The sequence below is a fragment of the Aedes albopictus genome, chromosome 3 (genome assembly GCF_035046485.1).
Source record: "Aedes albopictus strain Foshan chromosome 3, AalbF5, whole genome shotgun sequence".
Lineage (NCBI taxonomy): Eukaryota > Metazoa > Arthropoda > Insecta > Diptera > Culicidae > Aedes > Aedes albopictus.
In genome coordinates this window covers 100,703,671-100,775,759 of record NC_085138.1, presented here as the reverse complement: position 1 = coordinate 100,775,759, position 72,089 = coordinate 100,703,671, and the positions used below count along the sequence as shown (strand labels likewise).

At 41.0% G+C, this 72,089-nt stretch overlaps 1 protein-coding gene and 2 long non-coding RNA genes across 3 annotated transcripts; 2 read left to right on the top strand and 1 right to left on the bottom strand.

Moving 5' to 3' along the window:
• Positions 1 to 7,699: 7,699 nt before the first annotated feature.
• On the bottom strand, positions 7,700 to 9,157 carry LOC115258973 (uncharacterized). The gene is made up of 4 exons (XR_003893947.2): positions 8,791 to 9,157; positions 8,654 to 8,732; positions 8,511 to 8,599; positions 7,700 to 8,453 (listed from the first exon to the last, which is right to left on the bottom strand). It is a non-coding gene; the product is annotated as an uncharacterized LOC115258973 (long non-coding RNA).
• Positions 9,158 to 36,119: 26,962 nt separating this feature from the next.
• Positions 36,120 to 36,964, top strand: LOC115258974 (three prime repair exonuclease 2-like). The gene is made up of 2 exons (XM_029859478.2): positions 36,120 to 36,441; positions 36,499 to 36,964. The coding sequence occupies exons 1-2, from the start codon at positions 36,171 to 36,173 to the stop codon at positions 36,891 to 36,893; spliced, it is 666 nt and encodes a 221-aa protein (XP_029715338.1). The 5' UTR covers positions 36,120 to 36,170; the 3' UTR covers positions 36,894 to 36,964.
• Positions 36,965 to 53,273: 16,309 nt separating this feature from the next.
• On the top strand, positions 53,274 to 53,868 carry LOC134291585 (uncharacterized). The gene is made up of 3 exons (XR_009999170.1): positions 53,274 to 53,551; positions 53,614 to 53,681; positions 53,738 to 53,868. It is a non-coding gene; the product is annotated as an uncharacterized LOC134291585 (long non-coding RNA).
• The last annotated feature ends 18,221 nt before the right edge of the window (positions 53,869 to 72,089 follow it).

The window sequence follows — 72,089 nt, the reverse complement described above, 5'->3', positions numbered from 1 at the left end:
TGGAAACATTTGTACAATGGTTTTTCCAGCCGGATCGTTCAGCAAACTGGAGAGCTTTCCTGTAGGCCTTGCGAGCCAGCCGAACGTCGTCTGTTCCAACTCTTTCTACATTGTTTCCTGAGTTTCGCCAGATCAGAGTTCCACCAAGGGGTTCCTCTTGTGATCTTCACAGACCGTAGAGGGCATGCTTCTTCAAAAGCTTCCATGATGAAGGTCGTTGTAGTATCAACGACATCATCTAAATCACTTGGAGTGTCAATGGATGGTGAGTTTCCATGAAATTTGACCGCAACCAAATCAGTAAAAAGATCTCAGTTTGTTGACCGGGGATTCCTGAAACGCAATGTTTGCGAAGTAACATTTGAATGTTCAAAAAAGATGTAGCGATGGTCAGATAAAAGTTCTTCATCTGACACATGCCAATTGGTCAGCTCGTGACTAATTCTACTAGAGCAAAGCGTTATGTCTAACACTTCCTCTCTAGTAAATACCATGAAGGTTGAGTGGTTGCCTATGCCTATGTTGATTAATGCAAGATCTGTATTACTTAAGTACTCCATCAAACTGGAGCCCTTCAAGTTAATGTCTGAGCTGCCCCAGATGATATGGTGAGCATTAGCATCACTGCCAACAATTAGCGGAAGGCCTTTTGAAGTGCAGTATGCGATGACTTGTTTGAAAGCATCCGTAGGGGATGGTTCATCATGCGGTAAATACACAGAACAATAGACGTATTTCCTGTTGAGGTTTCCAGCAGATACATCAATTGTGATAGCACATACATCTCTGGTGGTTAGTTCAGAGATGAGTGTAGCAACTATTGCGTTGTTGACAAGCACATAGGCTCGAGGCATGACACGCGAGTTTGCCATTTCATGTTTACTGAAAGTAGCAAACACCGGGTTCACAAGGTTTCCTAGATAGAAATTCCCCTTACGGAAGTAAGGTTCTTGCACCAAGGCCACTTGGGCTGTACCATTTTGCATAAGTCTGCAAGATTGATTGTTGCTGTTCTTTTATGCTGAAGATTGATCTGAGCTATCCTAACCGTAGCCACTACCCAAACTAGGCAAGATTAAACTCTTCGCAACAACAGCACAACAAAGAACAGCAGCAACAAAACCAGATCGGTATCGATTAGAAAACGCCAAAGGCGAGGATACACGGAATACACTGTGTAAATCGCATAATGCGAAACCATATAGGTGAAAATTTAAACTAATTAACAACATCTTCATAATCCCGCACTTATTTAGCCTCAAGCGAGACTAAAGAAGGGCAGCTGATTGTCTCGCAGAAACACAAGGTCCACTGCACCATTGCTCCGGTTAGCGCAGTAAGGGCAACATACTGTGGAGGGTGCCCTGGTACTCCACAGCTCCATTTGCGGTTAGGTTTTTATTAGCCCCCTCCTAGCCATTCATTCCTAGGCACGGTAAGCATGAAGCCGCATCACACCATGAATTAGGGGTCACCTGTTTAGTGGACTCTTACCACTGGATCAGGCGGTCCGTAGTGTTATTCTTAGCCAATTGAGACGACACTACACAGCTATATAAGCTGATCGAGAAAAGAAGTTAATATTGATGATCAACTTCATACGGGCTCGAACAGCCGAAGGTGCGAGTTGGCGATCTGGTCATGATAGCTAGCGAAAAGTACAGAAAAAGCTGGATGCGAGGAAGAGTACTTCGCGACTACCCAAGGAAAGCAAGTGAACAAGGCGAGTCGATGTGCGCCAACGTCCGGTTTCCAAGTTAGCTGTACTGAACATCACCGGAGTTTCAAGTATAGCTGAAGGTCCTACCAGCTATATGAGTGGGGGAATGGACGCGGCTGAACCCATACCGTTTAGTACTGTTCGAACAGCTTCGGTACCGTAAACCGGGGTCAAATTGATCGCCGGGTCGAAATTGATCAGATGTTTTTCTGTAGGATAAATCTTACTTTAAAAAGTTTCCTTACTTATATCGTATAGTATCAGATACCAACAACACGATACATGTAAGAAAATAATTCAAAGTATGCTTTATCTAGCAGAAAAACGCCTGATCAATTTCGACCCGAAGATCAATTTGACCCCGGTTTACGGTACCACCAACAACTTCTAACCAAAATTCTGGCCTTTCGCCGAGTTGACACACATTATTATCCCCCTACTTCTACATGACACTAAAGAATACAAAGCTAGACGACAAGCACACGTGAAACTTGTTCCCTAGTAATGAAAATTTGATTTCCTTATGATAACGTATTAAAACCGTAAGCAATTTGAATTTATTCAAAGCATTGTTACTAAAACTTAAAATTTATTGAAATACACGCAACATCTAAGCTAAAATTGTTGCAATCGATCGAAAACTGATGAACAAAGTTAAAACTGCAAGTAACAAAACCTTAAACTAAACAACTAAAACTTTAAGTAAAATATATAAAGAACAGGCACTTATTTAAAAAAAATGCAGCGAGAAGCGTCAAAGAATATTTCTTCGTCAGTCACTTAACAAGTTGATTTTCTAGTTTCATAGTACAACACTGGTATTGTGTTCGGTCCTTTTCAACGCTCTCTAAATTCCACTACAAAGTTGGCAAAATATTCCGCACATGTGGGAATTTCTCTACATCATCCTCAACATGTGCACATCTTGTCTCCGTAAAAGTTTATGAAAACTTCGAGCAAAGAAATCATAATTTAATTTACACTTTGTCCTTCCCCGCTACCTTGGTACTTTAGACTTTTCGAGATCTGGTGAAGGCATCTCTATGCTTGCTCCCTTGTACCAACCAACGAACGTGTTCATGATGGGTAGCGAGCAGCTCAAATCGACTGGATCCTGCTGTAGCAACAAAATGGCAACAATGATGACAATAATCAGCCTTCCGGGAGCAATAAAAGCCAGCAGACGGTAAGCCAGCCAGCGTCGATGTCTTCTTTCATCCCATTACCTTTGCTGCCGTATATGTACACCTGAACCAGGGAGATTGGGGTAAATTCTTGGTGTAACGTCCAACTAGGACAACCCCTGTTCTTCAGCATTGTTTTCTGAGTATTTCGACAGTAATTAACTGAGAGCTTTCTCTGCCAATGACTATTTTCCATGCGTACATTGTATGGCATGCACAACGATATTCCAAGCCCAAGAAAGTCAAAAAAATTTCCTTTATGTAAAGTTCCTGGACGACCGGGATTTGAACCTGTCACATTCCTGCTGAATACCTGCACGTTTACCGCTACGGCTATATTGGCCGATTGGCTTCGTTGAATTACTCCAACGGCGCAATTAACATCGATACCCCTCACCTCCCTACAAATACCTTCTCTCGACGTCATTCTTCACATCTTTGTCGTCATCGGCACCACCGTCGTCGTCGTCGCATGATCGCTTCAGACAGGGGGAGCGTGATTAATTTTGATTACAGACATGCTATTTAAACAAATTTGAGCTTATTTGCTACATGGAAATCACATTCGAGTCACCCCTCCACCCTTTCCACATCCCAACACAAACGTGTCATACAACCTCTCACACGTGTTGGGAACGAAACTCACGCGACTGCCGCAGAGAAGGGGTGCCAGGGAAACGCTTTTGAAATCATATTTATTTTATGAGTCAGTAATATACTGCATAATATCTAGGGTACTGTAATCTGGAGTGAGGTTGATCACTATGGGATTCACGTCCTCTTCAACTGCTGAGGACACTAAAGTTTTGTTTCAATGGAAGAACTTTTGACGTAAATCACGTAAAAACGTTACATTCACACGTTGAAGAGTTTCCAAAGATTTTTTATGTCATTTGTGTCAGATATTACATAAAAATATCGATCTTTTTGTATACATAGCCATCATCAAATTTAGTTTGTTCAATAATTTTCCAATCTTAGAATGTTAAGTCATTGGTTGATCAACTTCACTTCTAATTAAAAGTTTTAAAATTTGGCTTTTTAAACATTTTTCACAAAATGTAGCAGTTTCTTGTAAGAATTTCGTATCCGGAACTTGATACCGGCCCACAGTGGCGTAGCAAGGGGGGTGCGGAGGGTGCGGTCCGCACCGGGCCCCCGAATTCAGGGGGCTTCCAAATCAGAGAAGGTTTCTAATGCTACTATGAATAGAGTTCTTTAAATAACGAAAGGTTCAGTATAAGTTCAATACTTGCAGAACTGCTGATAGGTATGTAGGGGCTCCGTTGTGATTATCAAGAGTTTTTGGAATGGGGCATCTTCATCGTCTTCTTTATGGCTCGACGTCCCCACTGGGACTTGACCTGCTTCGCTTCAACTAAGCGTTCTTTGAGCACTTCCACAGTTATTAATTGAAGGGCTTTCTTTACCTGCCATTGCATGAATTTGTATATTATGAGGCAAGTACAATGATACACTATGCCCAGGGAGTCGAGAAAATTTTCCCGACCGGAACGAGAATCGAGCCCGCCGTCTCCGGATTGGCGATCCATAGCCTTAACCACTACGGTAACTTGAGACCCCGAAGGGGAATGGGGCATACAGGTGGCTAATTTGAAGTCATATTATTAACAATTGTTAATGTGCATACTTTATTCAAGTAGTTCAGTTTTGATCAGCTTACTCTTTGCACCTACAGGGACCTCAAAATACAAGAAAAACTGTGCTAGAAATCAAATTTGAAATCCAGTATTGATATGGAAGTAAAATTCATGAGCATTAAGAAAACGTCCCTGATATCCTAACCACAGGACCTAACACAGCTGTTCACTTGGTTTATGGTAGCAGCTGAAATTCAGGAGCCCCATATTAAGATCTGGAACACATGTTAAGTCAAAACCGTAATAACAATAGTTTGTCGATTATGTTTGCTCTCGTATAACAATGTAAGTGCAATCAACATATTTCAACTATTTCATCAAGTATTTTTTTCTCAAGTTTCTTGCAGGAATTCTGCAGGAATTCCGTCGGGCAATGTGAATACTTACCTTGCCTTCGGGGATATCTTTTACGATTTATCTAGCAGTTACTTCAAAGACTTACATGAAAGTTCCTCTAAGATTAACTTAATAATATTTTCCAGGGATTGCTTCAGAAATTATACTAAGCATTGATTTAGGAATATTTACAATTGTTCCTTCAGGAACTCCTCCAGACATTTCTTCAGGAACATTTCAAGAAAAATTTCAAGGATTTTTCCTTTATGAATGTCTTTAAGCATTCGTTCAGCAATACCGCTTCGGGTTCATTCATAAAGTCCTTCAAATGAACCTTAGGGATTTCTCCAAGGATTCCTTTAGAAATTTCTTCAAGAAGGAATCTTATGGAAAATATCTTTCCAGAATTTCTGAAATCATGCTTGAAACCATACCTACATGGATCCTTTGGAAATTTTCTAAAGGAACTTTGGAGGAATTCCCAAAGGAATCCTTGTAGAAACGCTTGCAGGAATTTTTAGAGGGGTTTCTAAAAAACTTTGAAGTACGGAGATGAATTCCAAAATGTATTCGGAAAGAATCATTGCGTTGATTTTGGAGGTATCTTTGATAACATTCTTTAAGGATTACGACAGTACTATGAAGTAATACTAGAAGTAATAGGAGTACTTTGAGGTATTCCATAAAGGATTCCTGAAGAAATTTTGAAAGCAAAGAAATTTTTGGAAAGAAAACTGATGGTGAAAGCCTCGATATTTTTCAAAGAAATCAATGGCGGAAAATTCTTTGGAGCAAATAAAAAATAATCTTCAAAAAAATCCTATTTATTTCCTTGGAGGAATTTCTGCAGGAGACCTAGGGAAAATTTCTGTAGGAATTCTTGAAAGAATTTCTAAAAGATTCCTCTGGAAAATTTCTAAAGTGATTATGTGGGGTAGCCGCACAGGAATCGTTTGTGGAAATCTTTAGGAAACTTTTTACGGAATTCTTAGGAATACATATTGTGAAGAAATTCCTTCAGAAACGCTTGGAGGAGTTACCGAATCAACCGCTATAGCAACTTTCGAAGGAAATCTTGGGGGAATTTGTACAGAAGTCCTTGAAGTTATTCCTAGATAAATCGTCCTAGAAAGAGTTTAAGGAGTACCTTACTTGGAACAAATGCTTGATGAAATCCTAAGATACATTTTTAGAAGTCTCGTGAAGGGAATCCGGACGAAACGGGTGCTATCTATAAAGAAATATTTGAAAGTGTTTATAGAAAAATTCCTGATGGAAACCTTGGCAAAAAGTGCATTCCAAAAATTTCAGCGATCAAAGCTTATGGAATAACCTTCTCAAGTATATTTTTTTTTAATTTTATAGTTCATATTTTTTTTGGATTTCTTAGTACCGTGATTTCGGGTGAAATTGATCACTTTTCACAGTTTTTGGCTTTTAATTTTTGAATAGTTATCGATATGGTCAAACTCAATGCTTTAAAACAAGTACGACCACGGGTTTCATCAGTCAACGAGGTTGAAACTTTATTGCAAATCATTTTATTGCAATGAATATCATTTAAAATAAAAAAATCAGAAATTTTAGTTTCGAGGTGAAATTGATCAGTCAGTGAAATGGCTTTGTAAGTGCTGAAAATAATTTTTCCATCTGAATTAACCACCCTAGAATGGGAAAAGCTTTGTAAAACTTATACAAGTTTAGAAAATTCCTAATTATTTAAGTTTAAAGTTTATTAAATCTAAAGAAAACACCTAAAAGTATGAAATTTGCATACTAAACAAGTCATTACTTTAGAAAAAGTACAATTTTATGCTAAATATCAATATTTATTGAACTTTTGATAACGAAATCAGGTTTAGCGAAGACTTGGCAGCTATAAAAATTCATTCGAATATTTATTCCATGTGCGATACAGCTATGGTAACAAAAGTTTGAAAGTGTCCTTGAAATTCACCAAACATGTAGTTTCGGAAAATATCAAATTTAGTACAGAAATATGTGACTAATTAGTTGTAAAACATGTAAACTCATCATTCAATAACCCTTCAGCCACATGATGGTCATTTTCTACAAATTGTTTTAAGTTCAAAGCTTTATTTTTAACAAACAAAAATTGTCCTCACGTCGATCAATTTCACCCCACTGATCAATTTCACCCGAAATCACGGTAATTTTGCTTGCATTTTCTGAAAAACTTTGTTTCTATGATGCTTCGTTCTTGAGTTATGATTTTTCAAAGTAAATAGTGTCAGGGGCTAACAAAGAATTTCCACCAGAGTTTTCCGGAAAAATAGGCGACCCTGAATTTTTCTCAATTTTTTTGTTCATATATTCATGAGCCCAGCCTGAGAAAAAATTTTCATGAAAATCTGAGACCCTTCGGCCCAATTTGCAGTATATTAAAGAAATGCCAAATACCTAAACAAAAAAATTATTGAAAGAATCACAGTTAAATTTCTTAAAGGAATTTCTGTGAGAGTTATTCAAGGAACTTTGACACCTTTTTATATGAATTTCTGAAGTATTTCATCGGACATTTCTTTTTGATCTTGTTATCTTTAAAAGAAACTGGAAACCCCTTCAGCAATTACTCTGAAAACTTCCTCTGAATTTTTTTTTTGTGAATTCCTCAAGCATTTCTAAATTACTTCTGCATTATTTTTAGAAAAAAATCTTTAGCAATTCTTTTGGAAACTGTCTCAGCTATTGCATTGAAAATTGAATTCGCTATTCCTTTGGTAAAAATTGTCAAGTTTTTTTTAGTATCTCTGTTAGAAGCCCATTGAAGATTATTGCCGGTATCAATTAGCCTCAAGATACGGTAGTGAAATGACCCAAATGACTCTACTCGCATGCAATCTCACCCTCAATGGAGGTGTGAATGAAGCAACTAACAAAAATACGCATCATTATGTTTGTATTATTCTATACACATAGGCCTTATACTACCCCTACCTTACATAAGCGGTTGACACACCACTCTTGCTTCCACCAATACTGTGACTCCGTCGTGGTGTTGCTGGTAACGGGATTCGCAACGGTGACTGCTGGTGATGATGGTGTTCGTAGCTTTCAGAACGCACGGTTGTGCTTCTTCAGATCGCCGACTGGCGATTGATCGATGATCTCCATTGATTCCCACGACGAACGTTTGTTTACCTTCGAATATACTGCTTCGCATACGCCGACACCGATTATTCGACACGGCTGACAGGGCGCCGGCGGCCCTGGTGATGTTGGTCACTATTTCGTATCACTTACACTTCGTATGATCTTCCTCCTTGTGGTTGCACTCGTCTGGCCGACCTAGCCGCGCCCGGCTCACCTTGCTGTGCGAAGTGGCTTGATGTAGTGTGCGTGATATTTTGAGGCAAGCTTCATGCACTTGAATGCACCGTGCCTACCCGACTGCTAGCGAGTGCCAAGAGTGAGATGCACTTTTTGATGTGGCTGATAGTGTGTGTGCGTGATGGTGAAGCTGATGAGCTACCGTTTCGTGGCGCTCCTTTGCACACGGTGAGATGTGAGAACGATCTCAACAAAAGGGCCCTAAGGGATCAAATTACATTAGATGGCTATTGATAACTTCTTTGGTCAAAGAATTACCTCCGTAGAGAGCCCTTGAGTGCTTTGTCGATCGCTGATGGTAGCCCTCGTGCTTGCAGTGGGTGGCGTGGTGTCTTCGTTGCTGCTGTCTGTGGGATTTGAATTGGTCATGACGATATTGATGACAATAACTCAAACATTACCTTCTTTGCGGTTTTCCTGGAGATGGCAGAATAGATGGTTGATTCTAGCAGCTCTTGGTCCTGCGATTACCTGCTCGATCTAGAGCAAAAAGTTGCATGATCATGTGTCGGATCTCAGGTTATGTTGTGTTTATTACCTGTTAGGATCTTCGCCGATAGCATGCCGGTGTTTTAGACAGGTTGTATCTAATTTTGGAACCACCGTGGTTTCAGGAGCAGCTTACTAGAGCAAAACCACCTTTGTAGCAAACTATTTTCTCACGTGCTATTTTAGATGTCACGATGGCGACCACTCAGAAAGACAGCAGCTAACGAATGAAGTGCGATTCGCTTGAACGGTGCAGAAAAGATGGTCTTTGTTCGATTTCTCAATTTCGAGAGCGTTGAAGAACGAGAAATTAGTGTTGTCGTGTCGCACCTTCACTAGTAGTTGCAGGGTTGCTCTTGAAGCTTGGTGCGGTATTCCATAAGGCGGAGATTTTACGAATAGCCAAAATAAATCGTAATAAGATTTCTGCTCCAATTCTTTTCAAAATTTTGCTTGGCAATGCTTCAGCAACGGCTTTGCGAACTACTTCTGGTTTTTATTTTGTCTGCAAATTTTGTCTGCAAATTTACGCTGGTTTTCTTTTTTTGACAATTTGTTTGATAAATCCTCTGGTAATTTCGTTGGGAACACCTTCAACTCACTTCTGGAAACTTTTTTGCCAATTCCTACAGTAATTGATTGATTAATTCATTTGACATATGCCTTGGGAATACATTAGGCAAATTTCCTATTTTTTCGACAAATTCTTTGGAAACCTTTTAGAAATGAATATTGAATTTGATCCGAAAACTCCTATAAGATTAATTTTGGGGGTTTCTCGATCATTTTGTTTTTCGGAAAATATTTCTGAAATTTCTTTGGAATTTGTTTCGGTAACTCTTTTGGAAATTTCTCGGCAATGATATTCGAAATTGATTTAGGTTATTATTTTTGAAAATATCTACAGCATTACTTTTAAAAATCCTTTTGGCAATTGCTTTGGAAATTTATCAGGCAACTCGTACGGGATTTCAGAAATTTCTTGGCAAGTTTCACCGGCAGTCCCTTTGCTAATGTACCTGACAATTGCTTCTGTGATTCTTCCAATAGCTCCTAAAGAAATTCATTCGACATCCTCTCCTCTTCTTGGCGTAACGTCCTCACTGGGACAAAGCCTGCTTCTCAGCTTAGTGTTCAATGAGCACTTCCACAGTTTTTAACTGAGAGCTTCCTCTGCCAATGACCATTTTGCATGTGTATATCGTGCGGCAGGCACGAAGATACTCTATGCCCAAGGAAGTCAAGGAAATTTCCTTTACGAAAAGATCCTGGACCGACCGGGAATCGAACCCGTCACCCTCAGCATGGTCATGCTGAATACCCGTGCGTTTACCGCCTCGGCTATATGGGCCCTTAATTCATTCGACATGTACTTTGAAAATTCTTTAGTGAATTCGTTTGGTAATTCCTCTGGAAGTTTCTTTTGATAATTCCTTACGGAATTCCGTCTGTTCTTACTTTTGAAGTTCTTTGAGATACACTCTTGCGATCCAAGAATTTACAACGGAACGGCCGAAGACAATCTCATAAGAATTACCTAAGAAATAAAAAAAAAATAAGGCGATCATTAGAGAAGTTCACAAACAATTTCCAAAAAAAAATCACAAAGCAATTACTATGAATGTTTGAAAAAATTCAACTGAATTTCTTGGAGGAATTTCTGTTTGAAGTTCTTAAGGAGGAGTTTCTTATTAAAGTGGCTTATTTAAGGAATTTCTTAAGCATTTCTAGCAAAAACACTCGAAGCATTAAGAAGGAAATCCTATAAAATTTCTAGAAGGAATTTGTGTAAGAATATTCGAAAACATCTTGCAGGAGTGATTATAAAAATACATGAAACAAATCTTTGCATGAAAGAATTTCCGAACGATTTCTTGTACAAAAGTATTTGTTAAATACCTGGAAAACAGGTTATGAAACAGGTTATGAATGAATGAATGAATGAAATCAATTTAGAAGATTCAAAGACAATACTTCAATAAATTGTGAACGAATCTTTGCAAGAAAATTTATTGGATGAACTACTAAAGAAATCTTTGCAAAAATTCCTGAAGAAAGTTTTGGAGGAATTTCTAAATTTCTCTTTGAAGAAATTCCTTTGAAATTTTGACTTGCCTTCCTTAAGCGATCCCTGGAGAAATCCAAAAAGTAATCCTTGGTTGAAAACTTGAAGAAATTATTAAATAAATTAAACAGGAGAAGCTTTATCTGATTCATGAAACCCTTGCAAGAGTTTCTAACAAGATCCTTGAAGAAATTCTGAAAAATCTTTTGATAATTTTCAAGAGATGTTCCTGAAGAAATATTTAAGAAATCCTTGAAATTCTTGAAGCGATTCCTGGAGAATTACCGATGTATATCCTCTGTAAAATTTTCGCCTTGTGTTAATCACTTAAAATATTCTTCTAGGCTCTTCCTGAAAGAAGTGGCAAAACAGTCTTAGGAGAAATCATTGGGGAAACTCGGAAGAAATTGTTTGATTCGATAAGATAAGGTATCTGCTCCATTAACATTTAAGCATATGTATATGCTCCAAAGAAATGAAGCGCTTTGTTTTTTTTCTTATTTTCGTATTTATGTTAAAAATTAGCAAAAAAAAAATAAACAATAAAATCGTAATCAATTGGTGCCATAATCGCTTTGTTTTCGAATAGGGTGAGTTTCGGATTGTAAGATTACTTAGGGCATGTTGTTGAACCTCCCAGGAATTCTCAAATTTTTTTCAACGATTTTTTGGAGGAATTTCTAGGAATCATTAATAAATGCTGGTGTAATTCTTGACTGAGATGTCTAATGGAAACTTAGGATAATTTTTCAAAAAGTTTCTCGAAAAAATTGCAGTAGAAATTTTTAGAAAAGTTGCAAGAAGAATGCTAGAAAAATTCCTGAAGCAATCCTTGGCAAAACTCCTAATGTTGATGTTGAAGGAATTCCAGAAGGATTTTAGAAAGAATTCTTACAAAACTCCTACAGAAGCTCCCCTGAGAATGTTCTTAACTTCTGTGAAAAAATCATCAAAGGAATATTTTGAGGATCTACTGAAAGAAACCATGGAGGAATGTTTGAGGAAATTCTAGAAGGACTGCTCTTCCTCTGGTCTAGCTCCGATGTAATTTCTCGGAAGAATATCTGGCTCCAAAAGAATCATTGGAGAACTTTTTGTAGTATTTTTTCTTGAATTTTTTAAGAATTCTGTGAATGATCTTCTAGATGGATCCTCAAAAATGTTCATGATAGAATCCCTGCCCGAGCAGAAGGAAATAACAACAGCATAAGTTAATTACCATAACATATTGTGTTATAAACTTGTCTGTCATAAGCGGCAAAATAACAAATTCCATAACAAAAAAATGTTCCTGGAAAACCATTCTAATAACTTGTTTTGTTAGTTTCAATAACAACTTAATAACAGTGATTTCGGAAAATATTTCAATAACAAATTTTGCTATTATTATGCTATTGATAATAATCGGAGAGCAGGATTTGCTATGATATCAAACTCGTTACTAAACAAGTTATAATACTTATTATATATAATTATTCGCTTTATCTCACAAACCCGACAATAACATTAGGTTCATCACTCTAACGCAAGAAATATTTTCAAATGATCGAAAAATACTATATTCAGATTTTAATTCATTCTAAGAGATTTGAAGTCGCAAGATAATCGAGCTTTAGTAACTTATACAGGGTGTTAGGTTCCTGAGTGCAAACTTTTTAAAGGGTGATAGAGGACCATAAATGGTGAAAAAAAATTGTTCTACGCATATGGTCAAATCTCAACCGTTACGTAGTTATTGAACTCCCCATGTTTTTGACTCTTATTGCCTTAACTGGCTATAATTTTAAAATGGTCAAACTTATCGCACTTTTTTAATCCTTATTCGAAAGATTATTGAATTTTCTATCAAATGGCATCTTTGAACCGATCGGTTTAGTTAAATAACTAAGTTTTCTAGAGCAAATAGCTTAAAAGTTGTGTGCTTTAATTTGTTTTTGTCAATTATCTTTGAAAAATGCGTAATAAATTAAAATTCTTTCTTTGGCAAAGTTGTGGCCCCTGTTTCACTGTACAATTCGTTCTTTGACATCAAACTTCTACCTCCTATCGTTTTCTTGCAATTTTGATTTAAACGTCGCATTTCAAATCAGAAATTTGCAATCGTCATGGAAAGCACTTTTTTGCGCACTGTGCCGCACATTCAAATCAAAATTGCAAGAAAACGATAAGAGTTAGAAGTTTTGCGTCAAAGAACAAATTGTAGAGAGGAACAGGGGTCACAACTTTGCCAAAGAAAGAATTTTAATTTATTACACATGTTCTAAAGATAATGGACATAAACAAGTAAAAACACACTATTTTTAGCTATTTTGCTCTAGAAAACTTAGTTATTCAGCTAAACCAATCGGTTCAAAAATGCCATTTGATAGAAAATTCAATAATCTTTCGAATAAGCGTTAAAAAACTGCGATAAGTTTGACCATTTTAAAGTTATAGCCAGTTAAGGCAATAAGAGTCAAAAACATGGGGAGTTCAATAACTACGTAACGGTTGAGATTTGACCATATGCGTAGAACATTTTTTTTCACCATTTATGGTCCTCTATCACCCTTTAAAAAGTTTGCACTCATGAACCTAACACCCTGTATATTATCAAGTACGACGTGCTTCGATTTTCACCTGTAATTTATAATCTGTTATACTTAAATTGTTTCCGGAGCACGTGTGACCTTTGTTTTTTTTTCAGCATAGAAACTGGAGAACTTTTAGAATGATCAACAGTTTTGCAGAAAATATTTGGGATATTGGAAATATTGTACAGATTATTACAATTTTCCTGGAAAGATTGTTTTAATTCCTCGTTTTTAACTGAATACAAATATGGAACAACACAAAGGGACAGGTCATAATTGTCGAATTGTTGCTGTGATTTCAAAACATGTTACTGATGTGCTATTGCTGATAAGTTGATCAATAGTACAACAATAACTAAACTTGTACTTCAACAAAACATGTTATTTAAATGTAATTTAGTTAATGTATATCAATAGCTTGATTATAACAAAATAAGATTGTCCAACAAAATTTGTTATGGAAAAGCTATGCCTTGATAATTAAATAATAACAAAACAAGATATAAAAACAGGTTATGTGATTTCGTAGTTAATAACTTGCTATTCTCCTCTGCTCGGTTGGTGAACTTCTTGGACAAATTGTTCGAAAAATATTCGATGAAACTCGATTTGCAAGAATCTTTTGAAGTACTCTGAAGTACTTTTGAAAACATCCTCGGAGACAATACTGTAAGAATTGCTGAAGGATTGCTTAGAGAAATACTGCATGACATCCTTGCATTAATCACTTAAAAGATTCTTGAAGACAAAATATTCTTCAAGAAAGATTGTTTTCTAATGAAGAAGATAAAGCCATCTAAATCCCTGAAGGATAACTTGGTGCAATTCCTAAATAAATTGTTAAAAAAATTGAAATTGTTCTATGGAGAATATCTCACACTCATTGATGGATACTCCGGAAATCTCCAAAGGAATTCATAATGGAATACAGAAAATAATTTTCACGCTACTGCCAAGTACAAAAGTCGTGATTACAACAGCGAAACAGTCGAAATACAACATCATTCGAGTGTTAAATGTACAGATTTATCATTGTAAAATATGTACATCTGTAATTTCCATGAGGGCCCACAATTTTGGTTCCGCACCGGGCCCCCAAATTCCTAGCTACGCCACTGCGGCGGCCCACTCAGTACATGTTTTAGAAATATTTGTTCGGAATCATGAGTATTGTTCCTGATTTTATTAAAAAGAATAGAGGAAAAGTGATCAACTCCCCCCAGATTACGGTACATAGTACCACAGTCAAACAGACGTCTCACTCTACTCACTTTTCATCGTTACCATTTTTAACGGTTAGTTCAAATATTTTGTAGTTCGCAAATCAGTCGATCGTTTTTACTCCTGTTTGACGTTTGTTCACTTCCGCCACCTACTGAGTGGTTTGCGTAACATAGCTTGGTTAGCATTGGGCGATTATGTTTTCGTGGCGATGATTTTTATCACAATTTGTGATAAAAAGTGATACGTCTGTTTGTCTGTGATAGTACTATAATAACACTAACTACAGTTTTCTATTAGGAGTCTGAGTCTGATACTGAGAATGGGTACGACAAAAGTAATGAGAAAGCTTGATCAAGTAACTTTTAGGAAGAGGTTATACCATACTACAGGCGAGCACACAGCCCAAGTAACAATTCCATTGCTGGTTGGTTTTGTTTGATTTTTATTAGGGTTTTATCACAGCAATAATTAAAACTCACAGTTTTATGACTGCTTTTATGAAAACCATTGATGAAATGTTTTATAGTATACTTGAAGATATGCATTAAGAGTAAACAAAACCCTCCGATATGTAAACCTTCTGGCAATCATTATTACCACAATAAAACTGTTAAAACTCCCAACAGATGGCGATCCGTTCGATTAAGAACGACATCTGTTGGTGGAAAAGCCGAAACAACGACACTGCTAGGTTTATTGCGGTCATCATAAAAGTAAACTTGCTTTCGTGTTATTTTCGCTGATTATGGTCGTCGCCATATTGAAGAATTCGCTAACGTGAATGGAAAATAGTTATTTTTGCTCAAATTAGCAATGAATTGATAGTTTGCCATAATTTCCATAACGTGCTCACATAAATAAACTATCTCTGCTGAGTTTTCTTGTGATTCGCGATAGTTTTACTAAATTAACCATTTGATTTATTTCATTCCAAGATGATAATTTTTACTATTTTCGAAGCGCATTAATTTTATGGTTCTGCAACCCCAATATTCACGGTAAAATTGAATGCGCATAAGCCTACCAACACAATAACTACTAAAATATTGCTTTAAAATGATCGCTTTCTACTTACGAATGATGCATCCTCCTGAACTTTACGTGCCATCGAAGAAGCTTTTCTGCATCTTGAGCTGTCATAGTTTTGTTGATAAAAAAAAAAAAACAACAACAATCGAGAATGGGAAACTTCTCAACTAGGTTTTAAAACGGGTTTATTGCTACTTCTAATGCGGTTTGCAAAACCTCTCCGAGAGTGGTCCACTTAGCCGGAAGATTCTCTTAAAGAGGTTATCAAGAGGTTTTGATGTATAAATCAGTTTTATTGCAAGTTTTAAAGATTTGGTCATGAAGATCTCTTGTAGAGCCGAACAAAACTTAAAATGTTACTTGGGAGGGTATCATTCCCGAGTGTGTCAGAGGTCCTTTCGTAATATGGTCATTTCAAATTAAAAATATATACTTTTCCACGTATGTAAAATTCTACTGAGAAAACTCAAACAAATTTGGCATCCCTGCTGCCAGCAGTGGGGCCCAAAGTGGCTCCAAGATTTGCGAAAAGGATCCCGAAGCCAAGGGTAAGATTTATTTCCACCGGGACACAGCTCCGGCAAAACTTTGGGGTGCATGGAAAAGGTAACATTTTGAGCCGTTCGTCTTCTGCTGGCTGCTCCCTCGGCGACGACGACGACTGAAAAGTCTTTTAAGATTTAAACCGAACTCGTTTACGCGTGTATGCATGTAGGTGTATGTGGAAGGCAACGGGTGCCACTGGGGAGAGCTTTTAATTTATTTCATTAGTTTTCACAGGATTTGTACCTGTACCTCCTGCGCCATCAGTAGTGTGTGTCCCCGTGTGTGTGCGAAGGAACATTGTGTGTGATTTCTGCTTTCAAGTCGGAAAGGGTTTCTGCTCTGTTGGATTCGCAGAGGCAGCCGGTGAGTGAGATATCGTTTGTTCATTTGGGAATGAAATGTCAGAACGTGGGTGGCTGATGCTGGAAATCCAATTAATTTGTCGAGCTATTAATTATAATTTTAAACGAACGATTTTCGGGTACGTGAAGATGCTGGTGCTAAGCTTACTTGTGATTTATTCGGAAATAAGCAGTTTTGATTTATGTTCATTTGCATTTTCAGTTACTTTTTGTTTCCAGAAAGAAACTATCCATGTGTGAGTTGAAACTGCACAAAATGGAATTTCAATTCGACGATGTTCTAATTGATGATTTTCACTTGTTTGTTTTATCAACGTCAAGACCAATGCTGAAGCTCACAACAACTCTAACCACTAAATGTAATAATGTGCTGTCCATAAACTACGTAGACTCAATTTTAACCATATCAGACCCCCCTCTCCCCTCGTAGACTTTTGTTCATACAAAATTTTCAAACCACCCACCTCATCCCGCCTCCCTTCAGAGTCCACGTAGTTTATGGACAAACCCTTGTCAAGCTGCGCATAAAACTCTCCGTCATCAACCATGTACGGTACCGACAACCACCACGGTATGACTTGCAGTGCCTGATGCCACCGAAAATTGCCTTAACCCTCAGCAGTCGTGTCTTCGACCATCTTCGACACCTCGCTCACGCTGTGTAGCACAAGCGTACATTTTTCATTGGGCGTTTACTATGCGTTTACCCGAGTTAACGTACGCGCGGGGAATCTAGAGGTTGCGTTGCCGGAGTAAAGTAAAAGCAGGTACAAATAACGCAGCCTATAGAGCACCGTCGGATACGTGAAGCGCAGTTGTTGGGACGAATGTTTCTACTAAGAAACCCAAATTAATCCACCTAGTGGTGATAGTGCCTTTCTCGTCGAACATGTTCTCACAATCTTTCCGGCAACGTAAGTCAAAGTGTTTCTGAATCCGAATATTTTTATAGAAAAGCAAGCATTTTATCAGACATCTTTGAATTGACTTAAAACTTATTGATTGCACATAGTCCGACATTATGTTCAACGTATAAGCAGGGCTGAAAAATATCAGACTTTTCAGTTGACTGCTTGAGCACTTTGTTAGGCATCTTCACTAACACTGGAGGCTGATCAATATCAAGACGATACTAACAAGCTAAGCTATAACTCTTTACACAATCACAGATCACAATTTTTTTTTCTGCACATTTGGGCAGTATCTTATTGACCGTTGAAAACAAGAGCGATAGGTAGTGAGTATAGTGCGACGTCTGTTTGTATGTGGGTTTAATTTGTAAGATTTTGTTCTCTTACACATATTTATCGCTTGCATTGGTTTTATTTACTTTCGTAGTTCCGGCGAAGCACCAAACGCTGGTTGTGCAACCCTACCGGTAGTCTGTAATGTGGTGTGAGCCTATTTTATAGTTAACCGTTCCTCGGGTTATTCAAAAAGCCGTGATGTAATATGTTGCATGGTACATTTGGTTACTTTCGATGCGGTACCGGAACAGGGATACCCGGAACCGGTTCCGGATCACTACCGGTTCAGATACATATGGTCTGAGAATATTTTCCTGTTGACTGTTCATCATGATATCAAAAAAGCCACTATTTGATAAGTCGCATGTATGCGTTTGGTTAACTTTGAAACTTGGCCACCTCTGGCGGGACATCTGGAACCGGTTTCGGAACACTATTGGTTCCGATATGCACTGAGAATGCTTTCCTGCATACTGTTCATCAGGTTATAGAAAAAGCCGCGGTTTGATATGTCACATGCATGGTTTTAGTTCAATTTTATATTTGGCCACTTCCGGCGGGACACCCGGAACCGGTTCAAATATGGTCTGAGAATATTTTCCTGCTTACCTTTCATCAGGATGTCAAAAAAGCCACTGTTTGATATGTCGCATGCATGGGTGTGGTTAACTTTTATACTTGGCCACCTCTAGCGGGACATCTGGAACCGGTTCCGAAATACTACCGGTTCCGATATGGTCTGAGAATGTATTCCTTCTTACTGTTCATCAGGGTATCGAAAAGGCTGCGGTTTGATATGCCGCATGTATGGGTTTAGTGCACTTTTATGTTTGGCCACTTCCGGCGGGACACCCGGAACCGGCTCCGGGACACTACCGGTTCAGATATGGTCTGAGACCATTGTTCTGCCTACCGTTCATCAAGTTTTCGAAAATGCCGTAGTTTGATGTGTCGCATGGATGGGTTTGTAGCGTTTTCATATCTGGCCCCATCCTGGGGTACCGGTCCGGAACACCTAAACGGCCATAACTCCGGAACGGCTTGACCGATCCGAACCATTTTCAATGGGAAACAATGGGACCACATTCCGCGTCGAATGAACCATCGGTCATAAAAATCGGTTGAGGTTTAGTTCGAAAAAGTGATGTGACCTTTTTTGTACACAGACATACATACACACATACACACACACATACACACATACACATACATACACACATACAGACATTTGCTCAGTTCGTCGAACTGAGTTGATTGGTATATGTGATTCGACCCTACGAGCTTTCTATCAAAAAGTCGTTTTTGGAGTGAACATATAGCCTTTCCAGTACACTTAGTGTACGAGAAAGGCAAAAAGGAACATATTTGCCGGAAACTTCGAGAATTCTTTAGAGTTCAGCAAACGACCCATGGTTACTTGTTATGTGGTGATAGTTACTTCCCTGGGTGAACATTTTGAACAGTTTTGGGGCATCGTGTAGCTGAATAGGTCAAACCATTCCGTTGAAGAGTAGTAGTGCGAGGACTACTACAGTGAAACAGGCTCCCGTGACACGACACCGGTCGTTACGCTGTCCGAATACCACCACACCCCGAGCAAGATCGAATGATTGAATAGTCTAAGGTGACCGTTACTCGAAGGCCGAATACGTCGATCTAGGTCTCATGATCCCAGTTCCGATGATGAAAAATGTATTTCGGGCGTTTATTATCTCCCGCACCACCAAGGTATCGAGCAGCACTGCCAAGGTAAAGAGTGATATTTGACAGCTTCGCCAAGACAAGTTCCGGATACTCCCTCAACGATTTCCTCCTCGTCATACTGGATGAACTCCTCAGTCTCGTCCTCCGATTTCCGATAGCGGTGGTCCAGATATGGAGCAAATCTATGGCCAAATCATGATGAATCCAGCGGATCGCCCATTCCAGAGAATTTTGTAGCGTTTCGACAGTTCAGAACTCATCCAGACGTACTTACCTTACCGATCAGGCTAAGACCGGGGTGGCCTCTGCTGTACATAGTAGCCGTCTCCATTCCACTCGGTCCATGGCTGTTTGTCTCCAGTTCCGCACTCTGCGTAGGGTCCACAGATCGTCCTCCACTTGGTCGACCCACCTAGCTCGCTGCGCTCCACGTCCTCTTGTGCCGGTCGGATGACTCTCGAGAACCATTTTAATCGGGTTGCTATCCGACATCCTGATGACGTGACCCGTCCACCGTAGCTTCCCGATTTCCGCGGTGTGAACGATGTTTGGTTAATCGTTATGTGTCCGACAAATTTTTGCTTTTTTTACACCGTGCTTTTTAAATGGGCGCTGGGTACCAGGGTACCCTGTCGGCCACATAAGGGTTAACTCAGGAGCTGATGCAGCTCGTGGTTCATTCGCCTTCTCCAAGTCCCGTCTTCCATCTGCACTCCGCCGTAGATGGTACGCAACACCTTCCGTTCGAAAACTCCAAGGGCGCGTTGGTCCTCTGCACGTAGGGTCCATGTTTCGTGCCCATAGAGGACGACCGGTCTAATCAACGTTTTGTAGATGGTTAACTTCGTGTTACGGCGAACTTTATTCGATCGTAGAGTTCTGCGGAGTCCAAAGTAGGCACGATTTCCTGCCACAATGCGCCTCTGAATTTCTCTGCTGGTGTCGTTGTCGTCGGTCACCAGTGAGCCCAAGTACACGAATTCTTCAACCGCCTCGATTTCATCACCGTCGATATGAATTCGGGGTGGCGGGCGCGGTGATTCCTCCCTGGAGCCCTTTGCCATCATGTACTTTGTCTTCGACGCATTAATGACTAATCCGATTCGCCTGGCTTCACTCTTTAGTCGGATGTACGTTTCCGCCATCGTCTCAAATTTACGAGCAATAATATCAATATCATCGGCGAAACCAAGCAGCTGAACGGACCTCGTGAAAATCGTCCCACTCGTGTTTATCCCCGCTCTTCTTATTACATCCTCCAAAGCAATGTTGAACAGCAAGCACAAAAGACCATCACCTTGCCGTAACCCTCTGCGAGATTCGAAGGGACTCGAGAGTGTCCCTGATACTCGAACTACGCACATCACTCGATCTATCGTCGCCTTGATCAACCGTACCAGTTTATCCGGGAATCCGTATTCGTGCATAATCTGCCATAGCTGTTCTCGATCGATTGTATCATACGCCGCCGATTTGAAATCGATGAACAAGTGATGTGTGGGCACGTTGTATTCGCGGCATTTCTGCAACACCTGGCGGATGGCGAACATCTGGTCCGTTGCAGCGCGTTCACCCATAAATCAATCCTGATATTGCCCCACGAACTCTCTTGCAATCGGCGATAGACGGCGGCATAAAATTTGAAAGAGTATCTTGTAGGCAGCACTCAGTAGTGTGATCGCGCGGTAGTTCCCGCAATCCAACTTGTCGCCCTTTTTGTAGATGGGACACACGATACCTTCCATCCATTCCTCCGGTAATACTTCCTCCTCCCAAATCTTGGTAATGACCCAGTGTAGTGCTCTCACCAGTACTTCTCCACCGTATTGTAGAAGTTTGCTTGGTAGTTGATCTGCTCCAGCGGCTTTGTTATTTTTCAACCGGTCAACATCCTTCTCAATCTCTTGGAGGTCAGGGGCCGGAAGTCTTTCGTCCTGTGCACATACTCCTAGATCTGTTACCACGCCACCTTCGGTACTTGCAACGCCGCCATTGAGGTGCTCATCGTAATGCTGCCGCCACCTCTCGACCACCTCACGCTCGCTCGTGAGAATTTCCCGTAACTATCTCGGCACATGTCGGCTTGTGGCACGAAGCCTCTGCGCGAGCGGTTCAGCTTCTCGTAGAACTTTCGTGTGTTCTTGGCGCGGTACTGCTCTTCCATCGCTTCGCGATTTCGTTCTTCCTGCTAGCGCTTCTTCATCCGGAAGACTGAGTTCTGCCTGCTCCGCGCCTGTCTGTAACGTGCCTCATTCGCTCTCGTACGGTGTTGCAGCATTCTCGCCCATGCTGCATTCTTCTCGTTTTTCAACTGTTCACATTCGCCATCGTACCAGTCGTTTCTGTGATTCGGAGTCGCGAAGCCTAGTGTTGTAGCCGAGGTACTACCTATGGCGGATCGGATGTCCCTCCAGCCATCTTCAAGTGTAGCTGCGCCAAGGTGCTCTTCCGTTGGTAGGGCCACAGCTAACTGCTGCGCGTAGTCTTGAGCCACTTCTACGTTACGCAGCTGATCAGTTGAACCGCGGCTTTCGACTTCGACGCGTGGTAATAACTGTCAAAAGTTTTGAGCACATGCATACATCGACTAAGTTGTGATCCGAATCTATATTCGCACTGCGGTATGTGCGGACATTGCTTGTATCCGATAAGAATTTACCGTCGATTAGAACGTGGTCGATTTGGTTTTCTGTTTGATGGTCGGGTTATCTCCAGGTGGCTTTGTGGATATCCTTGCGGGGGAAGAAGGTGCTTCGGACTATCATACCACGGGAGGCTGCAAAGTTTACGCATCGCTGGCCGTTATCATTCGATACGGCTTGCAGACTGTTTCGCTCAATTACCGGTCTGTACATTTCCTCCCTTCCTACCTGCGCGTTCATGTCGCCGACAACGATTTTCACGTCACGCGGCGAGCAACCATTGTCCATTCATGTTCTCTAATTATTCAATATGGCGACATCCATTTAGGTATCGGATGTAACTTCAATAACTTCCGCTACCTTTTATATGCGTTAGACATAACATCGAAAGTAGTGCGTTGTGTAGGGTCGAGTCCAGGAACGCAAAGGAGGAAACCCAATTGGATGATTTTCAGCATCAACATACAATTCTTTAAAGCTGACCTGCGCTTCCCAACTGGTGACCTTCTTGCACAACGTCTCTCGAAATTCTCCCTTTCCAGAGGGTTCTCGACTACTACGATCATTTCTTCACGTTGTCCTTAACATCCAGCACATGTAAAGGGACACCGAAGTAAATTATCCACAATTTATTTTATGACTACATTATCAAGTTCCTACAATCCTCCTAAAAGGCTTATTGTCGTAAGTATGACACACACTCAAAACACAGAGAACAGACATCCAAGCTAGAACAATCTTTCTTTCGAACGCTGTGTAAGAAGTCAACTGTTTTCAGCGTTGAGAACACTAGCGTTACCCAAGCTTGCTATTCGGTGAAAACATTCGCGAAATGATGCGATTCGCTGTCGACAACGAATACGTTTTCGCCCTTCCTCGCTTTATCAAACCAACCTCCCGTACGAATAGCCCATGAACAGACTCGACGCTGATCGGCATTGTTGGCTGCTCCTTTTCTTTACTATTACTTTAGAGCTTTTAGTAGAACTTGTTACTTCAGACTCTAGTTTAATTTAAAAAAAAAAAAACACTTCACTAATACTTCACTTTTGCAAAAGAAAATAAAAAATGAATAACTCTTTTAAAGAAAACTAGAAAGGACGAGCAAATTCCTTTTAATTCTACTACTGTGCTTATCTTCGGACAGATAGGCCTATTTCGTCTGTGACTTACAGACTTCTTCAGTGTCAAGTGCTCGACTTGTCAAGTCGAGCACTTGACACTGAAGAAGTCTGTAAGTCACAGACGAAATAGGCCTATCTGTCCGAAGATAAGCACAGTAGTAGAATTAAAAGGAATTTGCTCGTCCTTTCTAGTTTTCTTTAAAAGAGTTATTCATTTTTTATTTTCTTTTGCTCCTTTTCGCCGTTGAGCTGTTGCGTTCCAGCCAAGCCTGTCTTTTCATCGCTTTCGATGCCTTTCGATCAGTTTATCGCGAAGCATCGCAGGCTGGAAACGTTATTGGTGTGGTGTCGGTACATGCGAGTGTCGCTTCTGTGTGCGTTTCGAGCGTTCGTGCCGTAGCTTCTAAATCCAACCCATTCGGTGTTGTTCGGCTGTTGAGTGAGCATGTGGCGGCACTGACAGATGTGTGCAAAATCGTTTGTGATTTACATCATGTTCGTTTTGCCACCTCTTTGCCTCTGGTCATCGCTGAGCAGTGTTCGGTTCAATCGCAAGCGATAAAAATACAATTGATAAATTGATTGAGCATTCGTGAGGTGATAATTTGCATAATTGGCGTTACCTAAGCAGCATGTTGCTGCAGTCAGCGGTGAATATGCATATCTAGATAAGTTTTATATTCACCGCTGACAGCAGCGTGGGAACTTTGCGATAGCAGTGCCATCACAATGTTGCTACTTGTGTTGGCAATTCAAATGACCGTTAAATACCTTTGGAACTGAACTTGGATGTCTGTTCTCTGTGCTCAAAAGAAATTGATTTTAAATTAATTAAATTAATTTAAGAATAATTTCCAAGAATCCTCCAAACTGCAAAAACTACAAACGATCATGTGTAAAAGTTTTGCTCCGATTTGTTGGTGGTTTTCAAACATCCAGACCCTCCGGTTTTAACGACGAAGACCGCGACAATGAAGCCACCATCGCACATACTCACAGAAACCTCATGCTCCTTCACCATGCAGTGTACAATTGCCTTTTGTTTGTGACGCGAGAGTGGAACATTAATCACATCTCGAACAGCTTTCTCTCATTCGTCGCCGTGGAGGTGAACGTACACCATTACAAAAACACGCTTTTGTATGTACATATGGGACCCCTTCTTTTGCAACAACTAGGGTATCGCGCTACTTGGGCGGTGGTTTTCTTCGTCTGTTATTTTCGTCTGTTTTCCACTGTAACTCGGTCAATTTTGAACCGATTGACTTGAAATTTTGTACACGGGTAGATACTATACCTATCTCACCGCATTCCAAGAATTGTGTCAATTGGTTCAAGACTGACTGAGTTATAGTGGAAAACAGACGAATATAGAAGCCACCGCCCAAGTAGCGCGATTCCCTATTTGTGAGGCACTGTTTCGGTGACACTGGGTAACTTGCGGTCCCGAGCCGAAGTGAATAACAAAATGAGAAAAAAATATAAAACATTTCTTATCCGCTAGGATAAAATCTTGAGAGTCCATTTATAAGTAAGATACGATAATACAAGGAAGTACAAAAATATCCTTATCCGGGCCGGGATTTGAAGCATGGTGTTTTATTAGGCTACCAATGACCACAAATTGGGTCTACAGATACCTCAATCTAATCTTAAATCATGCTTTCCGAGTGGTAGTACTCGGGGTACTACCACCGCCGCCCTTACAAACCACAATCTCATGTCCCACCGAGCAAGCGAAGGGATAACTTTTCCACTCGGTAGGAGCGGCACCACCATCAACACCGTTTGCAAGATTACTTCTCCTGGAAATTTAATCACAGACAACTCGTGCTGCGCCACGCCACGCCGCGCACGCGGCAAAAAGCCAGTCTGCAGCCATACAAAGCGCTTCAACAACAATTGCGGTTACGGAATGCATGGATGGATGGCTTCATTCGACAACGATGGCGAGGACGACGACCGCGGTGGTATGGTGGCTGGCGACGCGGACGCCGTGATAAGATGCAGACACTGGCACTGGCGGCGTGGCGCCGTAGATTTGTTAGTTTGTTGCTTTATGCTTGTAATTGAATTACGCTCAATCAGTTGGGTGCCACCGCGTGAATGTTTTCCTCAGGAAATGAATTGTCGTCGTCGTCGTCGTCGTCGTCGTCAGAACGGCGTGGCATTATTTCAAGGAAAGTTTGTATGGAAATGTAACTTGCAAGTTTTCACATTTTCCAATTATATAAAATAGGGGTTTTATCTTATTTTGCGTCATATTAAGCACTTATCAATCTTGATTGGGTTTAATTTTGCACCTCGTCTAATGTCACGACCATTTTGACACCAAATTGAAAATTTATAGATGAGCTTTCATATCTTGTGCAAAATGTTGTAAAACATTCAGTATTTCCTTACAATAATAAAATTAAATAATTGCCTCGTACTCTATTCCCATCTACTCCATAACTATTTCCGCCACAACATCAATTCAATTTCCATCACAACTTCTACGTGACACTATGGTACGTAGAATGCATAGTAGTTTCACCACATGTCCATAATCCAAATATTTGGAAATCGCCCAGGAATTCATCCAGTGACTACCCCAAGATTTTCTCCAAGAATTTATCGAGGAATAACCCCAGAGATTCCTCCAGAGATTCCTTTGAAAATCCCTCCAGGAATTGATGGAGGAATTCTTCCAGGAATTCCTCCAAAAATTCCTACAGTAATTGCACCAGTAAATTCTCCAGGGATTCCTTCAAAAATTTATCCAGAAACCCTTTTAAGAATTCTACAAAATTTCCTTCAGAGATTCCTCCAAGAATCCCGTCAGGGATTCCTCTGGAATTTCAACCAGGATTTTTTTAAGGATTATTTTAGGAATTTCCTAAGGAATTTCTCCAGGAATTTCTTCAGATATTCCTCTATTAATTCATCCAGGGATTGCTACTGGAATGTATCCAGGAATTTCTCCAAAGACTCCTCCAGAAAATTCCTCCATGGATTTCTCTAGGGATGCCTCCAGGAATTCTTCAATGAATGCATCCAGGAATTTCTTTAAGAATTCCAAAAAATCCTCCTTGCTTCTGGGAATTTTTAAAGAATTCCTCTCTAGTTAGCCTAGTGGTTATGGTTACAGATCGCCAATCCGGAGTCGGCGGGTCCAATTCCCGTTCCAGTCAACTCCCTGGGCATAGTGTATCATTGTGCTTGCCTCACAATATACAAATTCATGCAATAGTAGCCAAAGAAAGCCTTTCAATTAATAACTGTGGAAGTGCTCAAAGAACACTAAGTTAAATAGAGGCAGGCCAAGTTCTAGTGGGAACGTAGAGCCATAAAGAAGAAGAAGAAGAAGAAGAAGAAGAAGAAGAAGAAGAAGAAGAAGAAGAAGAAGAAGAAGAAGAAGAAGAAGAAGAAGAAGAGAGAATTCCTCTAGAGATCCTTCCAGAGACTCCCCCAAAAATTCCTCCAGAAATATCTCTAGAATTTCATCGAAAGTTTATCAGAAATCTTCCAGGAATTCCTCCAGGAATTCACCCAGAGATTCCTCCAGGAATTTTTTCAGGAATTTATCCAGAAATCTCTGTAGGTATTTCCAAGAATTCCACCAGATATACTTTCACAAATTCCGCAGGGATCCTCCAGAAATCCCCCGGGAATTCCTCCTAGGATTCCTCCAAGAATTGGTTCAGGGATTCATCCAAGATTTTCTCCAGAGATTCCTCCAAGAATTCTTTCAAAAATGCCACCAAGAATTTATCCAGGAATTCATCCAGAAAGTCCTCGAGGAATTCCTCCAGAAATTTCTCTAGGGATCCTTCCAGAATTCTTATAGAGATTGCTCCAGGAATTCTTCCAGGATTTTCTCCAGGGATTCCTCCAGAAAATCCGACATATAGCCCTTGTTGAGGCCATCAGCAAGCTACTGGGGTAATTCAACATTCGCACTTTTCATGCCATTACTGTATCAACTACTCGATCTTTCCAATCATCAAAACAAGTAGTGTATTGTTTCCATTCAAGCCATTGTTCATATTAATTCAAATTCTGTTCGACACACCACCTTTGTATGTACACTACACATTATATATCTTGCACACAATAGTTCCATACAATAATGATCCTTTAGAACATTGTTAATTCAATAGAGGAAGGCTGATATAAATAGGACACCAATGTGTACGGAGTTTCAGTCTGAAATAAATTGTTGAAGAAGAAGTTTCTCTTTTTTTTAACCTTCCGGATAGTATCCGCGATAACAGCCCTTCAAAAATTTCTCTGGAAGTATCTCTAGGGATTCCTCCCAGAATTCCTCTAGAGATTCCTCCAGGATTTTTTCCAGGGATTGCTCCAGGAATTCATCCAAGATTTTCTCCAGAGATTCCTCCAAGAATTCTTCTAGGGTGTTCTCCAGGAATTTCTCTGGTGATTTTTTAAGAAATCAATCGCGGGATTTCTTCAAAAGTTTATTCAGGGGTTCCTTCGAAAATTTCAAAAATCTTTCCATCATCTTTTCCAGGGCTGTTCCCAAGAATTTCTGAAGAATCACTTGAAGTTTTCGAGGAAATCCATCAATGAATTTCTCCAAGAATAAATACCCCTGCAGCTCTTACAAAGGAAGTTCTTCAGAAATTCGTCCTGCGATTCTTTCAGGAATGTTTATATCCTGATATTCTTATTTTTCCTCCAAGTAACCCTTCAAGAAGTTATCCATTGATTTTCTCAGGAACGCCTCAGAGATTCCTCTAAGAGTTTTTCCAGGGATGTTTTGAAGGTGTTCTTTTAGAAAGCCCTTAAGGGATTTTTCCCAAGTCTGCCGAAAATTTTTTAAGGCTTTCCTACAATGATGGTTTTAGGATTCATCTTCTTCAGGAATTTTACCAGACATCTTCTTTCGAATTTTGTGTAAAGATTACCTCGGGTATTTCTCTTGGATTTTCTCCAAGAAGTTGCTTAAAAAATTATCCAGGGATTCCTTCAGGAATCCCTCCAGCATTTTCTTTTGGAGTTTATTCAAGAATTCCATCAGGAATTCTTACAATATTTAAGTCTTCCAGGGAATCTTTCGTACATTTCAAACCATATTTCAAATAAGCGTCACGGCAGCACAGGTTTTGGTTGCGCAGAAGTTATTTGGACAAATAAGTTTTAACATGCTAAAATAGTTTAGCGGATACCAATGCACAGTGGTCCACGAAACAGATTTACGAGGAAAGATGCATTCAGCGCCTTCAAATGAGTTTTTAGACAAATATGGTCTTCTACAAAGTTGTTCCTAAAAAAGGCCCTCTTTCCAATGTACATGAAAATTAGGGTGGTCCATATTTTCAAAACTTTGTAGAAAATCATATTTGTCTGAAAACTCATTTGAAGGCGCTGAATGCATCTTTCCTCGTAAATCTGTTTCGTGGACCACTGTGCAATGGTACCATGATGGCATTCCACGGGTACAGTTCTTGCTATTTGTTCAGGTGCGTTCAGTTTAGAGCTCATTCGCGTTCCAAATTTTGAACTGAAAAATGTTCAAATCGTTTTGATCGCAGCGTGCCGAATATAAACTTGAACGCAAATTAAATTGATCGCGTGCAAATGCAACACTGAGAACGCGTTTCTTACATTCAGAGTCACTACTGTACAGTAGTGAATCCTCCTGCGCTTACACTGGAGCGCTATCTCGACAAAAACTCCATCCGGACCTGCGGCCCAACCAACGCTGAGGGACTGCTATCCCCGCAAGTTCCTCGTCGGTGATCCTCTCCTCATCGCCAGCCTCAGCCCTCAGCTGTCCTACTAAAGGGGGCCGGCCAAGGACTAGGATCATGACGCGAAAGAACCCCCTCGATGACCCCCACCAACATCCATGGAGACTGCTATGTTGAAATCATTACCTCGGTCACCAGACTTTGGCAGCGTTTCCTCAGTTTAACCCTTCCTCAGTTGGTGCACGACGCTGTATCCACCGCCTAGCTCGTAGAGAGGTATGATACAGGTCCCCAATCGCTTGATTCCACCAGTAAAGCCGATGGTCTCCATCTTCCTCCCCCATACGTTACTGATTTTAAATAAGACCTGCAATTTTTGAATGGCTCATCACACTTTGGTTACTCAAAACAATCCAGCTCCTAAGGGTAAAAGCGTGACGAAACTTATGGACGTTCCTTCTAGGCTATCGGTTTACATTCTGCACATATACTCTATCAGTAAAAGTGCATTAGTAATCATTTCTTATCTCGCTTTGTCGTCGTCACGCTTGATAAACGTACACGGAACTACTTCGCGGAATTTCTAACAGGTATACTTTACACCTACTTCCTAATCTATGTTGCAACTTTTTATGAATTGCGTTATGATAAGATATGGATTATAAAAGAATACAAGCCGCGATTGGTATGTGCAAAAATTTAAGAGCGCGATTGAGCAATTTGAAGCTTTCCACTAGGGTGGCCCACACTTGTATGAAAAACATAAATGTTGAAAAATACCTCCTGAATCGGAAGTTTTGGACTCCCAGAAGCAACGTTCAAAATTTGAGCAATATCGTTTGAACCTAAAGGGGCGCTCAAAGTGCTTGAAGTTTGTATGGGAAAACGTGGCCAAATGTATGCAGAAATCTTAAGTTTTTGATTTTTGCCGCTAGGTGGCGCAGTAATCGTTTAATGATAAATAATCACTTGAAACTGGAATGTTTGCGAATGAATAGAAAAAATCTTTTCTTATACCCATCTATAAATCTGGAAAAAAATCTGATGTCCGCAATTATCGTGGAATTGCGATTATTTAATGCATTCCAAAACTTTTTGAATCTATTATAAACAAAAGTGTATTTAATAAAATAAAACATAGAATAACAAATGCACAACATAGATTTTTCAACTACTACTAATTTATTAGAATTTGTAAATTACACCTTAACCGCAATGGACAAAGGTGACAACGTCGAATCACTTTATACTGACATCAGTAAGGCATTCGACAAACTTGACATTCCTATGCTGATTTTCAAGCTTGATAGATTGGGAATTAAATTGAGACTTTTGAAATGGATCGAATCGTATTTAACCAACCGAAAACAGATAGTAAAATTTGAGGGGAAAAAATCACACCCTATCAATGTATCATCAGGAGTTCCCCAGGGATCACATTTAGGACCTTTACTTTTTATATTATTTGTTAATGATATTTCGTACATTCTTAAGCATCTGAAAATTTTAATATATGCTGACGATATGAAACTTTTTATGGAAATCACAAACGAAAAAGACATGGACACGTACATATCTTAGGGAAATATGTATTTTTGATCAATGGTGTAATAAAAGTCTACTGTAGTTGAACGTCAAAAAATGTAATTTGATTACGTTCAGTAGGAAACATAGCACACCGCCTATAACTGTGACAGAATTAGAGATTTGGGAGTTATTCTTGATTCTAAGCTAGCATTCACTGACCATTATAATGTCATAATCCATAAAGCAACCAATATGCTGGGTTTTACAAAGCGTTTCGGATACAATTTCAAGGACCCTTATACGATTAAAACATTGTGTATAGCTTAAGTCAGATCGGTTCAAAAATACTGTAGTATAGTTTGGTCTCCCTATATGATAACACATGAAGAACGAATTGAATCAATTCAAAAGCAGTTCTCTTATATGCTTTACGCAATCTAGGCTGGACCACATTTCCGTTGCCTTCATATAAGGCTCGATGCTTGCTTATAGATATCCAGACTTTGAAGGAACGCCGAGAATTTGCTATGGTCTCATTTGTAAATGATATTGTATCGCAACGCATTGACTCGTAAAATCTACTATCGTGTATAAATTGTTATGCTCCAACTAGACAATTGAGAAATAAAAATCTATTTGCTTTAAACAATCATCGAAGAGATTATGCCAAATTTAGTCCTTTGAATCGAATGATGTCTCTTTACAACCAGCACTGTGTATCAATTGATTTGACCATATCACGAACAAATTTAAGAAAATATTTCAACTCTTTAAGATACAATAGGATATAGATAGGCCCATATAGCCGAGGCGGTAAACGCACGGGTATTCAGCATGACCATGCTGAGGGTGACGGGTTCGATTCCCGGTCGGTCCAGGATCTTTTCGTAAAGGAAATTTCCTTGACTTCCTTGGGCATAGAGTATCTTCGTGCCTGCCACACGATAAACACATGCAAAATGGTCATTGGCAGAGGAAGCTCTCAGTTAATAACTGTGGAAGTGCTCATAGAACACTAAGCTGAGAAGCAGGCTTTGTCCCAGTGAGGACGTTACGCCAAGAAGAGGAGAGAGGAGAGAGGAGGAGGATATAGATACAGCCTTAAGTATATATGTAGTCTACGTTATGATTGACGAAATAAATAAATAATTAACTTTGGTATTATTGTAAGCGACTATATGCGTCGCTAAAAGACGCTTATTGAACTTGTTCAATCAGTTCCAGATCATAATTCGTACCGTCCAATCGCGATGTTGTCTTGCCTACGGAAGTTGTTAGAGAAGATGATTCTCTTTTGACTGGATAAACGGGTTGAATCGAGGGGCATGTTGTCAGATACACAATTCGGTTTCCACATTTGCAAAGGAACGAACGACTGTCTTGCGCTGCTTGCTTCAGAAATTCAGCTTGCCTTTGCTCAAAATCAACAAACCCGAGCAGAAGAGAATAGCAAAATAATAACTACAAAATAACATAACCTGTTTTTATATCTTGTTTTGTTATTATTAACTTATCAAAGAATTACTTTTTTATAATATGTTTTGTTAGACAATCTTATTTTGTTATTATCCAGCTATTGATATACACCCATTAAACAACATTTAAATAACATGTTTTGTTATGGAGCAAACTAAGTTATTATTGTGATATTGAGTGCGTACAAATATTTTATAAACAATTCCACAACAATAACATATTCTTAAATTGTAACTACAACATTGGAGATTAACGTTCTTTACAGCATTCCGTACATATTATCTAATTATTCTAATTATTATTCTTGTTAGCTTATTATTTTATGAACACTTCAACAATTATTTCCTGTTTTTTATCATTTTTCGTATCCAGTTTCATATGGTCGTATCCATTCCATAGAAAATCTCAGAATGTTGTAATACTTGGTAGATTAGTAGTTCCTCGGAAATAATCCGACTCATATTCTAAGGACAAACGTCTTAAAATCCCGTTTCAACAGTTCATCAGAACTTCAAACTCACAAATCTCAAGAAGCAAGCCTCAAACCACAGTGCATTTTATTATTCTGTTCTTGCTCACTTGTAATAAGCTTAAAATAGGAAGACCAGGTGCGCTTGTTTTGTTTACGAAGACATTTGTGCACTCGAAATCGTGAGTAGGTGCCAAAGTCGGCCATTGTGGCGGCCATTTTAGGATTCCAACAAGTCTGTCCTTAAAATTCGCATAGGATAACTCTATCTAAAGGGTGGTCCAAAAAATTTTGCTTTTGGTTTGTTATCAATAACTTTTGAAGATCAAAATTTGTTATGGAAATATTTTCCAAATTCATTGTTATTAAGTTGTTATTGACACAAGCAAAACATGTTATTTAATTGGTCTTCCAGGAACATTTTTTTGTTATGATATTTGTTATTTTGCCGCTTATGACACGCAAGTTTATAACATAATATGTTATGTTAATAACATTAAAATAACTGATTTCATTACTCAGTTATTTTGCCAAAATAACGCATTTTGTTATGCGATTGTTATTCTCTTCTGCTCGGGAATGAGCTCAGTGTTTTTGGATATAAAGGGGTCTTTTGATTCAGTTTGTGTCGATACTCTTTCTGACAAACTACACGGAAGTGGCCTTTCACCAATTTTGAACAACTTTTTGTATAATTTGCTATTTTAGAAGCAGGTGAGTTTCGCTCATGGCGACTTGACAGTTTCACGAATTGACTACATCCCGAGCAGGAGAAAATAGCTGAAGAATAACAACCTCAGGTATGGAAAAACGAATACCTACAACCTGAATGAGGTATTAAGAAGCCCTGCATAAGAGGTAAAATACCTGAAATAATAACTGATGTGTTTCCTGTGCATAACACGCGAATAATTACTTCAGGTATGGTAATACCTAAATAATAATCGGCGATTTTTCCATACAAATAGTGATTTTTCCATAATTGAGTAATACCTTAATCAGTCCTCAAAACCAAAATAATAACTCGTTGAGGTATTCTATCAATACCTACAAAATACCAAAATAAGTCATTTTCAATACCTGGACAACCGACCAATACCTGGTTTTGGTATGATACCTGACTTTGGTATGCTCCAGTTATGTGTCAGTTATTCATTCCTGCTCGGGATGGGTCTCCCCCAGGGTTCATGTTTAAGCCCCCTTCTTTACAATTTTTATGTCAAAGACATAGATGATTGTCTCATGGAAAATTGCACGTTAAGACAGCTTGCGGATGACTGTGTTGTTTCTGTGACGAGATCAATAACAGTTGATCTGCAAGGACCACTACAGGATACTTTGGACAATTTGTCTACTTGGGCTCTCAAGCTGGGTATCGAATTCTCTACGGAGAAAACTGAGATGGTTGTTTTTTCTAAAAAACGCGCACCCAGAAGATCTTATCAGGCTGTACCAAACAACCATTCTGTCGCTTTTAGAATACGGTAGTTTTTGTTTTCAATCCGCGGCGAAAACACACTTGCTGAAGCTTCAACGGGTTCAGTACCGTTACCTTCGGATCGCGTTAGGTTGCATGAACTCGACTCACACAATGAGTTTAGAGGTACTGGTACTGGTGTACACTGTACAGCCTCTGACAGACCGCTTTGCGGAGTTGTCGTTCCGGTTCCTCATCCGATGCGAGGTTGTGAATCCGTTGGTCATAGAAAATTTTGAAAAGCTGCTCGAACAGAACCCTCAAACTCGTTTTATGAGTGTGTACTACTGGTACATGACGCTGGAGGTAAGCCCATCTACGGTTAACACCAATCGTGACAACTTCTCAGACTTCGACTGTTCCTCTGTGGATTTTGATCTCTCTATGAAGGATGAGATCACCGGTATACCGGAATCTTTTCGTTCCATAGGTATTCCTTAAATTTTTGCAAGTAAGTTCGGGCATGTTAGCGGGGCCAGACAGTTCTTCACAGATGGTTCCAAAACCGATGATTCGACTGGATTCGGTGTCTACAACGAATTTCATAGCGCCACCTTCATGCTTCAAAACCCATGTTCGGTATACATTGCTGAGCTAGCGGCTATATACTACACCTTAGAGCACATTCGCACTCTTCCACCTGAGCACTACTTCATTTTTACCGACAGTCTAAGCTCTCTGGAGGCTATCCGGTCAATGAAACCGATGAAGCACTCAGCGTACTTCCCGAATGGAATACGCCAAGTATTGAGTGCTTTGACCAAACGCTCATTCACCATCACCATAGCTTGGGTCCCGTCACATTGCTCGATTCGGGGCAATGAGAAAGCGGACTCACTGGCTAAGGTGGGCGCTAGCGAAGGCGATATTTACGAGCGTCAAATCGCCTTCGACGAATTTTTTGCATTGGCCCATCAGCAGACCTTGATCAGCTGGCAACACAAATGGAGAGATGGAGAGATGGGTAGATGGTTGTACTCCATTATTCCACAGGTGTCGAAGAAGCCATGGTTCAAAGGGCTGGATTTAGGCCGCGTTTTCATTCGTGTAATGTGTCGGCTGATGTCCAACCACTATTTGTTGAACGCACATATGTACCTTTCGTATTGGGCTCTCAGAAAGCAATCTCTGTGTCTGTGGCGTGGCTTACCAGGATATCGAACATGTCATGTGGGAATGCAATGAGTATCGTGAGGTCAGATCTAAGCTGCATGAAATTCTCCGGGTCCGAGGAAAACAACAGAAACCCGTTAGAGAAGTGTTGGCAGGACTTGATTTGGAATACATGAATCTGATTTTCCAGTTTTTGAAACGTGTTGATGTCAGAATTTGATGTAGTACGTTCCTTGTTTTCGTTGTCCGCCTTTTGGTTTTGTTGTTCGCCCCTGTCTGTCGTCGCCCCCTTCCGTTTGTCCTCTTTTTGTCGTTATCTACCGATGAAGTCCTTTCTTGATGGTTCCGTTACAGATATGGACAATTTGTCCCATCAATGTTTTTAGTATAAGTTAGCAAATAATCTAGTTTCAAACCCATCAATCCCTCCTTCCCAATTTTATTTTATTTTTTTCTCAATCCTTAACCTCGAAACAGCCGCGAGTACTTCGGCTTCCCAAACTTACATAGTATTAATGCAGTAATAAATTGTAAAATGTAGAAATAATGTAAAAACAAAAGAATTCGGCTCAGTTATGCCCATGTGGCGCCCAAGCCTTACAAATAAACGAATAAGTAAAAAAAACATCGAAGATGTTTGAAGATATTTGAAGAAGTACACTACATAGAAACCTTACCCTTAGATTTTTTTTAAACATTTTTCTACAGAAAGCTTGCCCAGGATGGCCAAATGCTTCTAACCTTTTTTTTTTTTTGAATTTTTATTTTTCATCGATTTTTTAAAACAAGCGAAGGCAACCAATTTTTAACATTGTTTAAATAAAAATACTCACGGTTTCAATAAAATACAATGCATATTTTTTCAGTAAATTTAACCAAACTCAAGTGACAGTCAATTTGAAAAAATAGAAAAAACTTTCCTCTTTTCAACAACATTTCATTTTGAGGTGGTTTTTGGAGAAATTTTCGTAATGCCACCGCCACTGTTAGGTGGATTAATAAGATTTTTCAGAATCTCAGTAAGAGTGAAATACAGATAAGTCGTTATCAGTCCCTCTGCTAATGAATCATTTATCGATAAAAGCGATTTATATGTTCGTTTAGAGTTGCAGTAATGCAACACGCTTCGCTCTATAAGTAACAATTATTATCGTGATGGCTTCTCCAATCGGATCATTTGTTTTCTTCGATCTGGAAACTACGGGTTTGATCACTCCCACAAGGACGCCTAAGATAACCGAAATTGCTTTGATAGCATGTTCCACCCAGCACCTGCAGGAAACGAAGTGCGGTGAGCTTCCGCGGGTCCTACACAAGCAGACATTTTGCCTCAACCCAAGGAGAACGATTGATCATGAAGCTTCGAAATTTTCGGCGCTGTACAATGATATGCTGGAAAACGAAAGCAAATTCGACGGCAACATAGGTATAATTTAGTGTGCTTCTGTGGTGAACTTGATACTAACTGTTTATTCACTTGTAGTCCAGCTGATGGTACTATTTCTCCAACGCCTTCAAGGACCAACCTGTTTAGTGGCACATAATGGGAACCAATTCGATTATATCATTTTAAAAAAGGAGCTTGCGGATTTGAATGCCCAACTTCCGGACAATACATACTGTGTGGACTCTTTGCCGCTATTTCGAGCCTTGGATCAGGCAAGAGACCTTGGGCAGCAGCAGCAACGGCCAGCATTCAAATCATTTCGGCTTAGCAGCGTACACGAACGATTGCTTGGCCATCCACCGAAACAATCCCACTATGCGGAATGCGACGTGGAAGCTCTGCTAAAGTGTGCTATCGCAGAAGGAAAAGGCTTTGTGGAGCACGCCGAAAAGAATAAGATAAAATTTCGTAAGTTTTCCTCTGAACGTTGATTGTCGCTTGAGGCAAGATTTGCTAACACCTACCAAAGTTTTTGCATGAGGCATGGATAAATAAAGCATGAGCTGCATTGTGATTATTAATGGTGACAGGATCCTTATTAATCCTTCAGCACGCGCGCTGTTGTAAAAAGTACAACACTACCAAAAAACCTCGCTCGTCGTATACAGCGCGAGCGCGGTGCAGTTTAGGTTGCTTGATGGCGCGCGTCGTGAAAGGTTAAGTGTGATGGATAGTTAAATTTGATCACAGAAAAGGGACGCATCATGCCAACACTGCATATCACTAGCGAGGTTGCGATTAGTAGCTGTTATTGTTGTAACACAGCGCAACATTGTTTTGTCTCAAGAGCAAACTTATAGATCTCTGACATCCAAATTCGGGCTCAGATTTGTTCCAGCACGTCACAATTTTGAGTGACTGTATCTACACCGTTTCGGGCATGCGGATTCTCCCGGATGCCCAGTGGTCAATGGTTTAGAGGAAACGGTGGAACACGTTTTGTTCGTGTGCCCGCGTTTTCGCACAATGCGTGACCGCATGCTTGCCACATGCGAAGAGGACACAACTCCGGACAATCTTGTCCAGAGGATGTGTAGGGATGAGTTTGGCTGGAACGCCGTTTCAACAGCTATCACCCATATCATCTGGGAGCTACAGAGGAGGGGGCGTGTGGACTCGGAGAAAGGCTAGCGCAGATGCTTTACGAGAGGTTGTCCAAGGGTTCGGAGTCGGCTACGTAGGTCATAGAGAACATCCAGGTAGCGATGCTGTCGTGGCGTCGGTCTTCTGGGTTAAATCCGAGCCCACGCTTGGAAAGTGGTCCCTGGCAAGGTCAGAGCAGGTGAAAGCCCTATGTCGCCACGTCCTTCTGTGCGCTAGATAGGCCCTTACTTGCGGGATGGTCAAATCGCTGTGCATGCGATATCAGTTCTTGATGTATGCAAAACAGTTGGGCGTGGGCGGGGTTGACCCTGCCGCCTTCCGAGGACAAAGCGAGTGGTATGGACCACTCGGGAATCTGGCTCAGTGCCAGCATGCTACCGTGATGGACTCTCCAAAGTGATACATCGATGTTCGTTGCTGCAGGCTACGCAGCCAACCTTGAGGGTGCGATGTGCACTAGCCCCTCTCTGTAGCAATGTCTTCTCGGTGGTTCCGGAGAGACGAAAGGTTTGGCGATCATAGGAATGCTATTTACTGGGTCGATTAAAGAGTAGTTCTGGTTATCTTTTTTTCTGTGAAAGACGGTCCTTAATCCCACACTACCTGGACCTCCCTGTTCAGGTGTCTGTTGAGCAGATTATCCCTCATGATTAAGAAAAAAAAACAAATTAATCCACCTAGCGGTGATGGCGCCTATCGCGTGCCTTCGAAAAACCCATTTCAAGAAAACTAATGTGATATGTTGATGAATATCGCACTTTCAAACGTTTAACAAAAATCTATATCATGGCACCAGAGACCGTATCGTTTATCGGACTTTTGATTTTTGAGCCATAAACTCCTAAAAGAAAGCTGCAATCTTGCATTTGAGCCCTCATTCTGAATTTAAGACCGCCATCTTGAAAATTCTGATTGCTATTTTGGACTCCAAAATCCAGACTTCTTCCTCATTTCAGTTATATGCACCCATATTGAATGGATTTAGAACCTAAAATTCCATTAAACAGCCGTCATCTTGGATATTAGACCGCCATCTTGATTATTTTGGATGCTATATTTGGACTCCGGGAATCCTCCCTATACCAAATCCCATTGAATGATTTATTAGTCCAAAACACAATTGAATAGTCGCCATCTTGAGTTTTGGGACGCTATCTTAGAATTCAGATAGTCATTATAAATAGTCTGGCCACCATTTTTGGACTCCGCACATATTCTCCATATTGTATATACCCAATACCCATATTGCATGGTTTTAAGGCCTAAAACTCCATAGAACAACCGCCATTTTGAATTTGTCATCTTTCCCATACCAAATATACCCATATTCCATGGTTTTAGAGCTCAAAACACCAATAATTAGCCGCCGTCTTGAATTAGGAGCCGCCATCCTGAATTTAAGACCGCCATCTTGTATATTTATTTTTTATTCTTAACTAATTAACCTTATTTACAGCTACTTCGTCCACTTGGGCACTACATGAGTGATTCCGATTGACAGCTGCACTTACACTTTTTGTGCAACACCTAAATGTATTCTATAATTCAATTATACCCATTATTTTAAACTGGTTGCTGTTTGCTTTGTCCAACTCAAAAGCCACCCAAGTAACACAGAAAACATCTTTGAGAATAAACTTAAAAAAAGACGTTGTAGTATAGTACTATAATCGTATTTGTACACATATTATGTTGAAATCATGTTTTAACTGTGTTTGGAAATAACAAGTTACTGAAAAATTTTATCATCCTCACTACAAATTAAAATAACGTAAATTTAACGTTGGTTCAACAAGATATTTGTGTCATCGTCTTCCTTCAATTGAAGATGATATGTATAACATCAGCAGCACATAGTTATAACCTTTGAGCTCAAACATGTTATTAAAACGTTGGTTTTACGTATTAAATACGTTAATGTAGAACATTATCAGTTTGCTATCTCTTCTCACTAACTTGATCATTATTTAATAAGCATCTCTTTCACTTAAAAATACAAGGCAATCCAAATACGATAGCAACTTTAATTTTATGCTTTGTGGTTTGATCCCGCTACAAGTATGCTAAACGGGGTAACAAATGGGTATGTTACTAGCCTCTAGAAAACTTGGCGCAGACCACCAAGCAGACAACTGTCACCATGGCTCAAAAAATGGGCGCCACCATTCAACTTTATATAAACGGCAGGCCTCCCGTCACCTTAAAATCACTGGGGTACTTACGTGGCGGCGAAATCTCACTTACGAGCACAGTTGTTACACTATTTTTGATCCCGCGAACAATTAATTAGTATTCGTTCTAGCAAACGCACTCCACTTTTGTTATTGTTATACCTATGTTCAAAATAGGTCATGCAAAACCAAAAATGACATCGTCGTATTCTATTGGGAAATAGATGTTCAAAATACGTTGCTATGATGTTTTTTCAATGTATTTCATTCGATTCAACTGATATTCGATAAACATGTTATTGAGATGTATAACAGTCGTAATTTGAACGTATTTCTGAAATGTTGGATTCTTCCATATATCAGGCCAGACCAATTACAGTGCCTGCTAAAAAGTTTCACACTACCATTTTTATATATAGCCGCTTGTCCATCTACTGATGGTTCTGCCAATAATTATCCATCCGGAGCAGTTTATATATGTAATGAAATAATATAATTTCCTTTTTGATAACGAAGACAAATTCTGCAGTCTAAAAGACCATTATTAATACATCATAATTAAAAATAACATCCCAAAACATTCTGACGGTACTTTGTCAAGAAGCCACCATGTTGTATGTCTGAAAATTTGTTTGAACATCTCTTACAAACCACAGAGATTTCAAAAAGCTTCCCTTCTTATTTCCAATCCGATGGAAAGCGAACGAATTTATGAGGAGGCAAAGTGCTTATTTCACCATAAATTTTGAACGGCACATGAAATTAAGTCATAGTGCCCAAACATCGAGATGGTAAATTACAAACGAAATGTAAGGCCTGAAAATTATTTTGAGCCATCACTAAATACTGCATTTATAAAAGATGCCATATTTATTTGCTGTGCGTAGCTGACAAATGATAATTTCGTGCCGGCAATAAGTAAGTTGTTATGATGTTGCTGAGAACATATTCGATACATAATTTTATGTTATAAGAATGTATTGAAAAACATCTTCAGTAACATCAAAGATGTTTTATAAGCCGCCATTTTTTGCGCTTTTTCGGTTATATAAGTGTATGAAAATACGTTTCCCATATTTGAAACAAAACATGGACGTTTGTATGAAACATGTATTATATACAGTATTATAACAAATTGTGTTACTTGGGCATCCTCCCCCCTCGTACATTTACGTTTATACCAATTTTACGAAATTTGTATGGAGCGTAGACTTTGGCCAAACCCCCCTTAGTTGCCCGCTAAGAGTCTACGTAGTTTATGGACAGGCCCATAGAGTAATAGTTAAGCTCAGAAGAGGGTCAGGTGTCAGCTGCTCTCGGGGGGGAGAGCCAACTGACGAAAAATTGCAAGTGCCGGGGCTGGGACCGAACACATGACCATCCGCTTATGAAGCGAACGTGTGACCACTGCGCCACGGCCCCCGGCAATCCCATCTTGTATATTCTGGTCGCTATTTTTGTAGTCTGGACTTCTTCCCCATACCAAATATACCTATATTGCGTGGTTTTTGCGCCTAAAACTCAATTAAACAGTCGCCATCTTGAATATTGAGCCGCCATTATAGATTTTTGTTCACCATATTGTGTATTATGGTCGCAATTTTTGAAGTCCGGCATTCTTTCCCATACCAAATACCTTATTGCTTGGTTTCGGAGTCTAAAAACTATTAAACAGTTGCCATCTTGAATTTTGAGCCACCATATTGGATTTTAGAACGCCATCTTCGATATTCTGGTTGCCATTTTGCGAGTTCAGACTTCTTTTCCATACCAAATATACCCATATTGCATGGTTTTAGAGCTTAAAACTCCATCAAACAGACTTCATCTTGAATTTTGAGCCGCCATCTTAAATATTAGGCTGTCATCTTGAATTTTGGGCCGACATCGTGGAATTTCTAGTCTCCGGTATTGATTTCCGCACAAAATTCGTCAACCATGATAAAGGTTACAACAATCGTAGTTCGATGTGTCGCATGATAGGGCTTGGTTCAGTTTTATTTACGGCTAGTTTTACCAGTGCTGGTCCGGATCACCGAAATGGCCATAACTCCGGAACGTGTTGGTCGATCCGGACCATTTTTAATAGCAAACAATGCGGTAAAGTTCCGGTTCGATTGGAACTATAATCCGTAAAATCGTGACCAGCGGTGCCTTAAAAATGAGTGAACTTTTTTCGCGCACAGACATACATACATACATACACACATAGAGTCATTCGTCGTACTGAGTTGATTGATGGGTAACTCTCGCTTTACTTACTTACTTAAAATCATTCTTTATTTTCAATTTTTGTTTTGTTACATTGTTTTTACATATCAAGTGTTTTTATTCGTAGATACTTCATCTTTAGTTTTAATCTGTTGTTTTAGTTTTGTTTTAGTTTGGAATTTTGATTAGAATCTAATTTACATGACAGCTCTTTAGAGCATTGGTGTTTTTAATTTGTTAATTTCAAAATCCTACCTAACTACAGTTAACTACAAATTTGATAACCTAGGGGTGGGGGAATAGCTCCCGGATAGCCTATTGATCTGACAGGCGGCAACGGACTTTGAACCGTTCGATAGACTCACTAAATCGGTCGTTGAGGGGTTTGACTTCAGCCAGACGGTGGACCTCAGATGTTCGGGTCCGAGTTGGGGTATTCATGATCATTCTGAGGAACTTATTTTGGACCCTTTGTAGTTTAAGATGATGGGTTTTTGCACAGCTCTTCCAGACCGGCATGCCATACTCAATTACAGGAAGGATGATTTGCTTATAGACAGCAAGTTTGTTCTTCAGGGACAGAGTCGACTTGCGGTTGATCAATGGGTACAACAGTCTCAGGAGGATGTTGCATTTTGTTACAGTTTTGTCGATCTGCTGGCTGAAGATCATCTTGCTGTCTAGTGTTAAGCCAAGGTAGTCGGCCGAATCGGACCATTCCACCGCTGATCCATTGAGCATGATTTTACAGTCCTCAGCCGGAACAAGTCGTGGGGATTTTGAGTATGGGAAGAGGATGACCTGGGTCTTCGCCGCATTGACACATATCTTCCAGCTAGTTAGGTAGCCTGTTAGAGCATTCAGGCCTCGTTGGAGTTTGGCTGTCAGCGTTCGAGTGACCCTGCCACTGTATATGACGGACGTGTCATCGGCGAACAGCGATAGAGTTCCGCGTTCTGGTAGTGGAGGCATGTCAGATGTGAACAAATTGAACAGCAGTGGGCCCAATATGCTGCCTTGAGGGACACCGGCAGGGATGTTCTGGGCATTAGAGTTGACTCCATTGATTGAGACCTGAAATGCTCTGTTCGACAGGTAGTTTTTGATGATTTTGACAAGGAAGCTGGGAAGATTGTACCTTTGCAGCTTGTACACCAGGCCATCGTGCCAGACGTTGTCAAATGCTTTCTCAACGTCTAATAGTACCATGGCAGAAGATTTAGCTAACGACTTGTTCCGTTTGAGGACGTTGGTGACTCGAGACAGCTGGTGAACGGTTGATCGACCACGCCGAAAACCAAACTGTTCTTCGAGCAAGATGTTGTTTTGTTCGGCAGATGTTAGGAGCCGACTGTAAATAGCTTTTTCGAAAAGTTTTGATAACCCTGAGAGAAGGCTGATGGGGCGATAGCTTTTTGGCGAGGAAGGATCCTTCCCAGGTTTCTGGATGGGGATCACCTTTGCTAGCTTCCAAGATGATGGGAAGTAGCTTAGGCGGAGACACTGATTGAAAATCAGTGCCAGATGTTGGTAGATCTGGAGACTCAAATGTTTGAGTTCCAAGTTCATGATGTTGTCGAAACCTGGGGCCTTCATATTTTTAGATGATTTGATATAGGCCGACAATTCGTCAGCTGTGATCTCCAGCTCCTCCGAAAAGTCGTTGGGGATCAGATGTAGGTTGTTTGCATGCTCAGTTACAGCTGCTTCATGCGGACTGACTATGTCAAGACCAAGGTTGTGGGAACTGACGAAATGCCGACCTATTTCAGCAGCCTTCTCATCAGGGGTTACCAAGCGATCGACTGGATTATTGTTGTCAAGGGGAATCAGCGGTGGGATGGGCCTTGGCTTAGTTTTCAGGATTTTTGTAATTTTCCAGAATGGTCTGGCACGGTCTGGAAGAGCGTGGATCTTGGAAGAAGAGTCTTTGTTTCTGAGGTCCACCATTCTGGACTGAATTATCTTGGTCATACGGTTGACCTGGGTTTTTAAATCAGGCAGACCAGTACGCTGGTACTGCCTGCGAGTGGTGTTACGGAGTCTTATGAGGTCTTTAGGGAGCCTATCTATGGTCAAAGTGTTGCTTACCAGTGTCGATTCAGGAACACATTGCTCCCGGGCCTGGGAGATTGCCGCCTCAATGGAGTGCAGCTGTTGGTCCACGTCATCAGGAGTCTCTGGCCGCACCTGGTAGTCGATGCCGTCGTCAACACACCGCTGGAACCGGTCCCAGTTCACTCTGTGATAGTTACACCGGGTCCGATCGTACCGACCAACCGAAACTCTCGCTGAGACCGTCCCACTATTTACACCATGTCTTCAAAAATGTTTGAGGTGGCGATTTTCTGATAGTCCTCCCCAAAAATGTAAGGAAAATGCATTTGGTTAATCAAATCGATGGACCCCCCGTTAGTTAGAGCCACAAGCATTTTGGTGGACCCCTCGATTTTGGTCAATTGGTGGCTCATTTAAACCGTTATAATTCGAAAGTTTCGCCAGAAACCACTTAAAACGAAATGTTATTCAAAAGAGAAAAGATAGAGGTACTCTTTGCAGCTATAAACAGTTTGGTCGGCCATCTTGAATTTATATACCCGCCATCTTAAATTTATATACCAAAACATTCTTTTCACCATGTTGGCAACCACCGATTTTCAAATTTCTTGCGTCAATCGAAAGCTGGGACATTTTTACACAACATATCAAAAATTAGAGTTGTATCTTTTTCCTATCAAAAGTTATCAGCACTTTTGTAAATCATGACACGTTTTCTCCATACATTTCCACGCGCACCGACAACGACACGCAACAGCATCAAAGTTGGCGCCTGCTTGTATACACAGAGGCACCTGCAGCAAAATGAGGGCAAATCGGACATTCGTTCTCATTTTTAACTGTTTCTCAACGATGTGGGCATTACTTTTCAAACTTTTTTAGTGTTTTGAAAATCTAAACCTTTCAACTTTTCATTAGTGGATTCAGATTTTAAATAAATGTTTGTAAACACTGTGAAATTACGCTTCATTTATGTAAACAATCGGCACCTGGACCAGTGCGCAAAAGCGGCATGATTCGCAAAAGGGCTGATAACTTTTGATAGGAAAAAGATACATCTCTAATTTTTTGATATGTTGTGTAAAAATGTCCCAGCTTTCGATTGACGCAAGAAATTAGAAAATCAGTGGTTGCCAACATGTTGAAAAACATGTTTTGGTATATAAATTCAAGATGGCGGCCGAAATCAATATGGCCGACCAAACTGTTTATAATTGTAAAGAGTACCTCTATATTTTCTCTTTTCAACAACATTTCGTTATGTATGGAAAAACCACCGATTATTATTTAGGTATTGCCATACCTGATATCATTATTCACGCGTTATTCACAGTATACACACCAGTTATGATTTTAGGTATTTTGCCTCTTATGCTGGGCTACTTAAGGTGTCATAATGCATCACGAAGCTTTCAAACGAATCATTGACTTTTTGCTTTTCAATGATTGTTTGCCTCGCGTTTTTGAAGTGATAAAAAACTATCAATTCTGCAGCAACACAGCAGAAAAAGTATCATCGTAATCACTGCGAGTGAGCTTATAGAGTGATACTTTTTCATACGAATATTCGCTTTGGTTGCAGAAAATCATCACTTTGAAATTTCGAGCCGTATATCCAACATGGCTGCCGATGCTGATGATGCCGTAAGAAGCCTTAATACCATAGACTAATTTCAAGACCTCGATGTACCACAGAAAACCATTAAATTTTCTGTGTCCTGTCCGGTATCCAATAAATATTCATTACCGTGTATTTTTTCCGTGTAAATTGCCTTTTGTGTAAATTATATTTAGCGTGTTACACCGATCTGACAGCTCTGACAGTAAGGGACTAAACATAAATTACGTAAAGTGGGTACCGATGATTGTTCACAACCTGCAAACTTGACGGCGAAAAAAATCGCGACCATGACGCCGCTGTTAATACCTCATTCAGGTTGTAGGTATTCGATTTTCCATACCTGAGTTAGTTATTCTTCAGCTATTTTCTCCTGCTCGGGATGGCCGATGTTCGCAGAGAAGAGCGGTCCACTCAAACGGACAGCTTCTTTGCTGGGAACGCGACGTTGATGTGTGAAACCATACCACTCGCCGGTACATAATCCGATGACCTACCTCTTGAGTATCAGATGTCCTTATTCTATAAAAAAAAAGGTGTCCCAGAAAGCTGTGACTTGTGAGACGGCCTCTTCGGTTTGAACGGAGCAATTGGTTGCAACCTTGCGTATGTCCTCAGTCAGTACATGTAGATCAGGGAGGGCCAGGGCGAGCATGACCCTTGGACTCTGGTGGATAGCAAATCCAGAAAGAGGAGCAAAAGCTTAGGGACTCTAAGCCAATGAATGAGAAGTTGGAGGGAAGCTTCAAAGCGTGAAAAGGGTGGGGCCTTCGTTATCAAAATAGTCGAGTCTGAGTACTCAGAGCTCTTGATGACGGTGAGGAGCGATGCCAAGCTCGTGGATTCTGGAGGCAACGTAGGTAGTATCACAGAGAACAGACATCCAGGCCAGAACAAATTTCATTCGGAAAGTTGTGTAAGGATTTGAATCTTTACTTGAGTAAGGTTGCAAACCAATACACGATGACAACACTAATGCCACCAAACACCATATTGCCACAAACAGTGGTGAATTGAAACATTTCAAGTGGTGAATTAAATTAGTATGGAAAATTACCCGATTGCAGCGCCACGCTATTGCCACTTGTGTTGCCGATTTCAAATGGCCGTTAAATTCCTTACACAGTTTCGGAACTGGACTTGGACGTCTGTTCTCTGTGGTAGTATTCAACGTACTCTTACCAGTAAAATGATTCACGAGCTCTGGAGGGACAAAACGTGAAAGCACACAGCCTACATGTGTCTGGCGTAAGAGATAATTGGTAAGGTTATTGAGATGAAGGCTCTCACCGCTGAAGAACCTGGACGAGATTACGGACACGGAAGAGCTTGTCATGGCACTGGTGAACTATGCAAGCGATGTGGAGAAGTAAGTCATAATGCACAATGCTGCACTAAGCCTCCCAAGTCCACGTTTTGTCCGGGAAATCCGAGAATAGCAAACATAAAGCGGGAGGTCCAAAGTACCCGCCCTTAGGTGGTAAACGCAGATAAATTTGCGAGGAAGGATTGCAAAGCCCTCGTATATCGAAGACATTATACTTCAGCGACGATGTATTCAGGAAGGCGCTCCGCCGTGAGCGAAACTTACTAGGGAGTCCAAGGTGGATTCTAGCTATTACGAACCTGCGCCGGGCTTGTCTACGGGCAAACGCTGAACTGTCCTTTTCATAGAAGAACTGTCAAAGGCCTGCAAAATCAGTTGATTTTAAACGTCTTCTGATTAGGCCTATTAACAATATCAACATATCAAATATAACAATACAAAATTATACCAGGTAGGTTCTAGACAGGCGATGCAAATGCAATCACAATAACTCTCAACCACCCAAGGGACTCTTTCTCTTTCCTATATGTATTACCACAGAAAACGTCATCCCCAAAATAGAAAGTGGTTTTGCTTGTGCAACCTATAGTGCTTTCTTGGATTCCTCTCACTTCCACGAATAGACTCGCCAACCAGCGAGCGATTGTAAGATAATACCCATCAGAGCTAAGGAGAATAGCGTTCAGCACTATTGCCTTCCATTGCATTTCGTACGGTACGGTATGGGAAAACGCGAAGGTAAAAACCATTCTTTGCCATGTAGTAACGCAAATGCACGATTCTGGTGATTCTGGTTCGCTGGCTCGCCGCGCCGCCGTTGCTGCTGTTTGTTCAAGATATTTAATGTGTTTAATTTGGCGAACATTGCACCGGCGGCGAAGAAGGAAGCACCGGAGAAGAAATGGAGACACTATTTTTCCGTGCAGGAAAGTGCTTTTGCATGTGGAAGACGACAGCCTAAAAGGGAGATTAAAAATGTAAAAAAAATCTTAGATGTTAAAAGCTAGAACATGCCCAGACCCTTCTGGAGTATTTGATAAAAATCATGATTTATTATAAATTTGTAGCAAATTTCGGAGAAACTTCAGGAACAACCTTAAATCCGAACATAATCTATAAATAATTCCTCAATGCTGAGTAAACGTTTTGATTTTGGGGATTATGCAATCTTCCCAAACGCTTGAATACAAAAAAAAATCTCCTTCCTGCAATTCCGTCTTACACAGCACCGCCGTCATCCGTTTTCTGTTTGCAGCTCATCTACGGTGGATAAACATTTGCCGGTCGTGTGCGGTCGGTCGGTGTGCCATTTCAACACAGAAGGTTAACGCTTGATGGTCCATGGTGAAACTTGAATTTCGCTATGTGTACCTACTGGCTGCAGCCTGCAGCAGCTATAGGAGAGCTGTGGCCAAAAAGAAAGAAATGGCGAGACACCATTAGGGGTGACCTGCAGACGCATTTGCATTTCCGCTCCCGTGATTACCATTTTCAATTTTCCGGAGCTGGCACCGGTTCAGAAGGAAAAGAAATTCGTACCGCCACGTGTGATTGCTGATTAGGAAAAAATCCATGCTGTTGTCACCTAAAGTAATGGTATTTAGAATTAATCGGAGTGTTAAAATACAAAAAGTTATTTGCAAAACAGCGTTAGCCACTAACGGTGTCTATGGAGCATTTCCAGCGTGAAATCCATTTTTAACACGATATTTTTCAATTTAAATGAGATTTTGTTCATGAGCTAAGCTAAGCTGCGGACGGGATGCCTCACAGGTAGTCACGTGCCTCGGGCGGCCACTATCAGACTGAATAGGCCTATTACAAAGGGTCCTTAGAAAGTGGGGTTATAGGCGGGATATTAACTGGGCTACTGGGCAGATCGTAAAGGTCTCAACCAAATAAGGACTGGTTTGCTCATACCTGATTCAAAATCACAAAGAGCACACTGGAACTTAACTTTTTGGTTTCGGTGACTTCCGATTTCAGCACCAACGGTTAATTTAATTTCACCAGCTATTTGGCTTGTCGACAATCTATTTTTTTTTTTTTGTTTCTGTATTAACGAGATTTTTAGCCCTAGGCTAGTTCATCTCGGGACCCACGCTTTACTTCCCTTCCGAAGGAAGAACTCACATTTTGCAAGTTTGTCGGGAGTGGGATTCGATCCCAGGTCCTCGGCGTGAGAGTCAAGTGTTCTAACCATCACACCAGGTCCGCTCCACAGACAATCTACAGGGGATAGACAAAATGATCGGGACAGGCAAAATTTTCACTTTTCAAAAAATGTTCAATTAGCTGTAACTTTTTGAAAAGTGCATCAAATATTGTCAAATTTTTACTGTAAGTTCTTCAACTAGTTGTGTATCAGTGGACAAAATTTAGAATAAATCGGACAAATCTTCACGAAGTTATAAAGATTTTTGAAAAAGGTAAAATTATTCGGTAGCCAACTTTGAGCTGTTATATCTCCGGATTCAATGAACCGAATGTAATGAAATTTTGACCATTAATGAATTATATAATGAGCTATAAAAAACCATTGACTTAACTTAATATTCTCAACACGGCAGAAAATAATAACGATTAGATTATTTTTCTAATAAAACACCAAATTATCCAAAGCATCAACATCGTTTCAAAATTCAAGATGAAAATTAGTTCATTTAGTTTCCCTCTAATTTACTTATATATAAATGAGTTTTGAAGGAAAGTTACAACATAGCCGCCAATAAATTGAAAAAGTTATGGGATGCATATTAAAAATAGACCAATTTACTAAAAAAAAGTGAAAAAAATAAAATCGCTATAACTTGTTCGTTTGTAAAAAATTTCAAGTTAAGTTAAATGTTTTCTAGACTTCATTATATAAGTCATGAATGGTCAAAATTTCATTGCAATCGGTTCATTGAATCCGGAGATATAACAGCTTAAAGTTGGCTATCGGATAATTTTATCTTTTTCAAAAATCTTTATAACTTTGTGAAGAATTGTTCGATCTTTTCCAAATTTTGTCCACTGATACATAACTAGCTGAAGAACTTACAGCAAAAATTTGAGAATATTTGACGCATTTTTCGAAAAGTTACAGCTAGTTGAACATTTTTTGGAAAGTGAAAATTTTGCCTGTCCCGATCATTTTGTCTATCCCCTGTATTTGCCGCGAGAGATCGGAAAGGAATAGACTTTGCTCTTTGCGTTGTTCGACCCAGTAGCCTGTCTCTTTTTCCTTTTCCCCAACCTTCTTTGAATTTCCCTTTTTGACGTGGATTGTTTCGTGGCAACTCTTCCCCTTTCAGCTCATTTTGTTAGTAAGTGTTGTGTTAGGACTGCTCAGTGTAGGGTGAAACTGTATTAACAAATTTTGTTCTGATTTTTATTATCTTTTTTAACATTTACTAATATACAATATAATTTACTAACAAAATACAAATAACAAATTAACAATTTACTTACATTTTTACCTAGTAGAAACAAATTCTAAACAAATAACCATTTATTCTCAAATAAAAAAAAGTTAGCGTTTCTCAACGGCAACAACTTTTAGCAAAAAAACTGAGAGAAATATTCGATGTGAAACTATGGTGGATGTCTCAAATTTTCAATTTTCTAAAAATATTACCATTTGATTTTTTAAAATTACTTTTCTGTAGAAAGCTGACTGTCAGCCTCAAAATTTGTCAAATAGCCCAGGATGGTCCAATGCCTCTAACAATTTGATTTTTTTTATATCCATGAAAGATTATGCTTATCGTCGATTATCACACCTAAGTTTTTGACGAAGCGTTTCGAAGTGATAATGTATTCGCCTACACTGACACCAGCGGCGTCATGGTCGCATTTTCTTCCGCAGTCAATTTCGCAGATTGTGAACAATCTTCCGTACCCACTTTACGTAATTTATTTTTAGTTCCTTACTGTCAGAGCTGTCAGATCAGTGTAACACGCTAAATAAAATTTACACAAAAGACTATTTACACGGAAAAAAATACACGATTAAGAATATTTATTGGATACCGGACTGGACACCGAAAATTTAATGGTTTTCTTTGGTACATCGAGGTCTTGAAATTAGTCTATGCTGACACCGCTTGCTACTCCGACTTTCGGCTGCTCACTTAATTTTTGTGGTGAGCCAATTTCAGTTTCCTGGATCTCATCCACTTTTCACAATCGCGATCGAGTGGGTAGTAGCCAGCAAAAAATCGTCAACAAAGCCAACGATCTCCACTTCCATCGGGAACTCAAACTCAACACCTCGTCGTACATGACATTCCATAACACCGGACCCATGATGGATCCTTGCGGGACTCCTCCTGAGGTTATGGAAAGCACTTCCGACTCACCTCCTTGTCGTAAACTAGTACTCGATCCTGGAAGTAACTTCCGAGAATCTTATACAGGTACCTGGGTATCCCCAGATGCAGGAACGAATGAACTTTATAGTTTAAAGTGACGTTAATAAAAATGGACCAGATACAGGAGCGCATCGGCAATAGCTGACCAATTGGCGCTGTTAAACGCGTTCCTTAGATCCACAGTCACTACTGCAAAATAATCCTCCTTCTCTTACGCTCGAGTGCTTTCCCGGCGGTTTTTGTAACCGACAATATAGCGTCTACTGTCGACCTCCCCTTCCGGAAGCCATACTGGCTTTTTTTTCCTCCCCTGTTGGGGAAATTAAGCCACTGAATCCAATAGGCTGAACTTTTATGGCATAAGCCGTACTGGCTACTCGAGACACCATTTTCACCCTCGGTGTGCCTCATCATTCTAGTGAGGATGATCTTTTCGAGCACCTTCCCCGCCATGTCAATCAAATATTGGTCCATATGCCGACGGACGGGTCTCCGGTTGGTTTCTCCGCCTTTGGCAATAGAATCAGGCTCTGCCGCTTCCATACTTCTGGAGAAACTCTCTCGTCCAAGCGGTACTGCATAGCATACCTGAACATCTCGGGAGCCTACTTTGAAGGCTAGGTTCGGAACTCCGTCCGGATCAAAGGGACTTTGCTATCTACGCACGTTCAACTTCGGTGACCCTCTTCTCATCGCCGTCAACTTAGTCGCCTGTTCTACGAAAGGAGGCCAGGACTAGGATCATGACGCTAAAATAAGCCCCTCGATGATCCCTTCCAACATCTCTGGAGATTGCTATTAAGTGGCCATTACACCTCTCGTCTTGGCCATCACGATCCATCACTACACGGATTTTAATTGGCACTTCGACAGAGACCCTCAAAGGAGGCCTTTATATTTGACCTTATCTCGGTCTTATGCAAGCGGGGATTTTCGGCTTCCAGTCTCTATGTAATCATAAACGGATATTGGTTCAACACCTGACGTTTCGGTCACATATATTGTGCCTTTTTCAAAGGATCTGCAAATTGGACAGGTTTTAACATAGGTTTTAAGCATAATTCTACATAATCTTACAGATACAATCCCTCCGTTTACTCGTGAGGTTATGTATGTTTTAAACATAGTCGCACGTCTTCACTTCACTATAACGAGAAAACTGAATTATTCGGGTACCAGTTTCCGAAAGAGGTATCTAAACACCCACGTGGTTGAGTTCGTTGGTTGGCGCACTTTTTCAAATCGATCAGTATCGATCTGTTTTACCTCCTACGATCTACCTCTTGCCGGCGGCGTCACTTTCGCGCCAGATTTCGATTCTGTCTGTTTCTCGTTATAGTGATGATCGCTATTGTGCGCCTATTCCTCTGTTCTTCTATGTGTTGTGTGCTGTGTCGTTTTGACTGTGTGTAATACCCCTGCGCAGGGTCGTGCAATTTCGAAAGGAAAACATGACGTACGACGACTGTAGCAAATCGTTTCCCATGCGAACGGACTGCTGTGATGCTTCATCTCTCACCCAGCAACACACTCGTTCGTTGCTGCTACAGAAACAAGTGCGTATGAAACATGGGATGATACACTTGGATTTTCGTTTCATTTATGAGTCATTGAAATACTTCAACATGCTAAAAACACTATTTAAACCACATTTTTAAATAGTGGTGCACGCCAATAGAATGATAATTATGTTTTATGAAAGAGGATAACAAATTCGACCACTTAAATCCAATTAACCGGCGCCCGTAACCATTGAGAGACTAGCGCGCACCAGTGAGACACTAATGCTCTGACGGGTGAAGCACAAGCAATGCGACCGGGTGGGAGACTACCGAGTGCTACGATGAGTGGAAAAGTTTTTTTTAACGACCGAGTCATTAGAAAAATGTATGAAACACTTGAAGTGACTCATTCAAATGTTGCATGAAAGTGTATCATTGAAACGAAATTGTACGCCCCTGCCCCTGCGTACGTGCCGCTCAGGTTTTCGGTGTCAGTTCGTTTGTTAACAGTGTTTGGTGTGTTCAAGATGTGGCATGACTCTAATATGGCTAAATTCTGTTTTTTGTTGCTTGAGTCTAATACTTCTACCATATCTAATAGAAAATTGTGGTTGTTGGTGATACAGTGATCTAGTAGCGCTGTTTTCTCTCTCAGTCTTGCCATCTCATGATCCGTCGTAGGAGGTAAAACAGATCGATACTGATCGATTTGAAAAAGTGCGCCAACCAACGAACTCAACCACGTGGGTGTTTAGATACCTCTTTCGGAAACTGGTACCCGAATAATTCAGTTTTCTCGTTATAGTGAAGTGAAGACGTGCGACTATGTTTAAAACATACATAACCTCACGAGTAAACGGAGGGATTGTATCTGTAAGATTATGTAGAATTATGCTTAAAACCTATGTTAAAACCTGTCCAATTTGCAGATCCTTTGAAAAAGGCACAATATATGTGACCGAAACGTCAGGTGTTGAACCAATATCCGTTTATGATTACATAGAGACTGGAAGCCGAAAATCCCCGCTTGCATAATACCAATCACAGTCGATCCCCTTACATCTTATCTCGGTCTCAAGCGCGACCATGGCAGCGAAGGACACCACCCGCCGTTTGTTTCGCTCTTCCTCATATTATGCTCGCAGCATCCACTACCTGGCCCGTAGGCAGGCGAGGTGCAGCTCTGTCATTGCTTCAGTCCACCAGTAAGCCCATTTCCAGGGTGAACTCGCCTAGGCATGGTCGCTTCATACGCACGCTACTAAAAAGTAAGCAGCGCTACTAGCTCGTCGCCGTCTACTAGGTGAAGAATCTAGTGTCCGCTCAAGTTCGCTTCGATTGTACGTCACCAAACGATCCCGCTTCTCGTCGATCGATCATCCGATGTGGATGACGATACCTTGTCGATCACGTCATCACGATCGATGAAGATTACGTACACCAGGAAGACACCGGGAACGAATCCACCACCACGACAAACTATTCCCCGACCACGTCCACCACCACGACGGTAGCCGACCCCACTCTCCTCCACCACCCGCCCACGCACGCCCTGTCCGGTAGCTGACCGGCGCTCAAGCCCGAGGACCCTTAGGGGCTGTCCATAAACCACGTGGTCATTAGGGGGGGTTCGGCCAATGACCATTTTGTATGGCCAAAAAAAAATTTTTGTATGTACTGATGACCACGCGGGAGGGGGGGGGGGGGAGGGGGGGTTGAAAAGTCCCAAAAAAATGACCACGTGGTTTATGGACAGCCCCTTACCACCATCACCAGCGACCGGCGAGTCGCTCATCAAGGTATGTGAGAACCCCTTTTCGTCATCGCTGTTTGACCGAAGCCTCAGTCAGTCCGCAACTTCTGCTCAACAAGGCGCCCACCCGACCGACGGCCGCACCATGCTAGCCAACGATATTGTAATCTTGTGAAACCCATGCATGTTTTCTTTTATGATTGGAATTTGCTAAAAATATCAACAAATAATGAACTCAAACTTAGCCCTATTCTTAGCCGGCAACTACACGGCTGTCTCGCAGAAGGGGGGGGGGGGGGGGGGGGGGGGGTGGGTCGGTCGTCAAGCCCCTGGGCAACCGCCCGCACGTGCTGCCCAATCATGACCCTGCTTGATCGCTTTTATCGGTTTGACTCAGCCCTGCTAGAGGTTCTTGCTGATATTCGACTTCGAGGGCGCAACAATTGAAATTACCATTGTAAATACCTATTCCCATCAAGAAATCAAATTTTTAAGATTTGTGCTCTTGAAAACGTGAGCAGGGGTCCAAGTCGGCCATTGTGGCAGCCATATTGGTATTCTTTGAAGTTTCTCCTTAAGCACTTCTGACATCCCTGTTATTTCACGCTTAGTTACACTCTGGAAACCAAACACTGCAATCTAAGCCACAACTTTTTTCCGCTCACCAGCTCCCCGAAAACAAGATTGCCGAAACAAAATTTTCCTAATCAAAAGTTTCCGGTATTTGTATATGACTCAAGCAAGTATTTACAACTAATTGCCAGTCATTCCTTACCGATCGCTTGTAGTAGCCGGTTGTGTTTACCGCGTCTCCATCGCAGACAATCGTTTCCGTAGCCGGTGGAGTTTTTTTCTCCACAGAAGTGGTTTTTTATATCCCGCGTTTTCCCCCACCGAGGACGAAAGTGTTTGTCTTAGGCGAATCGCGATCGTCGTGAAGGAAGTCGACACATTTTTGTGTACGATTCCACCATCAATTATTAACCCACGCCACCGTTCGTGGGCCCGACAACATCGAAAGCGGCAGCGAGTACGGAGGGTGCGACGAACAACAGCAACAGACTCCCCTCTGTGTGTGCCCCCGAGTCGTCATCATCGAAAAGCTACCTACAGCCTGTGGATAAGTATTTTCGACATACGCTCTCGTTCTATTGTTACCGAACCGCCGCAGTCTATCACGTGATCAAGTGATAGTTGTCTGTCTGCTAGTCCATAGCAGTGGTTCTCAACTCACAACCTGTGGGTCAAAGTGAGAAGTTGTAAATAGTTTGTTTTTTTTTTTGCTTATTTTTTTTTCTTCTCGTTTATTATTTTTATTATTATATTGACGCCCCATACAGTGTGCGTCAAAATAAAAGTTATTTTGAAAGTTGATTTGAGAAGTTGTAAATAGTTTTTTTTTTCTTTTTTTTTCTCGTCTTCCCTTTGCTTATTATTATTATCATTTAGTTGACGTGTCATATAGTGTGCGTCAATATAAAAATTAATTTGCAATAGACAATTGTCTTTTGCTTGTGGTAGATTCTACTACCAGATGGACGATCCGAATGGAGGCGGATCGCCTCCTAAAGATATTATTGCTCGGACGCGGTTTTACCAGCCATCTTCGCCTGGGCCTTGGGTTGTCTATTTCCGGCGCAAATGCAAACCTTTGAATGTGCTCTCAATCTCTCGAGAGCTGACGCGTAAGTATCCCGGGACTGTTATTCACCAAGTGAAACAGTCCAAGCTGCGTGTAACCGCACCTAGTTACAAAGCAGCAAATGAAATTGTCCAGCACGAGTTGTTCTCATGTGAATATGCCCTATACATAAATGCACGAGAAGTGGAGGTGGAGGGGAAGATCCTCGACGAAACGCTGACCTGCGACGCCATCAAGACCGGTGTAGGCCGGTTCAATAATATGTCGATCGCTGATGTGAGTATTCTTGATTGCAAACCTCTACAAAAGGCATCCATGGAAGGTGACAAGAAAGTTTACTCACCGTCAGGGGCTTTTCGAGTGACATTCCCAGGCTCCGTCCTCCCAGAATTTGTGGTAATTGATAATGCTTTTTACACAGTACGTCTTTTTAGGCCGAAGGTTTTTAATTGTACCAAATGCAAGCAGTTTGGTCACAGTGCTAGCTTTTGCGACAACAAGCCCCGTTGTGGCAAATGCAACCAAGCTCATCTCGACGAGTCTTGCTCACAGGAAGCTGAAAAATGTAGCTACTGTGGTAGAGAACTTCACGACTTGCAAAAATGCCCGGCCTATAAAAAGCGTATTCAAAATGAGAGTCGCTCCATAATCAAGCGCTCCAAGAAGACATACGCGGAAATGGTGAAATCATCGAATCCGCCCGCTAAAATGTCTGAGTCAGCTGTCCCAGTTGAAAATCCTTATCAGGAGTTGTCTTCCGATGATCAGGACGATGGCGAAACTGATGAGGGTGGATCTTTTTCGGAGGTACACGCATCCGGAAAAAGGAAGTCACCATCTTCTCCGGGATTGCGCCGAAAGGTTTTCTTAAAGTCTTCCCTCAAAAGTTTGACAATTACCAAAGGAGGCGGAGGGAATTTAAAAACTCCGAAGAAGCAGGTCTCTGATGGCGCAGTTCCTTGCTGTAGCAAGGACCTAGAACCTCCGCCTCCAACTGTTAAGTATACTTCAAAAAGAAATTCTCGACAAGGTGGCAAGAAAAAAGCCACAAAAGCTCCTCGCATTTCAGCAAAACCTATCAAGCCCAAACGAGGACTGTTCACTTTTAGGGCCCTCGTGGATCGCTTATATGATGCCCTCGGACTTTCCGACTCCTTCAGAGGCATACTAGACATTTTTCTCCAAGCAGTAGAAGAGTATCTTCGGAATTTGACACAATCATGGCCCCTCCTTGCTTCGATCATATCTTTTGATGGATAATTCATCAACCGAGGTTCAAGATATGATCACTGTACTACAGTGGAACTGTCATAGTTTAAAACCTAAATTAGACCTGTTTAAATTTTTGATTCACAACTCTGATTGTGATATATTTGCACTTTGTGAAACATGGCTTTCTTCTGAAGACGAACTCAACTTCCACGATTTCAACATTATTCGCCAGGACCGAGATGATCATTACGGAGGAGTACTTTTGGGGATCAAAAAAAGTTACTCATTTTATAAAATTCCAATCTCAACTCATCCTGGCGTAGAAATCGTCGCTTGCCAAATAAACGTAAAGGGTAAAGATCTTTGCGTAGCTTCCGTTTACGTTCCTCCAAGAATTTCTATTAACCGCCGTCATCTTTGGAATGCGGTTTCTACACTATCACATCCAGTTTTAATTCTGGGTGATATGAACGCACATGGTACAGGGTGGGGCGAACCATATGACGATAATAGAGCGGCAATTTTCTATGATTTGTGCGACGATTTCAATTTGAACATTTTAAATACAGGTGAAGTGACACGTATTGCATCTGACGGCAAAGAAAGTCGTCTCGACCTATCACTGGGATCAAGTTCACTATCATTCGATTGCTTGTGGAAGGTAATCGAGGATCCTCATGGTAGTGATCACTTGCCCATTAAAACCACCATAAAGCATAATAGTGAAAGGTCAGACCAACCAATTCAGGTTCCTTTTGACCTCACAAGGAATATCGATTGGCAAAAATATGCAGAAGCGGTATCTTTTGGCATCGAATCATTCAACCCCCTCCCACCTTTGGATGAGTATCGATTCCTGTCTGAACTGATACACAAGAGTGCATTAGAATCACAAAAACGACGAGTTCCAAGTGCAACCTTCAAAAGAAGACCAGCCACACTAGGCTGGGATGATGATTGCACCCAGTTGTATCTTAAAAAATCTGATGCTTTCAAAACTTTTCGTAGGCATGGTACTTCAGATCTTTATCAAGAGTATGCTAAGCTCGAAAAACAGCTGAAGAACCTGCTGAAAGCGAAAAAGCGTAGTTATTGGCGACACTTCATTGAGGGCCTCTCTAGAGAAACTTCAATGACAACGCTTTGGAGAGTGGCTCGCAACATGCGAAACCACTGTTCTTCTAATGAGAGTGACGAATACTCCAACCGTTGGATATTCAGCTTCGCGAAAAAGGTCTGCCCAGACTCAGTCCCAGCACAACCGATTTCTTGGGATACATCCTCAAGAGACGGTTCTCTGGACAGACCATTCACTATGCTGGAATTTTCTATGGCTCTTCTTTCATCAAATAACTCCGCTCCGGGACGCGATATGATCAAGTTCAATCTTCTTAAGAATCTCCCAGATATCGCGAAAAGACGATTACTAGACCTGTTCAACTCATTCATGGAGAACAACATCGTTCCGCCAGAATGGAGACAGGTCAAAGTAATAGCTATTCAAAAGCCTGGTAAACCAGCGTCTGATCATAATTCATACCGCCCAATTGCTATGTTATCATGTTTAAGGAAATTGTTAGAAAAAATGATCTTATCGCGACTCGACCATTGGGTCGAATCGAATAACTTGCTTTCAAATACACAGTTCGGGTTTCGCAAGGGCAAAGGAACAAACGATTGTCTAGCGTTGCTTTCAACAGATATTCAACTGGCCTATGCGGAAAAGGAGCAACTGGCTTCAGTTTTCTTGGATATTAAGGGCGCCTTTGATTCAGTTTCCATAGGAATATTGTCAGAAAAACTGCACAATAGTGGACTTCCAGGAATTATAAATAATTTCTTGTATAATTTGTTGTCAGAAAAACATATGAGCTTCAATCTCGGACAACTGACAACTTCCAGAATTAGCTACATGGGCCTTCCCCAAGGCTCATGTTTAAGTCCCTTGCTTTATAATTTTTACGTGAAAGACATTGATAGTTGCTTGGAAGGACAATGCACGCTAAGACAACTTGCAGATGATGCTGTGGTTTCTCTAAAAGGCCCACATGCAGAAATGTTGCAAAGACCATTGCAAAATTCTCTAAATAATCTGTCAATCTGGGCAAGAGATTTGGGGATCGAGTTTGCTCCGCAAAAAACTCAATTGGTTGTATTTTCTAGAAAGCGGAACCCAGCCCAACTGAAACTCAATCTTTTGGGAATTGAAATCGACCAATCTTTGACTTCGAAATACCTTGGGGTCTGGTTTGATTCAAAAGGCACTTGGGGTACCCAAATCAAGTATTTGGTGCAAAAATGTCAACAAAGGATTAATTTTCTACGCACAATTACCGGAACATGGTGGGGTGCTCACCCGGAAGACCTCATAAAACTTTACAAAACGACTATTCTCTCTGTTATTGAGTATGGCTCTTTCTGCTTCCACTCAGCAGCAAACTGCCACCTAATAAAGCTGGAACGAATTCAATATCGTTGTTTGCGTATTGCCCTTGGCTGCATGCACTCAACGCATAATGCGAGCCTAGAGGTCCTGGCAGGGGTGAAACCCCTCCAGAACCGCTTCTGGGAACTCTCGCTAAGGTTACTTATCAAGTGTGGAGTGAGCAACACACGCGTTATTGAAAACTTCGAAGAAATGCTCAGTTTGAACACTCAGTCAAAATTCATGAGAATCTATCTGTTCTACATGTCGTCTGACATAAGCCTACCAAGTTATAACCCTCCTCGTGTACACTTCACCAATGACAGTTCCTCTGTTAAATACGATCTGTCCATGAAACAAGCTATTCAGGGAATACCAGATCAACTTCGGTGTATATCCATTCCTCGCATTTTTAACGAAAAGTACCAAAATGTCAATTCCTGCAAGAGATTCTTTACTGATGGGTCTCGAATAAATGGATCCACTGGCTTCGGTGTCTTCAATGAAAACTCCACCGCCTTCCGGAAACTTCAAGAACCTTGTTCTGTTTATGTTGCTGAGCTGGCAGCAATTGACTTCGCTTTGGGGATGATTTCCAATATGCCCGCAGACCATTTCTTCATCTTCTCGGATAGCCTTAGTTCTATTGAGGCACTCCGGTCGATGAAACCTGTAAAGCATGCATCTTACTTTCTTACAAAAATAAGAGAGCAGATGTATGCACTGGTCGAAAGATCATACAAGATTACCTTTGTATGGGTCCCCTCACATTGCTCAATTTATGGCAATGAGAAGGCGGATTCTCTCGCAAAGGTGGGCGCTCAGGAAGGCGAGATCTATGATAGAAGAATTTCACATGATGAATTTTTCTATTTGGTTCGTCAAAGTTCTCTTCAAAGTTGGCAACATGATTGGCGAGATGGCCAACTGGGACGGTGGTTACATTCTATTATTCCTAATGTTTCTTTGCGAGCGTGGCATTACGGTTTGGATGTAGGTCGAGACTTCATACGCGTGATGTCAAGACTCATGTCCAACCATTACTCGCTAGGCGTACATTTGCATAGAATAAATCTTGCGCTCGACAATCTTTGTACTAAGTGCGGTTCCGGTTATGATGACATCGACCACGTAGTTTGGCAATGCCCGGATAATGACGCCTCCAGAGCGCTACTATTGGATACCCTTGAGGCCCGAGGTAGACAACCCTTTGTTCCAGTAAGAGATGTGTTGGGAACCCGCGATCTAATCTATATGCGGTCCATTTATGAGTTTCTTCGCATGTGTTGCATAAAGGTTTAATCTCCCTGTGTTTTTTTTTCGCTTCAGTTTTTTTTTTCTCTGTGTTTTGTCCTTTTGTGTTATGTTCCTGGCCATCCGGCAGATGAGAATCCGTGACAAGCCCATGCCAACACCAGAGGCGACGCCAAAAGCCATTATACCTCCCGGATGTGCTACTGTAAACCCTGAAACCTTATCCTGACCATGCCTTTCCTTAAAAATTATGTGACCCGCTAACCTCGAGCAGCCACGAGTACCCTGGCCTCCTCCCAGTACTAACCTTGACATAAGAAAGCAATAACGTTGTATGTAATAGAATACAAAAAATGAATCTCGGCTCCGTAAAGCGTTACACGCGATTGAGCCATAAATAAACGAACTAGTTAAAAAAAAAAAAAACTAATTGCCAGTAAGATGAGCTAGCACCCCAAGCGGGATGATGAACTCTACAAGTTCCGTACCGTACTGTTTGTTCCCCGATAACAACGAATAGGTATAGTTGAAGGGTTTCCCCATGGTAGGGTAGGGGGGAGCTTGTTTTCTAGAAATCCGACTCGGACTGCATCAACTTTTCCGCTTCGTTCTCGTTTTCCGGCCAATTGTTTTGCCGAAGCATCTTCGAAATTCAACGGAAGCAGCTGAAATCCGAGAATGAGCAATACATACCTACTCTGTACGGTTCCACACACATATTCGTTCACTCGGGGGAGAACACTTGAAAGTTGAGAACTTAATTCAATTGGAAAAGTTTGCTTCCATATGGGAAAGCTCGAAGACGAGGACGACGACGATGACGCTTGATTGCATGGAGACGGCAGCAGAGAGTCCTACATATATGTATTTCTTTTCAAAGCAACAGCAAACCAAAGCAAAACGACGACGAGTGAAAGTGGTTTCATATGATGAGGTCCTGTATCGTGTCGTCGGCTGTGTGCCGATTGTGAGCAGAGACAGAGATGATTGTGTTCCTTTGTTGCTGTCGAGAGCTGTTGAAAGTTGGTGTACTTTTGCTGGGATATTATTTGTCGATAAGTAGAACAGTTTTGTAGGGGTAATGCCTCGAACAGTGGTTCCCAATTCATTATCTAATATTATACATTCATTGACATATCTGTTCGATTTCGACTTAATTTATGTTTTAATCTATAGTTTTTCATGAATTCTATTCTAAGTTAAAACTAATTTATAGACAGATTCTTATTCATGTGTTACCAAGAAAGTTTGAAACATGCTGACGTAATAGAAAAAGAACAACTTCACGATTTCTGTAGGAATCTCAAAGGGATGATGTTAACAGTAGTATGTAGGCACTACATGTAACGGTAACATGCCTGTCTCTCTTGCAAGAACATGAGCCCCTTGTTGGTGACACGGGGCATCAGAACAAAGGAAGCACATTGCGCTTAATCATGTGATTCCCAGTACCACGCTTGTTTACATTTCGCAGAAGAGCGAAATGAAAATAAAAGTACAATATTTGCCTCGATGTTATTTACCGGAGCGCACTGGAAGTCGGCTCGCAATCGCCAGAGGGTGAAGTGTTGTGTGGAATTTTTCATTTGTAGGTAGGTACGATATTTTTTCGGGATGAATGAAGCCCACGTGGACGGGCGCGGCTCGTTGCGAATGTGTGTTTGGGTAGGATGTGACCTTTCTTTATTTGAACTGAACTTGTTAAATGTATACTTCTATAAACAAATAACAATTATTTTTTACAAAATCGAGAACTACTTAACATCAACATTTGAATGTACTTCCACTTTCATTGAAACTAGAGTCTAGTTCTATTTCATCTGTATGTCATATTATTGAAAAAAAGTGCGTGCCTTACAAACAGGGCTGGATTTAAGGAGAGGAAAGGGCCCTGGACCTCCGCAATCTGGGAGGCCCCCACAAAACTTCACGAATAAAAATGTGAAACAAGAAAAAAAAAGTAGTGAAAGGAAGATCTCTCACTCCGTTGTCGAGCCACCGCGCGAGACAGTCGTCAATTTCCCGCGTCCGGGCTTCTCCTCATTTTTTTTTTCAAATCCAGTATTTTTTTTTTTTTTCAAGGTGCAAGTGCTGCAGTGTGCAAGCAGTGGTTATCCCAAGCCGCGCTTGGAAGATTTGTTATATTGGCAGATCCATTATTTGTCGCAAAGTGCAATTTTCGTGCGTATAACCGTTTACGTGGCATTTTCTTCATCGTCCTCACGCGTACGCTTAGATCGCGTGTTGGTGAGTGTCCGATCAACGTGTGTCAGAGCAGTCTTCGTCTTGTGGACCTGCACCGCGCCTGCCTACGGGATAGGCGGCGGATGCAGCGAGCACTATCAGAGGAAGAGCGAAACGAACGGCCGGCGGGTGGTGTTCGCCACTGTAAAAGCCGCGCTGAAGACCGAGATAACAGCCAACAAAAAGGCCTGCTTTGAGGGTCTCTGTCAGAGTGCCAATGCGAACCAGGCCAAGAGGTGTAATGGCTCCTACAAATCAATCTCCAGAGATATTGGAGGAGGCCATCGAGGCCCTTTTTCCGCGTCATGATCCTGGTCCTTGGCCTCCTTTCGTAGGACAGCCGGGGACTGGGGCTGGCGATGAGGAGAGGGTCACCGATGTGGAACTTGCGGGGATAGCTAAGTCCCTTAGCGTAGACAAGGTCCCAGGTCCAGACGGAGGGAAATTCTACCAGAAGCTTAACGTATTCAGCAAAGTGTTCGTGCCGCGAGCCGAAATGTGCAGGGATAAGGACGGGAGCATTTTGATGGACGGACGTGAGGCGATCCAAAGGCGGAAGCATCACTACAACGAACACCTGAATGGCGAGGAGAACGCAGACTAAGAAATGACTACGACAGTACAGCAGGGAGCAGCAACGAGCCAACACCCACTTTGAGGGATGTAAAGGAAGCTATCCAGCAGCTCAAGAACAATAAGGCAGTTGGTAAAGATGGTATCGGATCTGAACTCATCAGGATGAGCCCGGAAAAGTTGGCTACCTGCCTACACTGCCTGATAGTCGGGATCTGGGAGATCGAACTGCTACCGGAGGAGTGGAAGGAAGTGGTCATTTGCCCTATCTACAAGTTGGACAAGTTGGAATAAATGAACTGCCAAGCGGTCACGCCGTCGTCTTTCACCCAAAGTTAATGAGTTTGTGGGAAGTTATCAAATCGGCTGCGTTGACGGTCGCTCAACAACGAACCAAATCTTCACCGTGCGGCAAATCTTCCAATAAGCCGCGTATACCTGGTCTCAACCTGTTCCTCGATTTCATGGCGACGCACAATAGTATCGACTAGAACGGGAAGCTCATTAGATTGATCAACGCGACGATGCACGGTGTAAGAAACTGTGTAAGAGGCTGTCCATAAACCACGTGGCCATTTTGGGAGATTCCGAACCATCAACTAACCCCCCCCACACACCGCGTGGTCTTTCGTTCATACATTTTTTTTAAATTTGTATGGACCGTGGTCTTTGACTGAACCAATATTTATGTGTGTATTGACCGCAACAATGATATATCGATGAAAACGTGAGACGGTCTCCCATTCTACCATACATTTTGCTACAGACGCCATGCGCATGCATGCCATTTCACCGATTCCGTTATCGCACAATCAGATGCACGCGTTAGAATGTATGGGAAAATGGAAGGCCTCACGTTTTCATAGATATCTCATTGTTGCGGTCAAACCACACCTAAATATTTTAATGTTTTTGAAAAGCCTCCCAAGCAACACGCTTGTACATTAATAAGTTCCTGTAATTTGTATGCAACTATATTGAAAATTATGCCATTTGAACCAATCGTCTTATTACCGACTAAATTGAAACTAAAAAAGCGCAAGAGGTGGAGCCAATATAAAACATCCATCCGTGATATAAACGGTTCTAATACCAATCGCATTATAACCAAGATGCAACTTATAGTCGACTTACAAATTGTGACCGATTTGATAACTAGTCAGCTAGTCACCACATTCGTCACTGTCAGTGACTATGCACCCACAGTTTCGTTCATGTGATCAATAAATAATTCAAGACCAACAATTGAAAAGGCCGCAACAACATTTTGTAAACAAACATGTTTCTATCGACTTGAGGCCTTTTGAACTCCACCCACACACCTCACCACCACTTACAGAAAGCGCAAACAACAAGCTTTCTGATAGTGGTGGTGAGATGCGTGGGTGGATCTCAGAAGGCCTCAAGTCGACAGAAACGTGTTTGTTTACGCAATGTTGATGTGGCCTTTTCAATTGTTGGTCTGGAATTGTGTGCACAAATATACCGCAAATAAGGCTGACCGAGAACGTCAATTTGTGTGCCGCTCCAGATTTGGCGGTAAGTCACGCATGTCCAATGGCACAAATGTCCCAAATGGAGGATAACGTGCCTCTGGAGCCGGCCTTCTGATACCTGAAGTCACGCATGTAGGGTCCGTATTCCCAACGCGCCTCAGTCTACCTATCATTTTGCGAGTGAAAATTTAGGCATTTGTGATAAAAAAACTCGCCATATTGCTTTGACGGAGTACATTTCAGCAGCTTATTGAATGCACCCGTAAAATGCTGAAAATTGATTTTAGAATTTAGAAAGAAACTATCTGCTAAATAATGTCAATGGGAATCCGTATTGACAGAGTACAACAATGCTGCACACGGTACACGGAACCGCTAAACTACCCAAAATTGGATTTATTTGACGCAATCCCATAGTTTAGCCCAATAGGTCAACATTTGAGTGAATCGACTAAACTCACGCTAGGTAAGTTGCCTTTTCCTCCAGCTAAAAATATACACAATTGGCCTCCTAAAGTGAGGTTAAGTTTTGTGAAATCCCATTTCGTATTTTAGTGATTGAGTCGTTCCAGATAAAATTTGATGTGGGATCGGGGTAGAAAAATTCATTTGATCGATAAATTTACCAAAAAATTGATGATTAAACTGATGGGGAACTGGTATTTCGCTTTCAAACTTCCAAATTTTCACGACATAACCTCTACTTTTAATCGCCAATAGTAAGTAAATTCAATCCAAGACCCCCTTCATTCAACCCAAATATGGGTAAATCTACATTTACCAAAAATTGGCTTATTGGCCTCAAGGAACCCCGTTGGTAGACGCATCTCTGCTTATTTACGACAACATCGGTGGGGGAGAGAGGAAAAATAACCTGATTTTGGATAACTAATCAATTTGATATACTTATTTTAGGGTAGAATCGCCCAAAAAAGGTAGTTTGAATTTCCCATGTAGGACATAAATAACCAAAAATGCAGACACTTGAACGTGTACTTTCCATTCACGTCGACAAGAGGCTGTCCATTTATTATTTTTTTTTATTCTCAATCACTTAACCTAATTTACAGCTCTATTGTCCACTGGGGCACTACGTGAGCAATTTCAATTGACAGCTGCACTTACATTTTGTACAGCGCCTAGATTCTATTCTACTTTATCGAACTGTAAGGAAAATTTCACGTTTTTGGTAAAAAATGTAAAACCATTGTAAAATTTTTCGTGGACAGCTTCTAAAATTTTTGTACGTTACGTTAGATTACCCAAACCCCAATATATTTAAATCTTCCTAGTGGTAGGTATCAGTCGTTCAGTACTGCGAAAATGAGGCAGATTTTTTTATTGGGTCAATATTATACTTCCAATCAGATTTTTTTTTTCTATTTCACCACTTTAATTTTATAAAACTTGGAATAGGTGGATAAATTTATGAAGAAAAGGTTACATTTTTGTTGTACATGATTTCGTTATTTTTGGAACATTTTTGTTTTTCATAGTGCATTTTATATTTTTGATGATCACAAAAATATTGAGCCGCATATTTTGGAACTTCTACCTCTCCTGTCAAAATTGATCTCTATGCACGGGAAAAAAATTCGCTGCTTGAAACCTGCTAAATGAGTCATGATTTCGCGTAAAATGTGTGTTTTCATGTTATAAATATGCACCACAAAAAAGGTCATACTTTCATGACTCATGTTGCCGTAACGTAACCTTGGCGTTACGTTTTATTAGCGAAATTTGGTAAGTAGGTTCATATTATCATGAAGTACGTACTCAAACTATGAACTAAATTTATGAAAGCTTGAGCATTACTCATGGTGCAAGTATTTGTCATTTATGGTACTGGATCGCTTTGCGAAAAATGGTAGTACTGGTCATGTTATCATAAAGCATGTTCTAAATTTATTACCTAATGTTATAAAAACATAAGCAGTATGCATGATTCTAGTATTTGTAATTTATACTATCGGATTAATTGGTGCAAAGTGGCATTTAAGGTCATGTTATCGTGAAGCACGCACTCTGAAATCATGAACATGGTTCCTGAATATTGAAGTAATTTTTATGATTCTGGTATTTGTCAATAATGATGCCCGTTTTATTAGCAAAATGCCGTACATAGAGTCATGATACTAGGAAGCATGCATGCTGTAATCATGATTCGCCTTCATGGAATCATAAGAAGTACTCATGATTATAATATTTCACCCTCATTCTTGTTTACGGATGTATCCACTTTCGATCGAATTTGATTAGTTCGAATCTTTTGCTCATTTGATTATGCTGACGTAAACGGCAATACACACGAAATACTTTCGAAAGTGGATTCGAATGTAAACAATACAAGTTCTCTTTCGCACATGTTCTAAATAAGTTCCAGATGCAACATGTTTATAACAATCAGAATCAATGTTTTGGTTGATTTGGTTTGTAAACGATTGTAACTAAGATTCGTTGAAACAATCAGATTATACTTCAGTTACAAATTAGTTTCGCAAGTATCGACTAATGATGACGTTTGTTTTTATTTTGCTAGTTGTTATAAAAATGTTATACAGGTCGAACTCGATTATCCGGAGTCGGGTTCTGAAGCTTCCCATAGATATATCTGACAAACGCAATGCTGTAAAAATCTGAAATTTGGACTAATTACTAATCAAAGTTGGTTTGATAAAATGTCAAAATTTCAGCTTCATAGAACATTCCGTTCCCCAGATACCCGTTTAGGAAGGCCCAGAACTCGATTCCGGATAATCGAGTCCGACCTGTACCTCAGTTTGGCATTAACAACATGGTTTTATAAGGTTTTAATTTTGTTTGTTTCTTGAAAACTCAGTTGCAACATGTTTGCAACGATGATCATTTCCATTTTAGTTACAGGTGCTACTTGGGTTTTATAACATTAAAGGTTTGCATGCAACCTACCTTAACCTCAGGAGCTGCCTACTCTGCCGTTCGAGATGATCTTAGGGTGGGCCCGCGCCGTCGCTCCGCTTTCAGCGTCGTCACCTCCGACGCCGAAGATGGGGGCGCCGATACCGAAGTGTAGATCTAGAGGGTTTTCTTAGCACATGCGGTGGAGAGCTTCGCAAGCGTCGGTTCTTCAAATTACTCACGGATTTCAGCACTTGGACACTCGCAGAAGGGGTGGTTAGGTCGAGGACGCGATCTGAGCGGTCTTGATACACGCGTGGAGCTACCCGTCGTTTCGGATTTTGGTTTCGGAAATCCACTTCCCACACTAGGGTGGCCCGTTACACCAACTTTAATAAGGTTCTTCGCGGTGGAGCTAATAGTATAATCGCTCTGTCGTCGCGCGCCGCGGGGTACTTCTGAACCATGCGAACTCCGAAGTTCTGTCCCCCTAATGATCGTGCACTTCCCGAACCGGGTTAACTGAATTGGCCACCCACCGCACAGCACAATTTTTCAATCTACCAAAACTTTCTACCGCGACCGACTGCTTTGCTGGCTCGAAACTGAATAGCCCCAACCTCGAAGCTATTCTTTCCTCAAGCCCCATCGTTGGGGCTTTCTCTCGCCTTACTCTCTCGCAGTTGAGGAATGTCCTGCCTACCACGCATGCCAACTGCATTCATCGTGGTAGCGGGTACAGCTCCCGGTTGCATTGGTAGCGGACGGCGTGCCAATGGGCGGTACAAATTCAAAAAAATATTTAATTATAATACAAAATTCCTAGCTTCTAACATGCAAACAAATTACAATACATTCAATTTTTATTTTATTTTAATGGGACATTGACATATGTTACAGTTTCTAATGGTCAAATCGGATTTGATAAAATTCAAAATGGCGGCCAAGTATTTTTCAACTTCAAATGAAAGGTGTATACTTTCCCTTCATAGAAATGCGAAGATTTGTATATGTTACAACATTAATTTTTGAGATTTTATGCGATAAATTAGGTGCAATTTGACGAGAAATCGTCATTTTTGTCACCTTATCAGCCACTTGGCAAACGAGGGGTCCATCAATTTAACCCAAGCAAAGCGGTTTTCATCCTTTTTGCCTTTCTCGTACACTAAGTGTACTGGAAAGGCTATATATTCACTACAGAAGTGACTTTTTGATAGAAGGCCCGGAGGGTCGAGTCACATATACCAATCAACTCAGCTCGACGAATTGAGGTTATGTCTGTGTGTGTACGTGTGTGTGTATGTGTGTATGTGTACAAAAAAACTCACATCACTTTTTGACAGTAAACATCAACCAATTTTAATGACCGACGGTTCATTCGACGCAGAATCTGGTCCCATTGTTTCCTATTGAAAATGGTTGAGATCGGTCCAGCCGTTCCGGAGTTATGGCCATTTAGGTGTTCCGGACCAGTACCCTTGGAAGGGGCCATACATTAAAATGTAACAAACACATACATGCGACACATCAAACTGTGGCATTTTCGATTACCTGATAAACAGTTAGCAAGAAAACAGTCTCAGACCATATCTGAACCGGTATTGTTCCGGAACCGGTTCCGGATGTCCCGCTGGAAGTGGCCAAATATAAAAGTGATCCAAAACTATGCATGCGACACATCAAATCGCGGCTTTTTCGATAATCTGATGAACTGTTAGCAAGAAAATAGTCTGAGACCTTATCTGAACCGGTAATGTTCCGGAACCGGTTTCGGATGTTCCGCTGGAAGTGGTAAAATATAAAAGTGATTCAAACCCATGCATGCGACACATCAAACAACGGCATTTTCGATAACTTGATGAACAGTTAGCAAGAAAACAGTCTCAGACCATATCTGAACCGGTAGTGTTCCGGAACCGGTTCCTGGTGTCCCGCTGGAAGTCGCCAAATATAAATGTGATCCAAAACGCGGCAATTTCGATAACCTGATGAACAGTTAACAGTAAAACAGTCTCAGACCATATCTGAACCGGTAGTGTTCTGGAACCGGTTCCTGGTGTCCCGCCGGAAGTGGTCAAATATAAAGATGAACCAAACCCATGCATGCGACATATCGAAGCGCGGCTTTTTTTTTGATAATAAAAGGTTGGCACAAAAAAAAAAGACTCAGACCATATCTGAACCGGTAGTGTTTCGGAACCGGTTCCAGGTGTCCCGCCGGAAATGGCCGTACATAAAAGTCAACAAAACTTATGCATGCGGCACATCAAATTATGTCTTTTCCGACAACTTGATGACCAGTTATCAAGGAAGTAGGCTAAGACCACATTAGGGACTGCCAATAGTGCCGGAACGAGTTCCGGGTTTCACTCCAAAAGCGGCTAAATATGAAATTGAACCAAACCCATGCATGCGACACAACAAAGCGCGGCTCAGACTATTTAAGAGACTACCGGTAGTGTTGCACAACCGGTTCCGGGCCGGAAGTGACACCAAACCCATGCATTGAGGTATCGTGGCTTTTTAGGTAACATGATGAACAGTTGCAAGAATCACCGTAACATTGGTAGATCACCTTAGAATGGTGCGTTGCGGTGTAAGATCTACCAAATCAAATTTTAATCTTGATATTTACCGTATTTTTCAATATTCCAAGATCAAAGTTTGATGCTCTTTTCCTTGTGTTTTGTAGTATTTGTGTTTCAATGTACTGCCAATTAACATTTTATTTCAGCAGGATTCAGGTAAATGTATCAACTGAAGAATCTAGTAATTCAACCAAATGCCAACAAGATGACAAGGAAACCAGGGTGAATTGTGCAGACAACTGGTTCGAAGAAGTCTAACAATGGCGTGCCTGAACGTTAACCAAGCGTTTCCTTTGGAGTTTACCCTTCCACTAACAACACCCAAATTCCCGTGACACCTAGGCCTGAGAGATCGTAGAGTTGTCTACATTTTTCATAGGTGTTCAAAACTGTGGAGTTTAGGATTTCTCTGGGAAGGAATCACCCCTCACGTGCAGCACACACAACTTACCCAGGCTGACGTTGGTTCGCAAGTGGCAAGAGTGAACGCGGTTGGGTGACGCCTGGAGTTGTTGCTACGCAAGCAGGGATGCTAACATTGTCTGCTTGACAGTTCGCATCACATTCAAATGCGCTATATCGCCTGCTGTGATCATTCTCTTTATCACAGCTTTATTCAGTACATCTTATATCTCACAAAAACTTACCATCCTTTCCCATTCCTCAGTAGTCGCAAGGACGTGGCCATTACAGTGCTTGATCATTGGAGAATTGCGTCAGTCTTGTCTAAGAGTCAGATATTAGTCCCAAATCTTTGTGCTTTGGTTCGGACGGGAAGGAGGCAACCCTCATAACAGCGGTCTAGGACTGTACCACCTACGAATTTGTTTGTGCGACTCGCTTAATGCTAATGCTAATGCTAACATGATGAACAGTTGCAAGAAAAAAGACGCAAGCCATATCAGTGTGTTACGGAACCGATTCCGGTTGTCCCGCAAGAAATGATCAAATGTAAAAGAGAACCAATACATGCGACATATCAATGACTTATTCAGTAACATGATAAACGGTTAGCCAGTACATAATCTCAGACCATACTTGAGAGAACCGGAAGTGTTCCAGAACTGGTGATGAGGCGAGTAACCCGCCGGAAAAGGTAAAATATAGAAGGAAACCAAACCATAGCGGCGTTTTTGATTTTTGATGAACGCTCAACAAGAAAATAGTCTCAGGCCACATCTAGAACTAGTAATAGTATTTCGGAATCCGTTGCG

Excerpts from the sequence above, each read along its gene's own strand:
- LOC115258974 (XM_029859478.2), top strand. The coding sequence starts at position 36,171 with ATGGCTTCTCCAATCGGATCATTTGTTTTCTTCGATCTGGAAACTACG. Across the intron at positions 36,442-36,498 it reads CAAATTCGACGGCAACATAG|TCCAGCTGATGGTACTATTT; the intron begins GTATAATTTAGT and ends ATTCACTTGTAG.